General features: G+C 42.8%; 1 protein-coding gene across 4 annotated transcripts; it reads left to right on the top strand.

The window, feature by feature from the left end:
* The first annotated feature begins 30,580 nt into the window (after positions 1-30,580).
* vegfab (vascular endothelial growth factor Ab) lies at positions 30,581-53,866 on the top strand. 4 transcript variants are annotated; one of them, XR_006770305.1, is made up of 9 exons: positions 30,581-31,360; positions 33,136-33,181; positions 33,686-33,826; positions 34,094-34,290; positions 38,404-38,480; positions 45,063-45,095; positions 50,173-51,772; positions 52,045-52,188; positions 52,431-53,866. XR_006770305.1 is itself a non-coding variant. In XM_014205378.2 (9 exons), the coding sequence occupies exons 1-9, from the start codon at positions 31,256-31,258 to the stop codon at positions 52,450-52,452; spliced, it is 840 nt and encodes a 279-aa protein (XP_014060853.1). In that variant the 5' UTR covers positions 30,583-31,255; the 3' UTR covers positions 52,453-53,866. The 4 variants fall into 4 exon arrangements, 3 of the variants coding, with proteins under 3 accessions (XP_014060853.1, XP_014060856.1, XP_014060854.1); XM_014205378.2 differs by having other exon boundaries at positions 30,583-31,360; positions 50,173-50,247; XM_014205381.2 differs by lacking the exon at positions 33,686-33,826 and having other exon boundaries at positions 30,583-31,360; positions 50,173-50,247.
* The last annotated feature ends 18,223 nt before the right edge of the window (positions 53,867-72,089 follow it).

Below are 72,089 nucleotides of genomic sequence, written 5' to 3'. Positions count from 1 at the left end.
AATGGAGGATTCTTTGACGAAAGCAAAGTTTGAAGGACACAATTATAATTTCAATTTAAAAAATCATTATTTCTAACCTTGTCAACGTCTTCACTATATTTCCTATTCATTTTGCAACTCATTTCATGTATGTTTTCATGGAAAACAAGGGAATTTCTAAGTGACCCCAAACTTTTGCATGATCGTGTATACTTCTCACGTTGGTCATCTGATAGGGAACAAACTAGTAGTGTCAGAAGCTGGGTGAGATTGTTGGCTTCTACTTGGCGGGTCATTTTTGCGCAATTTCTAGCTAGCTACTATTTGTAACTGTTACGTGTGTGTCAGCCTGTCAGTCACTGTCTGTCCTCGTGCAGTTGTTATTTATACGTGCCTTCAAAATAAATGTCCCACAAGCGGTGGGAGTTAAATCATTACACAAAGGCGAGTATTCGTTGGGCTTTTATAATTTGAATAACAAATACGTTTTTCAAAACTTTACTATCGCAAATTCTTTATGTGATCTGAGCATGATTCCGCGGGCCTTATTGAATCAGCTCGCGGGCCGCATACGGCCCCCGGGTCGGCCTTTTCCAAGGCCTGCTCTAGGAGGATACTTTCACTCTGTCTCTCTCTCTTTCCTTTTTCTCTCATTCACAAAAACACACACACAGTGACTCATTCTTTATAGTCCTTTTACCCACACAGACTATTGGCTGCCTAGGGATATAATATGTGGTACAAATTGCAGCATTCCACACAGAAGTGAAGCAAGGCCTCCAGAAAAATGTCTTTAGAAAAATATTTTTCACCAATTATGTGTCATAGAATGTCAGGCACAAAACTGCTCTCTCATATTCAGAGTGAATAACTTCCTTTCTCTACTAGTGAGCCTAACCATTTTCCAGTCAGTAGATCAAAACCTATTGCAGCATCACTTTTTTTATGGGAAACCTCAATGGATTTTATTTCCTTCATAGTAATCAAATGTTGCAGTAAGTGAATCACTTTCACTGGAAATCAAACCACCAGATAAATAACTCTCTCTCTCTCCTTCCCTCTCTCACAGGACATCAGTAAATCGACTATGTCAGGGGGTTGGTCCATTATTCCTCTGGGGGTCACTGGGTCAGGCTCCTTAACCATGCTAATGGATCGGTTCACTGGAGCAAGGAGGTGGGGGTGTCTAGTCTATGAGAAGGATGTGATTAGAGTAGGAGGTGAGCGTAGAACTAGAACAAGAAAATACTTTTTTTTACTAAATGTAATTCGTAGAAGGGTCCTTTGGAGGAAGGATTGTTGACATATTTTTGACATTTGAGGAATCACCGTAGAGCAACTAGAGAAGCAGTGATCCCCTAAGCGAAATTGATTATCCATATTCTACATGTTACAGTGGCTTGCAAAAAAGTATTCACCCCCCTTCACATTTTTCCTATTTTGTTGCCTTACAACCTGGAATTAATATTTTTTATTGTGAAAAAAACAGAAATGAGACAAAAAAAACAGAAAACTTGAGCATGCATAACTATTCACCCCCAAAGCCAATACTTTGTAGAGACACCTTTTGCAGCAATTACAACTGCAAGTCTCTTGGGGTATGTCTCTATAAGCACTTCACTGTGGGGATGGTGTTCTTAGGGTGATGAGAGGTGTTGGGTTTGCGCCAGATGTAGCGTTTTCCATGATAGCCAAAAAACTACATTTTTGTCTCATCTGACCAGAGTACCTTCTTCCATATGTTTGGGGAGTCTCCCACATGTCTTTTGGAAAACACCAAACGTGTTTGCTTATTATTTTTTTAAGCAATTACTTTTTTTCTGGCCACTCTTCCGTAAAGCCCAGAAATGTGGAGTGTACAGATTAGTGGTCCTATGGACAGGTACTCCAATCTCCACTGTGGAGCTTTGCAGCTCCTTCAGGGTTATCTTTGGTCTCTTTGTTGCCCCTGATTAATGCCCTCCTTGCCTGGTGTGTGAGTTTTGGTGGGTGGCCCTCTATTGGCAGGTTTGTTGTGGTGCCATATTCTTTCCATTTTTTAATAATGGATTTAATGGTGCTCTGTGGGATGTTTAAAGTTTCAGATATTTTTTATAACCCAACCCTGATCTGTACTTCTTCACAACTTTGTCCCTTACCTATTTGGAGAGCTCCTTTGTGTGCATGGTGCCCCTTGCTTAGTGGTGTTCCAGACTCTGGGGCCTTTCAGAACAGGTGTATAAATACTGAGATCATGTGACAGATCATGTGACACTTAGATTGTACACAGGTGGACTTTATTTAACTAATTATGTGGCTTCTGAAGGTAATTGGTTGCACCAGATCTTATTTAGGGGCTTCATAGCAAAGGGTGTGAATACATATGCACGCACCGCTTTTCCATTTTTTATTTTTTATTTAAAAAAAATAATAATCATTTCACTTCACCATTTTGGACTATTTTGTGTATGTCCATTGCATGGAATCCAAATAAAAAATCAATTTAAATTACAGGTTGTAATGCAACAAAATAGGAAAAATGCCAAGGGGGATGAATACTTTTGCAAGGCACTGTAATTTCTATGTAAGCCATACTGTTGCCTGTGTCCCATATATAGGTTTTTAGGCCAGGGAAAACAAACAGGGTGTTGGCAACTGTTATACTAAGATGTTACACTCACTTTGTCTTTATCTTTGTTGTTGTTTGTGTCGCACTGCTTTGCTTTATCTTGGCCAGGTCGCAGTTGTAAATGAGAACTTGTTCTCAACTAGCCTACCTGGTTAAATAAAGGTGAAATAAAAAATAAAAATAACATCTCTCTAAAGCATACAAACAAAGCAACATATACCACACAATGCCCCGTTTATAACTGCTACTAACATAGGTCCTTTGTCCTGATCTTGTCTACATTCTGATTGTGCCCATATTTCCAGAAATGTGTCTACACTTGGTATTAAAATGTTTTTGTTATCCATCCACTGTGGCTGCATTCTGACCAGATTACATATTAACGTAATCAGTCAATGGTGCCACCTGTCAATGATTTTAGAGGGTGGAAAAAATATGATTTAAAGGGTTTCTCTATCCAGATCTGTACAATGCATGTCTGACTACCTCTGGAGGTGGGCAGGATAATCTGATCACAGACAGATCACAATGTGTCTTTTAATTGTTTAAACCTGTCTAAAAATCTGGGCAGAATCAGAATGTTGTTACGTTCGTCAATGGAAGGATCGGACCAAGGTGCAGCGTGGTAGGCGTACATTTAAATGTATTTAAATGAACACCGAAACAAAACAAATACAAACGAAAACATACCGTTCAGTAGGGCATACAGCACAGTACCAAAAACAAGATCCCACAACTAAGGTGGGAAAAAGGCTGCCTAAGTATGATCCCCAATCAGAGACAACGATAGACAGCTGCCTCTGACTGGGAACCATACCCGGCAAATAAAGAAATAGAAAAACTAGAATGCCCACTCAAATCACACCCTGACCTAACCAAATAGAGAAATAAAAAGGCTCTCTAAGGTCAGGGCGTGACAAATGTGGACAAGATCTGGACAAAGGACGCAAGTTAGAACTAGGTATAAATGGGGCTTCTGTGTGTAACAGGAGGAGAGAGCTAGTGTGTGTACACAAGTGTTAGCAGTTAGTGGTAGATGTTGGAATTCTCTCCCTCCAAAGTGAAGCTCTTAATGAAGTGTGTCCATGTCCACAATGGGGGAATGCCTTCTAAAAGAGGATTAAATTCCCTTATTGTCTTGTGCGTATGTGTGGGTGTGTGTTTGTGTGGTGTGTGTGTATTTACTTGCGTGCATGTGTATGTTGTGTGTGTGTGAGATAGAGAGGGAGAGTAGCCTATAGCCTACAAGTCACCAATTAGACCTTGTTTGTACTTGTCCTAATCAATTAGGCTCGGCATTACATTAAAGACAACCAAGGCCGGGGACAGTGATTCATTGTCAATGACGCTACACCAACAGATGAATGAGATTACCCATATACAGTGCCTTCGGAAAGTATTCAGACCCCTTGACTTTTTCATAATTTAGTTTTATTCTAAAATGGATTAAATAAAAACATTTCCTCAACAATCTACACACAATACCCCATAATAACAAAGTGAAAACAGGTTTTTTGAAATTGCAGCTAATTTATTAAAAACAGAAATACCTTATTTACATAAGTATTCAGACCCTTTGCTATGAAACTCGAAATTGGGCTCAGGTGCATCCTGTTTCCATTGATAAGGACTTTTCCTGTGGTAAATTCAATTGATTGGACATGATTTAGAGAGGCACATAACTGTCTATAAAAGTTCCCAAAGTTGACAGTGCATGTCACAGCAAAAACCAAGCCATGAGGTCGAAGGAATTGTCCGCAGAGCTCAGAGAGAGGATTGTGTCAAATCAAATCAAATGCCATTGGTCACATACACATGTTTAGCAGATGTTATTGTGGGTGGAGCGAAATGCTTTTGTTTCTAGCTTCAACAGTGCAGTAATATCTAACAAGCAATATCTATCAATTTCACAACAATACACACAATATACACAAATCTAAGTAAAGTACTGAAATTAAGAATATATAAATATATGGATGAGCACAGATCTGGGGAAGGGTAACAAAACATTTCTGCAGCATTTAAGGTCCCCAAGAACACAGTGCCCTCTATCATTCTTAAATGAAATACGTTTGGAACTGTCACGTTGGTATAAAGGGATCGGGAGACAGGCACTGGAATGCATAATAAGGGTTATTATTGACCCAAATTACAGCGTGCACGGGGACGAAGACCAAACAAACACGTATACAAAACACAGGGTTGAAACCCAAACAAAAGAACGAGGAGTACCTCGAATAAATACACCGGGGCGAGACCCGGAACATACACGCACACAATGATCCCACACGGGACGAAACACGTAATCATCTGCACAATACAAGCGGCACGAAAGCCAAAACAATACAGCACAGGTACTCACACGACCAACGGACATTGTAACAATAATCGACAGGACAATGGTGAACAAAGGGCACACTTATACAATTACTAATCAATGGGAATCAGTGCTCTCACCACTGGTGTCCCCCAGGGCTCTGTTCTAGGCCCTCTCCTATTCTCGCTATACACCAAGTCACTTGGCTCTGTCATATCCTCACATGGTCTCTCCTACCATTGCTATGCAGACGACACACAATTAATCTTCTCCTTTCCCCCTTCTGATAACCAGGTGGCGAATCGCATCTCTGCATGTCTGGCAGACATATCAGTGTGGATGACGGATCACCACCTCAAGCTGAACCTCGGCAAGACGGAGCTGCTCTTCCTCCCGGGGAAGGACTGCCCGTTCCATGATCTCGCCAGGCTCTGATCAGGCCCTACACCCAAACAAGGGCACTGCGTTCATCCACCTCTGGCCTGCTCGCCTCCCTACCTCTGAGGAAGCACAGTTCCCGCTCAGCCCAGTCAAAACTGTTCGCTGCTCTGGCACCCCAATGGTGGAACAAGCTCCCTCACGACGCCAGGACAGCGGAGTCAATCACCACCTTCCGGAGACACCTGAAACCCCACCTCTTTAAGGAATACCTAGGATAGGATAAAGTAATCCTTCTAACCCCCCCCCTTAAAAGATTTAGATGCACTATTGTAAAGTGGTTGTTCCACTGGATATCATAAGGTGAATCCACCAATTTGTAAGTCGCTCTGGATAAGAGCGTCTGCTAAATGACTTAAATGCAAATGTAGGGACCAAGTGTGCGTAATGACACTGTTCCGGAGGGATCCGTGACAGGAACCACCAAGACTCTTCCAAGAGCTGGCTGCCCAACCAAACTGAGCAATCAGGGGAGAAGGGCCTTGGTCTTGGAGGTGACCAAAAACCTGATGGTCACTCTGACAGAACTCTAGAGTTCCTCTGTGGAGATGGGAGAACCTTCCAGAAGGACAACCATCTCTGTAGCACTCCACCAATCAGGCCTTTATGGTAGAGTGGCCAGACGGAAGCCACTCCTCAGTAAAAGGCACATGACAGCCCACTTGGAGTTTGCCAAAAAGGTACCTTAAGGGCTCTCAGACCATGAGAAACAAGATTCTCTGGTCTGATGAAACCAAGATTGAAGTCTTTGGGCTGAATGCCAAGCGTCACGTCTAGAGGAAACCTGGCACCATGCCTATGGTGAAGCATGGTGGTGGTAGCATGATTTTTCAGCGGCAGGGACTGGGAGACTCGTCAGGATCGAGGCAAAGATGAATGGAGCAAAGGACAGAGAGATCCTTGATTTAAACCTACTCCAGAGCACTCAGGACCTCAGACTGGGGCGATGGTTCACCTTCCAACAGGACAACGACCCTAAGCACACAGCCAAGACAACGCAGGAGTAGCTTTGGGACAGGTCTCTGAATGGCCTTGAGTGGCCCAGCCAGAGCCCGGAACCCAATCGAACATCTCTGGAGAGACCTGAAAATAGCTGTGCAGCAACACTACCCATCCAACCTGACAGAGCTTGAGAGGATCTGCAGAGAAGAATGGGAGAAACTCTCCAAATACAGGTCTGCCAAGCTTGTAGCATCATACCCAAGAAGACTCGAGGCTGTAGTTCCTGCCAAAGCTGTACTGAGTAAAGAGTCTGAACACTTATGTAAATGTGATATTTTTGTTGTTTAAGTTTTTTTTAAATGTGCTTAAATTTATTAAAACCTGTTTTTGCTTTGCCATTATGGGTTATTGTGTGTAGATTGATGAGGGAAAAAAATAAGCTAATACATGTTAGAATAAGGCTGTAACTTAACAAATTCTTTCCGAAGGCACTATATCAGTAGGATTCACATAGACCTAACATAGGGATTAATACAGGTGTGTACCAAGTAATGTTTCATTCACAACTTCTGGCTTACTAATTGAGTGGTGACATGTTCATTCATAATTGTGGGGTGCTCTATAGTTAAACGACAGATCCAGTGCAAAGTGCAGGATGTTTGACAGTGTGTTTATGGTTGTGCGGCAGAACTTCTTGCTGTGAGGGAGAAGTGGTGTGTCATTAACAGCTAAAACAGAGCCATGCACGAAGGAGGAAAGTGGTAATATCACATTTTCTCCCTCTTGTATGTGTGCATGCCTGCATGTTTGTCAGTCCCAGTGCTGTCAAGCGGAGCAATGTAAATAAAGGCCTAATTGGAAACATCCCTCTCTAACCGAGCATTTATGCCGCTCCAACATTTGGCAGAACTTATTGTGTTCAGGCGTGCCCCTTGGTCTGTGTTTTGGACCGTTGCCTGCATGTCTGTGGGAGTGTGTAGGCGGTGCTTATGAGCATTGGTGTGTGTGTGCGTGTGTTTAAATCTCACACTCAGGAATACATTGAATGGTTTTCTCTAGATGGGGGGGGGGGGGGGGGGTGTACCTGCCTCTCTCACTACCTGGTACATTTCTATGACCTTGAAAAGAAGGAATTTCAGCTTTTATAGCAGAGTCCACACTTATTCAAATCAAAGCTGAATACAGAATAAACATGTACAAACAGCACACAGAGTATGTAAACCCAAAATAGCAATAATGTTACTGCAACAGCACTTCAGTTTTACAATCTGTTATGACATTATACCGTACATCGACCCAAGACCAGGGTTATTGCAGTGTTTCATGTTATAAAGTTTATAGTCAAATATATAAACAGGGCTTTTATGGTGAAATGGCTGCCAGTGTTGCATTGTAAGGGCAAGGTGCTTTCAATGGCAGTTAAGTAAATATTTGTATAATGAGTTCAACGAGGGTTAGCGTGCTTCAAAAGAGCTTACAGTATGACACTATACTTTGCCTTTTTCCTCATCAATCTATACACAATAAACTCAGAATGACAAAGCAAAAAAATAAATGTATACATTTTTGCAAATGTATTAAAAATAAAAATGGAAATATCACATTTACATAAGTATTCAGACCCTTTACTCAGTACTTTGTTGAAGCACCTTTGGCAGCAATTACAGCATTGAGTCTACTTGGGTATGACGCTACAAGCTTGGCACACCTGTATTTGGGGAGTTTCTCCCATTCTTCTCTGCAGATCCTCTCAAACTCTGTCAGGTTGGATGGGGAGCGTTGCTGCACAGCTATTTTCAGGTCTCTCAGGAGATGTTCGATCGGGTTCAAGTCCAGGCTCTGGCTGGGCCACTCAAGAATATTCAGAGACTTGTCCCGAAGCCACTCCTGCTTTGTCTTGGCTGTGTGCTTAGGGTCGTTGTCTTGTTGGAAGGGGAACCTTCACCCCAGTCTTAGGTCCTGAGAGCTCTGGAGTAGGTTTAAATCAAGGATCTCTCTGTCCTTTGTTCCATTCATCTTTGCCTCGATCCTGATTAGTCTTCCAGTATTGTATTTTTTTTGCTGTATTTATTATGGATCCCCATTTGCTGCTACCAAAGCAGCAGCTACTTTTCCTGGGGTCCAGCAAAATTAAGGCAATTTATAAAATGTTAAAACATTACAATACATGCACAGATTTCACAACACACTGTATGCCCTCAGGCCCCTACTCCACCACTAGAAAATAAAGGAAAGCCGCACACTCTAAGAGCTCAGATGCAAAAATTTAATAACCAACGTTTCGACAGCGAAGCTGTCTTCATCAGGGTATCATCAAACACTGCGAGATGAGTCATTTATATAGTGTCAGGAGACACACAGGTGTTTGTAATCATGGCCAAGTATGGCCTAATATCATTGGTTAACTCAAATATTTAAAAAAATGGCATACAAAGAACATACAAAAAGACAAACAAATGGATAGCATACGATCATAGCATTTGTAGTCTAAAATGTATCTAACAAACAATTACAATGGCAAAATCACAATTATCACAAGAATGGCTTCAGATCAAAGTCTATGTTGAGACCGAAGGGAGCAAGGGTCTTTAAATTAAAGATCCAGGCAGCCTCTCGTTTTAACAATAAATTATCAAGGTCACCCCCTCTCCTAGGGAGGGTGACATGTTCGATACCAATATAACGCAGAGACGAAATCGGATGGTTTGCTTCCAAAAAGTGGGCCGCAACTGGGTAAGTTAAGTTTTTGCACCTAATGGTGCTACGATGCTCTGAGATACGTACTTTTAATTCACGCTTTGTTTTACCCACATAATTTTTTACCACAAGGACAAGTTATAAGATAAATAACTGCCTTAGTGGAACACGTAATAACACCTTTTAATTGGGATAGATTTCCCTGTTTGGGGGTGTTTGAAGGATCTACATTTATAAGTGCCATTGCATTGAGCACAGCCATTACACTTGTAATTTCCATCCAGTAGGGGCGCAAATAGACGTTGTGCAGGGATATCTTGGGGTGGTAAATCAGAGTTTACCAGTTGGTCTCTGAGATTTCTTCCCCCTACTCCACCACTACCACATATCTACAGTACTAAATCCATGTGTATGTATAGTGCGTATGTTATCGTGTGTGTGTGTGCGTGACTGTGCCAATGTCTGTGTTGTCAATGTTTGTGTCCCAGTCCCTGCCGCTGAAAAACATCCCCACAGCATGATGCTGCCATCACCGTGCTTCACTGTAGGGATGGTGCCAGGTTTCCTCCAGACCTGATGATTGGCATTCAGGCCAAAGACAATTTTGTTTCTCATGGTCTGAGAGTCTTAAGGTGCCTTTTGGCAAACTCCAAGCGGGCTGTCATGTGCCTTTTACCGTCTGGCCACTCTACCATAAAGGCCTATTTGATGGAGTGCTGCAGAGATGGTTGTCCTTCTGAAAGGTTCTCCCATCTCCGCAGAGGAACTTTAGAGCTCTGTCAGAGTGACCATCGTGTTCTTGGTCACCTCCCTGACCAAGGCCCTTCTCCCCCGATTGCTCAGTTTGGCCAGGCAGCTAGCTCTAGGAAGAGTCTTGGTGGTTCCAAACTTCTTCAATTTTAGAATGATGGAGAGACTGTGTTCTTGGGGACCTTAAATGCTGCAGAAATGTTTTGGTACCCTTCCCCAGATCTGTGCCTCGACACAATCCTGTCTCGGAGCTCTACAGACAATTCCTTCGACCTCATGGTTTGGTTTTTGCTCTGACATGCAGGGTCAACTGTGGGACCTTATATAGACAGGTGTGTGCCTTTCCAAATCATGTCCAATCAATTGAATTGACCACAGGTGGACTCCAATCAAGTTGTATAAACATCTCAAGGATGGTCAATAGAAACAAGATGCACCTGAGCTCAATTTCGAGTCTCATAGCAAAGGGTCTGAATAATTATGTAAATAAGGTATTTCTGTTTTTTATTTTTAATACATTTGTAAACATTTCTCAAAACCTGTTTTCACTTTGTCATTATGGGGTATTGTGTGTAGATTGATGAGGGGGAAAAAATATTTGATCCATTTTAGAATAAGGCTGTAATGTAACAAATGTGGAAAGAGTCAAGGGATCTGAATACTTTCCAAAGGCACTGTAAATACAATTATATTCAGTCAATTGTAAACAAAAAGTGTTTCAGTTAACATAAGAAGGCAGGAGTTTTACTTGACCAGGTGAGAGTCTATAACTAGAGCCCAGTTTTTCTCCTCGATTAAATTAATTGAAATGGAATTGTGCCCAACCCTGAATGTCATTGAGTTTACTTTTGAGAAAGAAGGTCATTGACTACAGGTCTAGGGTCAGTTTGTAAATCAACCAGTGAGTCCACCATCAGAGAGATTCAAGGTTAGGAACCAGGTGGTTGGAGTTGTTAAAACTCAGATAAATGATCTGGACTGTATCTGAGGTCAAACCTGGAAATGGCTAATAGCATGTTTGTGGTGAAGGGTACAGATAAGGTGTGTGTGTTTTTTGTTGTTGTTTGTTTTTACTATCCTTGTGGGGACCAGGGGCTGGATTCACAAAACCTTCTTAAGAAGACATTTCTTCTGAAGCGCAATTTTTTCCATAACTTTAAACTTAATAAGGAACTTACGAAAAGTTTATATTCTTCAAAAAAGTTCTTGAAAATGTTCTTACATTTATTCCTATGTTATTACTTAAGAAAATAGTTAAGAATAAACTTGATTCTTAAAAAACAGTTTTCTTAATTTCAAGATAGCTAAACCCTTGTCTTAAACTAGTGGAAGTCAGAAAATAAGCTAATGAAAGCAGTAAACATGTTTAATTGACTCACAAACTTCATATGAACGTTTCAGTATTGCTTTTTAATTTTCAGGTGCTCCAAGCTTTTTACAATCATTTATCTTTGTTTCAAAATACAGTTTCTTCTTATTTTTGTTCAAACTTATTTGCCATTCCTTTTGCCTCATCCCTCTCAACCATACAGTTTTTGAATTCCTCATCAATCTACAGGGATTTAACAGATTTTACAGTCATTTTCTTCATGGCTGCATGCTTATTAGTAACTGGAATAATCAATTTCATAAATGTGTCAAGTGCAGCATCTTGTTGCTCCCAATTACAGGCCACAGACTCACAAATAGTCTTCGCATGTTCAACATTGAAATCACTACAAAACGTATTGTTTGACCTCTTAAACACTATATTAGGCCCAGCCTTTGGAACTTTGGTTTTACTATATGATCAGTACACTTGATGTATTTAGATAAGGCTTTAAAGCAGATTTCAGCAGCATTAGTAAAGACGTGATCATTAGATGTGGATGATTTCATTCCTTTGCTGTTTGTAAATACCCTGGTAGGTTAACTAATAACCTGAGCCAGGTTGCAGGCACTAGTTACAGTTTGAAGCTTTTTCTTGAGTGGGCAGCTTGATGAAACCCAGTCAATATTTAAGTCACCCAGAAAATATACCGCTCTGTTGATATCACATACTGTACATTATCAAGCATTTCACATATGTTATCCATATACAGACTGTTAGCACTTGGGGGTCTATAGCAGCTTCCCACAAGAAGGGGCTTTAGGTGAAGCAGGTAAACCTGTAGCCATAAGCCATATTACTTCAATTGCATTTGACATGAGATCCTCTCTAAGATTTACAGGAAAATTACTCTGAACATCTCCTCTGAAGATGTTGAAACCATGTATTGCTACCGTTGAATCTTCAAATGTGTTATTTAAGTGAGTTTCAGACATAGTCAGTATATTAATGTTATATGTTACTAGCAAGTTATCGATTTCATGAACCTTGTTTCTTAGGCTACGTATGTTCATGTGGGAAATTTTTGGCACTTTCTGGAATTCTTGACAGTTTTTATTGCTTCACTTGGAGGCTTATCACAGGTAGACATGACAATGATATTTATGTTTGAGCTGAAGGTGCAGGGTGAGCTGCACACAGTGGACTTCCTACTAGGGCAAACCGCCTTATTGTTAACAGTATATCTCAGGTTCATAGGCGCATTATTACTGCATTCAGTACAGTAGCTGTAGGATTGACAGAGGCATTCAGAGTTAGAGGGACATAAATTACGTTACTTACATTTTGACAGCCAACGCCCCTGGGACAATGTACATTTGCTGCAGCACTAGGACAACTCAGCGACACAATGGTAGGGATTATCTGAGTAGGGCTTGGGTCACTGATAAATCATTAAAATGGGTCCAGGAGCCAAAATTATGTGGATGGACTCTGTCATTCTGTAGAGCATCTTCTGTTTCCAAAAAGTGTCAAAGCTATAAATGTTACACCAACAGAGCTACAGTAGTCTTTAAGCTAGGTGTGTAATGCCAGTAGCCGGCTGAATCTTTCACAGCAACAGCCCAGCGATGGTTCCCGGACCTGAAGTACCAATCCTCTAATTGTTAGAGTGGTCACTCGACCATCTTGTAAATATAATTTACAATCTTTGACCATCCCCCCTTTCTGACAGTCATAAATCTGGTGTTGTTGGAGATACGTCAGGCGGTGTGGGTAGGGCTACGCGCTACCTCACAGGAGGGGCTGGGGCGGGGGCTCACCTTTTGATCTCCACTCTGTAAGGCAAATTGGCCTGGTCAAGCCTGGGATAAAGAGGAGTGAAACTCTATTTTTAGGATCATTAGAATTTGGCTAATTACATGACTGCAAGGTGTGTCTTCAAAGCGAGGAGTGTTTTTTTTTTCTCCCCTGACAGCACTGAATGTTTGCAAGGTCAGAATGGAAGTGCAATAGTAACAGTGGTCAGTGAAAATAGGATTATTAACGGGAATCAATTGTTTGGTCCCAAAAAGGATAGTAAACGAGCATGCCTGTGTGTGTGCGCATCTTTTCAAGTTTCAAGAATGGCATCGGTATGGAGAGTGTGTTTGCCACAGAGAGTTCCCGAGCAACATCACACATGGGTCTTAGACAACACTGAGATGTTCCCATAAGAGAGAAGATTACATTTGGGTCAACAAAGCTAGTCTACCCTACCCAAAGTAGTGGCAGGGGAAACACTGGGCTAGATTAAATCACAAATCAATTGAACAATAAGGGATTTATTTTACATAAGGTATACTATATGTACATTGTTTTACATAGGGTGTATGTACAGTGCATTCTGAAGGTATTCAGACCCCTTGACTTTTTCCAAATTTTGTTATGATACAGTTATATTATAAAATTGATTAAATTGTTTTTTTCATCATCAATCTACACACAATACCCCATAATGACAAAGCAAAAACTGTTTTTTATTAAAAAAATGGAAATGTATAAAAATAAAAATGGAAATATAACATTTACATAAGTGTTCAGACCCTTTACTCAGTACTTTGTTGAAGCAGCTATGCTTTGGCAGCGATTACAGCCTTGAGTCTTCTTGGGTATGATGCTACAAGCTTGGCACACTTGCATTTGGGGAGTTTCTCCCATTCTTCTCTGCAGATCCTCTCAAGCTCTGTCAGGTTGGATGGGGAGCATTGCTGCACAGCTATTTTCAGGTCTCTCCAGAGATGTTCGATCGGGTTCAAGTCCAGGCTCTGGCTGGGCCACTCAAGGACATTCAGAGACTTGGCCCTGAAGCCACTCCTGCGTTGTCTTGGCTGTGTGCTTAGGGTTGTTGTCCTGTTGGAAGGTGAACCTTTGCCCCAGTCTGAGGTCCTGAGAGCTCTGGAGCAGGTTTTCATCAAGGATCTCTCTTTACTTTGCTCCATTCATCTTTGCCTCGATCCTGACTAGTCTCCCAGTCCCTGCAGCTGAAAAACATCCCCACAACATGATGCTGCCACCACCGTGCTTCACCGTAGGGATGGTGACAGGTTTCCTCCAGACGCTTGGAATTCAGGCCAAAGAGTTAAATCTTGGTTTCATCAGACCAGAGAATCTGGTTTCTCATGGTCTGGGAGTCTTTAGGTGCCTTTTGGCAAACTCCAAGCGGGCTGTCATGTGCCTTTTACTGAGGAGTGGCTTCCATCTGGCCACTCTACCATAAAGGCCTGATTGGTGGAGTGCTGCAGAGATGGTTGTTCTGTTGTAAGGTTCTCCCATCTCCACAGAGGAACTCTAGACCTCTATCAGAGTGACAATCGGGTTCTTGGTCACCTCCCTGACTAAGGCCCTTCTCTCCCGATCGCTCAGTTTGGCCAGGCGGCCAGCTCTAGGAAGAGTCTTGGTGGTCCCAAACGTCTTCCATTCAAGAATGATGGAGGCCACTGTGTTCTTAGTGACCTTCAATACTGCAGACATTTTTTGGTACCCTTCCCCAGATCTGTGCCTCGACACAATCCTGTCTCAGAGCTCTACAGACAGTTCCTTTAACCTCGTGGCTCGGTTTTTGCTCTGACATGCATTGTCAACTGTGGGACCTTATATAGACAGGTGTGTATGCAAACATTTCTAAAAACCTGTTTTTGCTTTGTCATGGGGTATTGTGTGTAGATTGCTGAGGATTTGTATTTATTTAATCCATTTTAGAATAAGGCTGTACCATAACAAAATGTGGAAAAAGTCAAGGGGTCTGAATACTTTCCGAAGGCACTGTATATATCATATTTCCATGTGCCTGAGGGCTTTTGCTATCTAAGGCAGTTAGAAGCGGTCACTGATTGAACTCTCACCTCTTGTGTGAGACATCAACACCTGTTACATCTGTTTTATGGTCATGCATGTTCAATGCTATGTAGTCTACTTCTTTACGGTGAAGTGTGGCTGACACTTTGTCAGGTTTGAGTATATTCTCTTGACTTTCCTTTCACTTTCACTTTGATTGTCTTCCTCTCTAAGCCACTGAACCCTCTAAACTAAACTGTAAAAATAACAAGGCCCATGAACTCACTCACTTACTGGAAATATGCTAAGAATATGGATGGAAACAGAGGTAGAGAGGGGGTTAGTGGGAGAGAGAGAGTGAGAGAGAGAGAGAGAGAGAGGGAGGGAGGGAAGGAGAGAGAAAGTGAGGGTGAGTGAGAAGGATGGAACAAGCTCGAGAGATACTGTATTTCCCATTTGGCATTTGATCCCTTGGTCCTCTTCTCAGTTATTTTAAAGGATGGATGAGGCAGGGAGGGTCCCCTAAAGTTTGTCGGCGGTCATGTAGACGTGTGCTTCCTCTCCATGGCACGCTCTCCACAGCTGTCCCAGGAGAAAGGTCAAAACGCTAAGAGTGGTTTGGCCGATGATTCATAGAATGGCTGTCTGTAATGACTGAATTCATCTGCTGTGCTTGGTGTCCAAGACTCTGTCAGTCCTGTTTAGGGAGCAGAGATGGAACAGAAACGTTTGTAGCTGGCTGTTACGGGACAGGAATGGGAAGATTCCCCCCTCTCAATGTTCCCTACATACAGTACAGACGTAGATACATGCTATAGAATACGACAGAGAACAGTTAAGGAGAATAAACAGTAAAGATAGATGGAGGTTTGGAACTTGAGATATTCTGGGGCTTGAGATCATTTGTTTCTTTAGTGGTCAGTTTAAGGGTGGAGAGGAAGCAATTTTTTGTGAATGTACGTTTTTGTGATTTTTGTTGTTGTTTTGTTAATTGATTCAGCCTTGAAAGAGTCTCTCTCTCTCTCTCTCTCGACATCCTGACCTGAAATACACCCCCCCATTCCATCTACAATACTCATTGTATTGTGTGACACACAGTCACCGACACACATACAAAGAAACCCTCAGTCATTCATGCTTGTAGGTGTGCGTACTGTACACCTTGGTACAGTATACACACACACACACACACACACACACACACACACACACACACACACACACACACCTTGTCTCTCACGTGGTGTTGGTCTGTAAATGTTATCAGGGCTGTAGCTGAAGGTTCATTCAGTTTAATTTATATAAGATTACTGGAGGGAGTGGTACTGTAGATATTTCACTCACAAACACATTTCATTCTCCATCAGTCCATTCCACAGACATACCAAGGGCTTACCCTCACACACACAACCACTGCCAAGGAGTGATTGTTCACTTCTCAGCCCTAATCGAAAAAAGGGAGAGAAGAGAGAGAAAGAAGGAGAGACATGTTTTAATTTGGATTTAGGTGAAACGGAAGTTGGCAGTAAGCCATGAGACATTCCCGCTCTCTGTAAAAGAACGCTCTTTGAGATAAAGTTGCATTCTTACACAATTCTTTGTTTACAGTATTATAGGAAATATGCTTGGGGTACAGCAGAGGAGAGTGGAGTAAGTTGAGCCAAAGGGTTAGTTGAGCCACCCCTTGTTTGTAGGAAACCATACACAAAATGTATCATGTGACGATTTATTTAGGAAGAGGTCACAATTTCATGGAGTCTGTGAAGGAAGAAACCACATGGAAAAAGTAAGCAAGCAGTGGTGTAGTGCTATTTTTTTTAGGTGCGGGAGCATAATTCTTCAATCTAAGTTTGTACCGAGAGATATAGTCTATTAAATATTATTTTAGAATATGCATAAAATGTATCCTCCAATTGCAACGTCTGCCTATGCCCACACATATTGTCTCAAGAAATTGTGGATATAGGTTTTTGCTGTACTCGTATCAGAGACACAGTGAAAGCACTGGAACGGTAGTGGCAAGACTGATTCTATGAGTTTCTATGAGCGATTCGAGCAGAAATGCAATGAACTGGGCCTGGCAGAAAGCAAAACTCGTAATAAACAGCCGACCAAAGTAGAGAGACCGAATCTGCGACAACATACTGGACAATATCAATGTTCAGATGAAAGCCAAGTTTGACCACTTTGGTGAACTTCATTTCCTTGGCTTAGTGGAACGCAAAAAAGTCTAAACTATGTCACAAAAGTTTGACACCAGCAAACGACAACTTGTCAATATAATGCCAAGTACTTTGATTTTGTTAGACTTAAGGCTAATCTTGTCAGATTGTACAGTTCACAAATGGTACAAGACAAATTACCTGGATAGCTCCTCAGCTTTTTATTCCAGTATGACCTGACGCAGACTGTCCCCAAGTCGACAAAGTTACTGCAGCTGGTCCTCACTATACCAGCCACAACAGAATCCATTGAGAAGTCATTTTCTTATATTTTTAAATTTGTATTTCTTTAGCATTTGTTCTCCCCAATTTCATGGTGTCCAATTGGTAGTTACAGTCTTGTCTCATCGCTGCAATTCCCGTACGGACTCTGGAGAGGTGAAGGTCCAGAGCCACGAGTCCTCTAAAACACAACCCAACCAAGCCGCACTGACTCTTGACACAATGCCCACTTAACCCGGAAGCCAGCCGCACCAATGTGTCGAAGGAAACACTGTACACCTGGCAACCGTGTCAGCGTGCAATGCGCCAGGCCCGCCACAGGAGTCGCTAGTGCACGATGGGAAAAGGATATCCCTGCCGGCCAAACCCTCCCCTAACCCGGACGACGCTGGGCCAATTTTGCACAGCCCCATGGGTCTCCCGGTCACGGTCGGCTGCGACAGAGCCTGGACTCGAACCCACAATCTCTAGTGGCACAGCTAGCACTGCAATGCAGTGGCTTAGACCACTGCGCCTCTCGGGAGGCCTCGAAGTAATTTCCTGCGCTGAAACCGATAAAGACATACAGTCAAAACCGGACCGATCAAGGACGAATCTCATCCATTGCCATCATCTCCATCGAGATTCGAGGCCGAGAGACTTTTAAAAGGGAAGGCCTACAGGAAGGAGTTTTACAGTTTAGTCACTGAGGCCTTCAATCAGGATATACGGACGGACTTTGTTTACAAGTAGGCCTAAATGTAAGTGCAAGTGTTCATTTACAGTAGTGCCGTCTACTATTATTACATTACATGTCTATTGTGTAAGTACACTGAACAAAAATATATGGTCCCATGTTTCATGAGATGAAATAAAAGATCCCAGAAATGTTTTATGCACATTAAAGCTTATTTCTCTCAATTTTGTGCATACATTTGTTTACTTCCATGTTGGTGAGCAATTCTCCTTTGCCAAGATAATCCATCCAGGTGTGGCATATCAAGAAGCTGATTAAACAGCATTATCCATACACAGGTGCATCTTGTGCTGGGGACAATAAAAGGCCAATCGAAAATGTGCAGTTTTGTCACACAACACAATGCCATAGATTTCTCAAGTTTTAAGGGAGCGTGCAATTGGCATGCGGACTGCAGGAATGTCCACCAGAGCTGTTGCTAGAGAATTTAATGTCCATTTCTCTACCATAAGCCACCTCCGACATTTGAAAAATGTGGCAGTACGTCCAACCGGCCTCGCAACCGCAGACCACATGTAACCGCACAGGATCTCCACATCCGGCTTCTTCACTTGCGGGATCGTCTGAGACCACGGAGAGCTGATGAAACTGCGTTTACACAACCAAAGAATTTCTGCACAAACTGTCAGAAACCGTCTCAGAGAAGCTCATCTGCGTGTTCGTCATCCTCACCAGGGTCTTGACCTGACTGCAGTTCGGTTTTGTAACCGACTTCAGTGGGCAAATGCTCACCTTCAATGGCCACTGGCACGCTAGAAAAGTGTGCTCTTAACGGGTGAATCTCGGTTTCAACTGTACCGGGCAGATGGCAGACATCGTGTATGGCGTTGTGTGGGCGAGCTTTTTGCTGATGTCAGTGTTGTCAACAGAGTGCCCCATGGTGGTGGTGGGGTTATGGTATGGGCAGGCATAAGCTATGGAGAACGAACACAATTGAATTTTATCGATGGCAATTTGAATGCACAGAGATACCGTGACGGGATCCTGAGGCCATTGGACAGTCTGTAATAGAATCAACAGGTTACGGCAGAGAAGAACAGGTACCTATTGTGGGAGGTTTTCTTATCAACGGTTACAGGAAGCATCAACAGTGCCTTGGAATACTGTGGTCATGATGGGCATTATGGGGTTGGAAGACTTCCTTGTAATACAGACGTAAATTCGGAAAGTATTCAGACCCCTTCGCTATTTCCACATATTGTTATGTTACAGCCTTAATCTGAAATGGATGATAATGACAAAGCGAAAACATGTTTTTTTGTTGCAAATGCATTAAAAATAAAAAACTGAAATAACTTAGTTACATAAGTATTCAGACCCTTTGCTATGAGACTCGAAATTGAGCTCAAGTGCATCCTGTTTCCAAGGATCATCCTTGAGATGTGTCACGGTTGTCGTCTGGAATGGAGGACCAAAACGCAGCAGGAATGTGGATGCTCATCTTGATATTTATTTGAAATCAAAGTGAACACCAAAATAACAAAACAACGAACAACAAAACAGTCTTGTCAGGCACACTCAGCAAAACAAGAAACAATCTCCCACAAATACTAAACCAAACAACTACCCATATATAGGACTCTCAATCAGAGGCAACGAGAAAGCACCTGCCTCCAATTGAGTCCAACCCCCCATTAACCTAAACATAGAAATACAACAAACCAGAGAACATAGAAATACCAAAACATAGAACATAGACCACAAACCCCGAAATACATAAATCAAATACCCTTTTACAAAAACACCACCCCGAACCACATAAAACAAATACCCTCTGCCACATCCTGACCAAACTACAATAACAAATCACCCTTATACTGGTCAGGACGTGACAGTACCCGCCCCCCTAAAGGTGCAGACCCTGGATGCACCTCATAATTTTTTTTTAAAACAACACCACAAAAAAAAAACTAAACTAAAGGGAGGGAAGGGAGGGTGGCTGCCGTCAACGACGGCACTTGTGCTACACCCCCCCTCCCCAACCCACCTATACAGGTGGTGGTTCAGGTTCCGGCCTACTGTCCTCCCGAATGCAGACCGACCTAATCCGTTTCGGGCCGTAGGCAGACTCCCCTCGTTCCGGATTGTAGGCAGACCTCTTCATTTCCACACTGTCGGCAGACTCATTAGAAACACAGTTACTTAATTTTAGTTCTAGATCATTAACAGACTTACTCAATTCCGGGTTGCTGCTAGACTCCTTTGGTTCCGGGTCATAGGCAGACTCACCCGGTTCTGGGTCACAGGCAGACCCCTTCGGTTCCGGGTCGCAGGCAGATCCCTTTGGTTCCGGGTCGCAGGCAGTCTCCCTCGGTTCCGGGTCGCAGGCAGTCTCCCTCGGTTCCGGGTCGCAGGCAGTCTCCCTCGGTTCCGGGTCGCAGGCAGTCTCCCTCGGTTCCGGACTAGACACTGTTGCCGGATACTCTGGACTGCACACTGGTGCCGGATACTCTGGACTGCACACTGGTGCCGGATACTCTGGACTGCACACTGGTGCCGGATACTCTGGACTGCACACTATTGCCGAACTCTCGAGGCTGGGCTGACGCACTGGAAGCCTGATGCGTGGTGCTGGTACTGGAGGTATCAGCCTGGGAACACGCACCTCAGGGCTAGTGCGGGGAGCGGGAACAGGACGAGTCGGACTGGGCTGACGCACTGGAAGCCTGATGCGTGGTGCTGGTACTGGAGGTATCAGCCTGGGAACACGCACCTCAGGGCTAGTGCGGGGAGCAGGAACAGGACATACCGGACTGGGCTGACGAGCTGGAAGCCAGGTGCGTGGTGCTGGTACTGGACGTGCCAGACTAGGGGTTCGCACTTCAGGGATAGTGCGGGGAGCGGGAACAGGACGAGTTGGACTGGGCTGACAAACTGGAGGCCTGGTGCGTGGTGCTGGTACTATCTTCACCAGACAACTAGCACGCACCTCAGGACTAGTAATAAACACTAACTCAGGTGATATCATTAGGACACGCTCTGTAGGGCGAATGTCGTGCCTAATACACCAACACAGTAGCTCTCTCATCCTTTTCTCCTCCAATTTTCCCATCAATTCCTTTATAGTCTCTGTTTCTCTCACCTCCAATTTTACCCCGACTAGCTCTGGTTCCATCCTCGGCTCCGCTGATCTGTCCGTGTGCCCCCCCAAAAAAATATTGGGGCTGCCTCTCCGGTTTCCTCGCCAGTGGTGTACCCCGGTAGCGTTCCCGGTCCTCACCGAATTCCCCTTGCTCCTTACTCCACTGCTTGGTCCATTTGTGGTGGGAGATTCTGTCACGGTTGTCGTCTGGAATGGAGGACCAAAACGCAGCAGGAATGTGGATGCTCATCTTGATATTTATTTGAAATCAAAGTGAACACCAAAATAACAAAACAACGAACTCACGAACAACAAAACAGTCTTGTCAGGCACACTCAGCAAAACAAGAAACAATCTCCCACAAACACTAAACCAAACAACTACCCATATATAGGACTCTCAATCAGAGGCAATGAGAAAGCACCTGCCTCCAATTGAGAGTCCAACCCCCCATTAACCTAAACATAGAAATACAACAAACCAGAGAACATAGAAATACCAAAACATAGAACATAGACCACAAACCCCGAAATACATAAATCAAATACCCTTTTACAAAAACACCACCCCGAACCACATAAAACAAATACCCTCTGCCACGTCCTGACCAAACTACAATAACAAATCACCCTTATACTGGTCAGGACGTGACAAGATGTTTCTACAACTTGATTGGAGTCTCACCTGTAGTAAATTCAATTGATTGGACATGATTTGGAAAGGCACACACCTGTCTATATAAGGTCCCACAGTTGACGGTGTATGTCAAAGCAAAAACTAAGCCATGAGGTTGAAGGAATTGTCCGTAGAGCTCCAAGACAGGATTGTATCGAGGTACAGATCTGGGGAAGGGTACCAAAAATTGTATGCAGCATTGAAGGTCCCCAATAACACAGAGGCCTCCCTCATTCTTAAATGGAAGAAGTTTGGAACCACCAAGACTTCCTAGAGCTGGCCGCCTGGCCAAACTGAGCAATCGGGGGAGAAGGGCCTTGGTCAGGGAGGTGACCAAGAATCCAATGGTCACTCTGACAGAGCTCCAGAGTTCCTCTGTGGAGATAGAAGAACCTTCCAGAAGGACAACCATCTCTGCAGCACTCCACCAATCAGGCCTTATGGTAGAGTAGCCAGACGGAAGCCACTCCTCAGTAAAAGGCACATGACAGTCCGCTTGGAGTTTGCCAAAAGGTACCTAAAGGGCTCTCAGACCATGAGAAACAACATTTTCTGGTCTGATGAAAGCAAGATTGAACTCTTTGACCTGAATGCCAAGCGTAATGTCTGGAGGAAACCCTGCACCATCCTTACGGTCAAGCATGGTGGTGGCAGCATCAAGCTGTGGGGATGTTTTTCAGCGGCAGGGACTGGGAGACAAGTCAGGCTTGAGGGAAAGATGAACGGAGCAAATTACAGAGAGATCCTTGATGTAAACCTGCTCCGGAGCACCCAGGACCTCACACTGGGGCAAAGGTTCACCTTACAACAGGACAATGACCCTAAGCACACAGCCAAGACAACGCAGTAGTGGCTTCGGGACAGGTCTCTGAATATCATTAAGTGGCCCAGCCAGAGCCCGGACTTGAACCCGACAGAACATCTCTAGAGAGACCTGAAAACAGCTGGGCAGCAACCTGACCTGATAGAGCTTGAGAGGGTCTGCAGAGAGGAATTGAACAAACTCCCCAAATACAGGTGTGCCAAGCTTATAGCGTCATACCCAAGAAAACTTGAGGCTGTAATCGCTGGCAAATGTGCTTCAATAAAGTACTGAGTAAAAGGGACTGAATACTTATGTAAATGTGATATTTATGTTGTTTTTATATATATAAATTTACAACAAAAAAAAACTGTTTTCGCTTTGTCATTATGGGGTATTCTGTGTGGATTGATGAGGGGGAAAAACTATTTAATCCGTTTTAGAATAAGGCTTTAACATAACAAAATGTGGAAAAAGTTAAGGGGTCTGAATACTTCCTGAATGCACTGTACACTGAATTAGATAGTAGCTGTGTGTGTGTTTGTGTTTGTGTTTCTGGGCGAAGTTGTTTTCTATGCTAACTGTAGGAGTTGAGATCTCATTAAGTCGACCATGTGTGTGTGCGTGTGTGTGACACACTAATTCTCAAAATGTCAACATAAAATAGGATACACACTCGTCACCTACATTCTTGCACATACATACCCTTACACACACACGCGCGGACACGCACTGAGTCAGCAGAAACAGGAGCTTAGTGACACAGCTGATGAACCTGTGTGTTATTCTTCAATTAAACTATGGATGAGTTCCGAGCTAAAGAACTCTCCTTAGCCCTGCTCAAGTTACATGATTGCCAAATCCCTTTCTCACTCTCTCCCACTCTCAACTATATTCTTCTCTTAACTCTTTGCTTCTCTCTCTCATATATATATATATATATATATATATATATAAAAATTCATTTTTTCCCATAATTTTTCATGACCCCCTCTCTATTTGTCCCCTGCCATCCTCCACCCATAGGTGGGTCTAACATATCGCCAGATGGCTGATGAGTTATGTCACTACATTCTTATCTTTACTATAGACCTCCTTTATGTCAGTCAGTCTGTCAGAGCAGCGGAGGCAACAGAGGCTTACTGTACTGCAGGGTTCCCCAACTGGTGGGTGATTTTATTTGCCCCCCCCCTTGTTTTCTGAGCAAAACAAACACCAGCAAATCAGCTCCAAGTGATTTTAATGTTGGGAATCTGTTCCAAAGTATTCCCACACATAATAGAGAGATAAACAGTATGTGATCGTATAAAACTGGAAGTTTGAAATTATTATGTTTTAGTCAAATATTATATATGTTGGGCTTCTTGCTGTCAATTTGCAGTCTACAAATTAATTGTAATTATGTTCTGGCTCTCTGACCATCTGCTCAAGAAAAAATTTGCCCGTGGCTGAATCTAGTTTAAAATCCCAGTGTGTACCTGTATGTTCTGCATACATGCTTGCAGTTCAAGCCTGTAGTACCACACATCACGAGCAGAGGGCAGAACTGCATTCATGTTAAATTGGGCATACATCTAACAGCTACATCTAATACACCATGTCAAAATATTGATTTTAATGAAAGGGGGTAGAGATAAATGCCTGATGCCTCTAGACTCAGAAAAGGTCAGATGATCATGAGAAAGTTGTCACAATGTTTTGATCCATATCCTTATATTGAGAGTTGTAATTGGAAAAGGGAGAGCTGTAACCTATGGAGAGAAATACCATCATCACAGCGGGAAATTATGTTTCCCTTTTTTCCTCTCCTCATTCAACAGCTGTGGTGTCGCTTTAAAAGGCCGGTCAGTCCATCTGTCCATCTGTCAGGTGGTCTGTTGGCACCTGCTGTGAGCTAGCTTCGAGGAAAAACTGAGAATCCTTTTATCTCCCTCTTATCTCCCTCTCTGAAAAGGGGAAGCCACGGCACGCACGTTCCAACTTCCCATGACAACGCACAGTGACGCTGGCCACAGCCAGTTGGCCGGGCTGACCACCGCTCACATGCCCAGACAGCGCGCACTGGAACGAGCAGGGCTGGTGGTGTCCCCGAACGCACGAACACACACCTACCTGTACATTGCGGTGGACACACACGCTCACTCCCACGTCCAGATTCGGTTAAACGGTTCCGCTGTCCAGGCAACATTGTAGTCCGACTGGGGAATTCATCGGTTGCAGGCGCTTCCAGATGGTTTTCAAATGTTTTGTGCGCAAAGATACATAACTACATTTCAAAATTGAATCACCGTATGTAGGCAATAGGGCACATCGGATGCTTATTGGATAATATAATACATTACAGATTGTCAACACAATGCATTCCTTTATTTATGATGGGCATGGTGGCATATTCCATCCTCACTGGGGATCTTTCTGTGCGTAATTCGACTTTTATATATGTCGTTTATTATGGGGATGATAGTTGTGGTAACAACTTTTAGAACTGAATAAAGTAAAGTAATAGGCTATTACTGTCAGTTTTGTTCTTATTGATTATTGAGGAAGCAGCAGTTTCACCATTTATTATAATGTAATATAGACTATTTCTCTTCAGGACATATTGCAACACACACCGCACACAACAAAACAATAAATCATAGCAACAAAGACCATTTTGACTTTTACAGTAGCCTGAGGATATTTTTTATTTATTTGTATTTAACCCTTATTTTACCAGGTAAGTTGACTGAGAACACATTCTCATTTACAGCAATGACCTGGGGAATAGTTACAGGGGAGAGGAGGGGGGGATGAAACCTCCCACCAAAGCACCCTTGGTTGAGGCATAGAATATCCGGTTTTAAAGGAGACAGTATCTTCAACCTAATCTCATCAAAAATATAAATGTAACATGTAAAGTGTTGGTCACATTCTTAATGAGCTGAAATAAGATCCCAGAAATATTCCATACACACAAAAAGCCTATTTCTTTCAAATGTTTTGCACAAATTTGTTTGCATCCCTGTCAGTGAGCATTTCTCCTTTGTCAATATAATCCATCCACCTGACAGGTGTGGCATATCAAGAAGCTGACTGAACAGCATTATCATTACACAGGTGCACCTTGTGCTGGGTACAATAAAGGGCCACTCCATAATGTGCAATTTGGTAACACAACGCAATGCCACAGATGTCTCAAGTTTTGAGGGAGCGTGCAATTGGCATGCTGACTGCAGGACTGTCCACCAGAGCTGTTGCCAGAGATGTAATGTTAATTTCTCTACCATAAGCTACCTCTAATGTTGTTTTAGAGAATGTGGCAGGACGTCCAACCGGCTGGCACAACCGCAAACCACGTGTAACCACGCCAGCCTAGAACCTCCACATCCGGTTTCTACACCTGTGGAATCGTCTAAGACGAACCACCCGGAATGCTGATGAAACTGTAGATTTGCAGAACCAAATCATTTCTGCACAAACTGTCAGAAACCGTCTAAGGGAACTCATCTGCGTGCTCGTTGTCCTCACCAGGGTATTGACCTCCTGACTGCAGTTCGGCGTCGTAACCGATTTCAGTGGGCAAATGCTCACCTTCGATAGGCCACTGTCACCCAGAAGAAGTGTGGTCTTCATGGATGAATCCCTGTTGTAACTCTACCAGGCAGATGGCAGACAGCATGCATGGTGTCGTGTGGGTGAGCGGTTAGCTGATGTCAACGTTGTGAACAAAGTCCCCTGTGGTGACAATGGAGTTATGGTATGGGCAGACATAAGCTACAGACAACAAACACAGTGGCATTTTATCGATGGCAATTTGAAAGGGAAAGGAATGCACAGGCCTGCATACTCATCAGACATGTCACACATTGAGCATGTTCAGGATGCTTTGGATCGACGTGTACGACAGCGTATTCTAGTTCCCGCCAATATCCAGCAACTTTGCACAGCCATTGAAGAGGAGTGGGACAACATTCCACAGGCCACAATCAACAGCCTGATCAACTCTATGCAAAGGAGATGTGTTGCGCTCCATGAGGCAAATGGTGGTCATACCAGACACTGTTTGGTTTTCTGATCCACGCCCCTAACTTTTTTTGTGATCAACAGAATCCTATCTGTATTCCCAGTCATGTGAAATCCATAGGCCAAATGAATTGATTTCAATTGACTGAAATCAATCTTTGTAATTGTTGCATGTTTCATTTATATTTTTGTTCAATATACTTTCCTTTTCCCCTAAAGTATGGACCCATCTCAGATGTAGGGACCACTCTCAGATGTAGGGACCCCTCTCAGAAGTAGGGACCCCTCTCAGATGTAGGGACCCCTCTCAGATGTAGGGACCCCTCTCAGAAGTAGGGACCCCTGTCAGATGTTGGGACCCATCTCAGATGTAGGGACCACTCTCAGATGTTTATTTTACGCCTGCTACATTAAAGTGACAAAGTCAAAGGCATAAGCGGCTATAAGGCTAGGCAAAGCTAAGCTTTCCCTAAAGTAAATTTAAATAAATGTCAAAATGATAGAGTAATTTGCTTACTCCTAACTATACAGAAATAAAATCATTCAAAATAGGCTACTACACCAGAAAACTTGATTTTGCCACGAATGATAGTTAGCTTCTTTAAAAAACAAAAGTGTGGAATGTTTTAAATCGCATTGCCTACAGTCCAAAGGGCCTGCAATTTCAGCAGTGCCTGCGTCAACTGCCAAATAGATTAATGTTGAGTTGCAACTGTCAGAGAGAAAAGCAGAGAGACCCAGCCAGGCTTATCGCAATATTTAAAAATACAATAGCGGAAAAACAGTTTTGAAGCAAATGGCTCTTGCTGTAAAGAGAAGACAATGAAAACTCTGTCTTTTAGATATCAACATTTTCAACATAATTGAGCATATTTATTATCTTTATCATTTGGTCAGTGCCACTTGTTTGTTTTTGGACAATAATTTCCTCCTCCAGGTTAGATGGATGTCATATTGTATTTATCACGTTTGAGGTATGATCCAGAACGGTGGGGTAAGGTACAAAATGGCAGACAGTCTCAGGGTCAGGGCAGGCCCCACTCCAATATCAGAAGCATCGGCCTCCACCACAAACTGGCGGGACGGGTCAGGATGAACCAAGATGGGAGCTGTGGTGAAGAGGTGTTTGAGATCCCGGAACGCCCGATCAGCAGCTGGAGACCACGTGAACAGAACCTTGGGAGAGGTGAGTGCAGACAGGGGGGAAGCCAGGGTGCTGTAGCCCCGCATAAAGCGATGATAAAAGTTGGCGAAGCCCAGGAACCCCTGCAGCTGGACTCTGGACGTGGGCTGGGGCTGGGGCCAATCCATGACCGCTCTCACCTTCCTGGGATATATCTGTACGCTCCCTGCAGCGATGATGTAACCCAGAAAGGGGATGGTGGAGCGATGGAATTCGCACTTCTCAGCTTTTACAAAAAGCTGGTTCTCCAGGAGGTGTTGGAGAACCTGTCAGACGTGGAGCACGTGTTCTTTGGTGGAGTGGGAGAAAACGAGGATGTAATCGAGGTAGATGAAGTCGAACCTGTTCAACATGTCACGGAGAACATCATTAACCAGAGCCTGGAACACAGCAGGGGCATTGGTAAGGCCAAAGGGCGTGACCAGGTACTTGTAGTGGCCGCTGGCTGTGTTGAAGGCAGTCTTCCACTTATCCCCCTCCCGCATCCGCACCAGGTGGTAGGCGTTCCATAGGTCCAGGGCCTGACTGAACACCTCCCGGAGGCCCTAGTACTCCGCGTTAATGGCGGAGAGACCCGGGGCAGCCTCCGAGGCCCCAGGAAGATGTCCCGGAACAGGCTGCACTGACTTCAGGCAGTGGGTGTGGCAGAATGGGCTCCAGCCCATGATAGCATCAGCAGACCAGTATGAGGGGATTGTGTCGCTGGAGCCAGGAGAAACCCAACACCACGGGAACCTGAGGAGACTTAATGACCAGGAACTGGATCATCTCGCTGTGGTTCCCTGACACACGTAGGTTGATGGGGGTGGTATTGTGGGTGACCTGGCCAATAGAACGCCCGTCCAGTGCTCTAATGTCCATGGGAATGGAGGGGAGAGTGGGGATATCCAGCTCGGAAGCCAGGGTAGCGTCCATAAAGCTCTCATCAGCCCCAGAGTCAATGAGTACCCGGAGAGATTTTGACTGGTTCCCCCACAGCAACATGGCATGAAAAGGAATGCGAGTAAGGGGAGAGGAAAAGATCTGGGTATGGCCCACCAGAGACAACAGAGAATCAAACATCTTCTGAACTTCCTCCATGAACACCTCCAGACTGAGGCAGACGGCGGATTGTTGCTCCCACGCTGCCGTGGCCCGGGTAAGTGCCCTCCCGGACATCAGCATAATGATGTACAGTCTGAGGGGAACGAAGCAGGCTGCAGCTCAAAAATGAGGGATCACTGGGAGAGAAAGGCCCGGCAGGTCCCGGAATCTCCATCGTAGCGCTCCAGAGGTGGTAAACGGGGTTCTCGGGACACTGGGGTGACCAGGAAGGTGACGCTGCTAATAGCCAAGTTACTGAGGGGCTGGGAGGTTACCGTCGTGGTAGCCTGCCTGACAGACAAGCCGCGGAATTGCTCCAGCAAGTGTTCAAGACATGGTCATGGCATTCGGCCAAGGTCTGGAACCCTTCCATAAGCCCGCTAAGCAACTCCTTGTGCCTTCCAATGGTGGCTCCTTGTGAGGAGATTGTGTTGCGGAGCTGGTCTGAGACTGCTAGGTCAGTCATGGCAAGTTCGTACTATCACGTTTGAGTTATGACTCAGATGCAGACAGAGTTCAAGAAACAGAAGTTTATTCCTAACAACAGAGGCAAGCAAATGACAGGTCAGGGGTCAATAATCCAGAGAAGGCATAAAGGGTCAAGAACGGCAGGCAGTCTCAGGGTCAGGGCAGGCAGAACGGTCAAAAAACCGGGAAGGACTAAAAAACAGGAGCAGGAAAACAGGCAGGAGCAGGAAAACAAACACTGGTAGGTTTGACGAACAAAACGAAATGGCAACAGACAAACAGAGAACACAGGTATAAATACACAGGGATAATGGGGAAGATGGGGACACCTGGAGGGGTGGAAACAATCACAAAGACAGGTGAAACAGATCAGGGTGTGAGTATTTGTGTCTCCCCTTTTCGTAGGCCTATTATATGGGTCAGATCATTTAATTTTTATTGAACTGTTTGTCAGTGTCAGCAGAGTAGGCTATCCTGACATTTTTGTCGTATTAAAAAAGATTCTGGTAATATCTCCTGTAATATAATTTGAGTAGAATTTCATTAAATGTGTTTCTAAAAGGCCAACATTTTCCTGTACAAAGAAAAGAGAATAAATGTATCTGATATAGCCTAAGCCTACTCTATGCCACTACACCCTGCATTAAACAATATTTTTTGCAAACAGTGATTGAGTTATATTATTAGCCACATGACTTTCCAATCAAATTATAACATTAAGAATACTAGGCTAGAAGTCTGCAAATGCAAAGATGCATGGAATGCTTTATTATAAAGGTGAATTTTTATTATGAAAATTTCCTTTCCCAAACTTGAAACCCAAACTCAGCCTATGGTTAAAGGGCTTGTTCGCCATTGTAGTCCGACTGATTCTACAGTCCGGCATCTTAATATTCATTATTATTTGTTAGTCAGTCAGTCTGAATTTACCCATGATATACTAAGGATTTGATCCACACGGCCATTGTCAAGGTTTGATTGATGAATCTCACTGCACATCTGTCAGGATTGGGTAACCACGCCCACCCCTCCTTTTAGCCAATGAACCACTTTCGGTACTTTTCTCAATTTCAACCTCTTTGCGTCCTCTCCTCGCTCCTCGCCTCCTTCTCAAAACCCATTGGAAGAGAATGTCAGAGAGGAGGGACCTCTGGCTTTCTCATCCAATGGGTTTTGCGAAGGAGGTGAGGAGAGAGGACCCGAGGAGTAGCCAATGCAATTGAAATTCTCACCCTGGGCTTCCAATCCCTCTGTGCTGCATGACATTCGACCGACAGTATATTCGCCGCTCGAGAGACGGAACCAGGGGGACACGTTGTAGACCTCCAGAACTATTTTACAGTGATGCGTTTGCGACAGTAGGGTAGATGAGAGCTGGGATCACTCAAAACGGGAGAACGAGCAGAACGCGAAAGTAAACGGCAGTTTATGTCATGTTTGGAAGTTTTGACAGATCTCGTAAAACAGAGTATATACATTGAATGTTATTGTAAGCACAATTCTGGGGTTGACATACAGTAGGAGTGGGAGTTTCTGTAGTCGCATGTTCCCCTTTTCCAATGGACACGCATTTGGAGACCCCTGGTACACCAAGTAGACCTATGGAATTACTTCTGTAATGTGGATTGCAATTTTATTTGAAAAAAATAAAGGTCTACTTCAGAACAATGTGAGAAGATACGCGTCCTGGATTTTCATGTTTCTGGATATCTTGAAAATTATTGGCAACAGCTGAAAGTCGCTATGCTCAAGGGATTTCTGCTCAGGTGTCTTGCCTGCTCCGACCGTGGGACCAAAATGGATTTGACGCCACTGCAACCCCCCGTCCCCCATTAACAGAAGTTCTAACAGTTCTTACACTTTGTTATTAACCTACGGTTTTAAATTTGACAAATGCTTTGGAAGAAATCGCAAGACGACCAGCATGGATTTTAAATCGACATTTGCATTTGGAATTTCAATCATGAACTTTGTTGACAGTTTGATAACCTTATTTCTCCTGACGCTTCTGTATTTGTCAGCTGTCAAGGTAAATGATGTATCATAACAGACCCAGGGTCTCTAAATGGACGTCAAGAAATGTATTATATTTGTGAAATATGGTCAAGTGTAGGTCGTCCTTGTCGCTCCCCTTGTTAGGTCATTGCTCATGTTTTAACAACCTCAAAATGTTTCGTGGCATCGGATATATTTAAATAGCAAATCTGACACTGTTCCAACTTCATGTATGTACAGTCTGGTGTGGTGCGTTTGTCGACCAGAGGTGGAATAGGCTTATCTAATGTTTTTGAACGAATGTTATAAACTTTAGTCTAGACTGGTGATTGCGGGCCTGCTCAGAACCACCTTGACGATATTATTACGCTTTTAAAGGCGCAGCGGCATTTTGCATTTGCAGAGATATGGCAGCAGGTTCGCTGCCTGCACATTCGATCCTACAGTTTCATTTTAATAGGCACTATCGGAATACCACTACCCACCTACATTTTAAATGAACATTTCTGAAAAAATAGTGCATTGGCTTCATATTTTATTAAGGCTTTAACATTACTTTAACTAATTAAAAGGTAGACATTGATGTAGGTCTATACTGGTTTGCAAATCATTAATACAAATTTTGAAGCCCCCACATGACCCTTGAGCAAAAGTTTTCATGATAATACAAAACCCCCAACCAATATAGCTCTTTAGGAGAATTTTCAGGTTGGGGTGAAAATGGTCCAGCCAAGTCACCCGTGATACAAGTCAGTATTCTACGTGCATTCTACGTCAAGTCAGTATTCTCTGTCCATGTCAGAGGAAGTCAGGAAATGATGTGGAAACTGACCACTAGGGCCAACAGTGAGTGTTGTTACCTTTTTCTTTTCTTTTTTACCTTTTTATTTAACTAGGCGTGTCAGTTAAGAACAAATTCTCATTTTCAATGAATACCTTCAAGTAGGTTTCGGTGTTGTGGACAGGGATTGTGGATGGGCATAAGCATCTACCTCTGATTACAAATATTGCAAGTTTGAATCCAGCGATTTAATATTTTTTAAGCCTGTCCCAAACCTTAACCATTCGAAGTTGATGCCTAACCTTAAACATTTGGAATTAATGCCGAAACATAACCTTAAACACTTTGAAATTTGACGTTTGGAACAACGTTGACATTTAACGTTTAAAACATGGATTAACGTGTAATTCTGACGTGAGACTGTGAGATCCGGTAGCAGCGGTCACAGGTTGAGGTAGATATTATGCGCTTGCATTGTTCTGACTAAACTCAGTAGTCCTCAGTGAAAGCCACTTGGAAATGAATCTCCAGGCCTCATGCAATCCTGGGCAGAAATTGCACAAGTGTGTGTGTGTGTGGGATGATGATGGTGTGTGTGCCTGTGTACGTACGTGCTTGCATATGAGTGGATAGATGCCAACCACTGTGGGAGGACTGCTGACAGCAATCCCCACCGTGGAGAAATGTCGCAAACTGTGGGCTGGATACGGGTCATTGTAGCAACAATTAACAAGTGTGGTCTGTTGCGTAGCCTACACTCGCATAGAGAATTAAATGGTAACATTTGCAAACGCAGGCTTACAACTTCTTCAATCTTCACAGTGAATGACAATGTAGGCCTTGGCTTTGAAACAAAACAAACAAACCGGTTGATCTTTGACAGCGCCAATGTCATATCGTGTCTGCGCCACGGAGCCTCTTTGGTTACACTTAAGTGAATGTGAACTACACTGGAATATGACATTCAAAAATGTAAGGCTACAATCTAACCTCCAATTTGTGTGCCCCGTTTCCTTTCTCCCGTGCAGAGTGCCCACATACCGAAAGAAGGATGGAGGATTTCGCATGACGGCGGTAGGTGTAAGGCACCGTGGGAAAAGGGCTTTCATTTGGCTCCCTCGAAGGCAAACTGCCAAGGAAACAGGGTTTGTGTGGTTCACATTGAGAGCACAGGGAGACCCACACCTTCTAGTGGACTGTAGTGTAACTGCACTAGGTCCTCAGATTGGCTGAATGGGCTCTAACATTGAAGCCATAGTAACACATTTCAAATAGAATGTTGTCAATTTTCCATGAATTCCATTTGAAATATTGTGTGAGGTTTTTATAGAATGGAATTGAGTCTCTGGCCTTAATGGGTACTTTACACAAGCATAAGTTGCACAATATATTTGGAAAGGAGCTGCTTTCGATCAGAAGCTGAATGTTATGTGATATTGTTTCATACTATGTTTGGTTTGGCTGCTATAGGACACTGCAGGGGGTGTGCTATGATTTCCCATTTCTCCTTTACTCTCCAAGAGGAATCAGAGTTTTTGTCTGTCTGTGGTGTCTCAATGTCTTTCCCAACATGTGCAGTCCCAGGCTACAATGTTTTTAGTGCTTCAGTGCAGAAGGTACCAAGCTTTGTGGGGCTGAGAGAGGGATTGAAAGAGGGAGTCAGTACAGAAGCATACCAGAGCCACAGTGAGAGAGGAAATGAGAGAGACACCTTGATGGGTGAGATAATATAATAATAAAATCTATAATGTACATATGGCATGTACTGTAGTAGATGCTTTTATCTATAGCGACTTACAGTAATGCGTGCATACATTTTCGTATAGGTGATCCCAATGAGAGATGCTGGTTGTTGAAGGGAAGTTAATGTATATTTTGAAATATGCATGTGTGATCTTGCCACAACAGCCCTGTGTTTGTTGATCATTTACAGTATGTGTGTATAGGTTCTTGGTATACTAAATGTGTGTGTATGTCTCTCCTCAGTGATATCCTTCATGGAGGTGTACAATAAGAGCCTATGTCAGCCCAGGGAGCTGCTGGTAGAGATCGCACAGGAGTACCCAGAGGAGGTAGAACATATCTTCATCCCATCCTGTGTGGTGCTGACGCGCTGCGCAGGATGCTGCAACGATGAGATGCTAGAGTGCACGCCAACCTCCACGCATAACATAACCATGGAGGTGAGAGACAGAGCGTTTTATATTTGAACCCTTACATCTCCATCACACTTCTTCTACAACCCTACTTCTACATATACCGGTTACATCACCAAGGAGGTGAGATACTGACCTCTGACCTTTGACTGTTTAACCCCTTACCTCTTACATTTAGACTGGACACCTCCCCAAAATGGCATTTATAACATAATGGAGGTGAAACACTTAACCCCATGCTTCTTTCTCTTTGTGTTAATTCCTCTATCCCCCATGTCCCCTCACAACACAGTAACATCACTATGGAGGTGAGAGCCCTTTAAACTTTAACCCCATATATTAACCCACTGTTCCCCGGCCGCCGAAGACGTGGATATGGATTAAGGCAGCCCCCTGCACCGCTCTGATTCAGAGGGATTGGGTTAAATGCGGAAGACACATTTCAGTTGAATACATTCAGTTGGACAACTGACTAGGTATCTCCCTTTCCATAAGCCTCTAACCTCCCCCTATCCTCACAATACTATAACATCCCTTTCAGGAATCTCTCCAGCTTCTTTCTTACAATCCATATACCCTTATGCTACATGCGTGTCTCAAGTTATGTGGGTCTATGTATGTAGATATATGTAAGGGATAATCAACGAGGGGCTATGCGTTCTATGGACAATAATGAACGACATGGAAGCTTCCACGGAGTTGCATTATTTTCCAGAGAACACATAGAGCCCAAGTTGATTATCCCTTTTATACCATGGCTATAATTTGACACATTGCCGCTAGAAATGTGTTCATTTGCAGGTAGAAATGTGTTCAACATCCACTGAAGTAGCTAGCTACAGTAGTTGCCATGGTAACCAAACACACACTCACTTGCTAGTTTAGCTAACCAAACCATCAGTCCTAGCTTGCCATTATGAAAATCAAATTCAACAATGCCAATAATGTTTTCAATTTCACTTTTGCTTTCAAATGCAGCTCAAACATAGAACATGTTAGCCAGAGATGGGACCAAGTCATCATTTTGCAAGTCTTAATCTTTGAGTTTCGAGTCAAGTCCCAAGTAATAATGGGCAAGTCTCAAGTAAAGTCCCAAGTTCCACAGCTCAGGTCGAGTCAAGTCACAAGTCCCTAATTTTGGGTTGTGTTTTATGCCAATTTCATTGCAATTGCAATGCATCTGTGATTTTGGACTGACATGTTTTACAAACTGCATCCCTTTTCCCCCCACTACCACATAGTCTTTGAAACCGAATGCAACAATCTTTGGCACCAATAATGACTTAATGCACAGGTGGCACTAGGTCCCAGAGTAGTGGGGCAAATTGTTTTCCCTGGGGCCCAGAGTTTTCCTAATCTGGTAAACAAACCAGGTATAAATAAGGACCCTATAGGGTCTGACATTGAATAATTAGTAATTTTTTTAATATATTTATTTATATGGGCAATGGGACCAGAATTACATTTTAGTCATTTAGCAGACGCTCTTATCCAGAGCAATTAGGGTTAAGTGCCTTGGTCAAGGGCACACCAACAGATATTTCACCTAGTTGGCCCAGGGATTTGAACCATCGACCTTTCGGTTACTGGCTCAACACCCTTATCCACTAGGCTACCTGCCACCTAGGTATACAGATATTTTCTAAACAGGTCAAATGGTTTTGGCACTAGGGAGGATGGAAACCCTGTCAGACTGCAGCAACCTTGTACTTGTTAATATGAATTATATTTTAAAACTATACTTTCCTCTACACAGACACAACCATTGCAATTGGACAATAAGACTCACAGGGTTGAGCTTGCTTTATGCAGGTTTGCATTGTATCGGCCTATGCAACTGCAATTAAAAGTAACTCACACAGTCTATTTATGTAATCAGTATTGTGTTGTTTGATTCATTTCATTTAATACTTTTGGATTGAAAAGTTCATGGTAGCCTAGCCAGCCAGCCCAAGTTTGAATATAGCCTAAACCAAATTTGATCAAGTTCACATTTTCTCCTAACACAAATATATCGACTATAAATAGGCTACAGTACTCTGGTGAAAGGGGACATGGCGCATTGGCTGTAGCCTATGCAGCTGCGGGCTGTAGTTGCCTATGCAGTAGCCAAGTTGATCAAACTGAGAAATTGTCTCGTTTTCTTCCCATACAGTTTTGGTGTAGGCTGCTGCAACATTTCTGTGAAGTTTTTGCTTGTGTATGTCGGTAGTGATGTGTAATCACATTTGCTAAATAAATACTGTAGGACAGTGGGGCGGCGTGCGCTTTGCTAAGTGATCTGCTTTGTACCTGGCCTGCGCAACCTGTGATTTTCGTGAATCTGATTGTTCAAGACACAGAACAGAATGCACAGAACCTGCAGCACTCTGATATGAAGGACAGATAGGTTTACATAGTGTGCGAGATGACATTTACATTTACATTTTGTCATTTAGCAGATGCTCTTATCCAGAGCGACTTACAAATTATCGAGTCATACAGCTCAAGTCCAAGTTAAGTGACAAGTCATAGATGCTCAAGTCAAAGTCAAGTGTCAATTGTTTTTTATTTTTGCCAAGTAAAATCTTAAGTCACAAAATGTGTGACTTGAGTAGTACTCAAGTCCAAGTCACGTGACTCGAGTCCCCATCTCTGACGATAGCCATTGAATTCTACCGTGCAAATATACCAAATATATTGGCAACTAGCTACAGTAGTTGCCGTGGTAAACAGACTTGCTAGTTTAACTAACCAAACCATCAGTCCTAGCTCGCCATTATGAAAATCGAATTCAACAATGCCAATTCATGTTTTCAGTTTGACTTTTTCTTTCAAAAGTAGCTCAAACATAGAACATGTATGAATGAACTATAGCCATTAAATTCTACCGCGCAAATATACTGTGCGTTATAGGGAAATAATGCATGCTCTAGAATGCCCTTCAAGCCAATCAGAAACAGGTATTCAACAATGCAATAGTATAATTAACTGATAATGCCCGAGAAGCCGGTGTTAGGAGGATTTCGTCTCGGGCCGGCAAACCGTGCCAATATATCCTCCAAACACTGTCTTCGAGGGCGTTATCACTTTTATACAACGGGTTACCAACGTATTCAAATAATGATTGACAAATTTTCATAAAAAAAAAACGTTTTGATGAATTTATTCATACTATTTCATCCTTCCACAAGATATAGTCCCGACACAAATCTAGGGTTGCTAGAGATGCGACCCAGTCGTTCAGTCTTTTTGTTCTGCATCTATGGACGCAACCCAGTCATTCGATCTAAATGTTCCATACTGGCTAACCCTTTCTTGCTGGCTAGCCAGCCAACTACGGCTAACTTAGTCACGTCAAAAAGTGCAGCCAAAATAACAACAATGTACCTGCATTTGCATTTGTTTAAGCTGTTTTCTATTTACATTTATTTGGCTATATCCATTAAAATGAGCTAATGAGGCTCGATTTCACCTGGCATAGAAAATGTGCTCACTCGTCAGGACACTTGTTGTTCAGTGGAGCTAACCAACAACACAGCTACATTAACACAATCACTTCAAACTGAAGCTGGAAAGACAGCAAATAATCTGCGTTTCGTTTTTAACTTTTTTCAATTTACATTTTTTTGTATATATCCATAAAAATTATTGTAGCTGATTCCTGATTTCAACTGGCTGAGAAATGTTGCCCACCTGTCTCTCGTCGCGACTCGTTCATTACTATGGGACAGCGGGAGATCAATTTTGAATATTGAAACAATGTTGCAAATGTCGGAGAGACAGATTGAAGGTTTTTTCAAATCTCCGCTGTTGAAAACTAAATGTTAGTCAAAAAGAAATGTGAGATAATGTCTATATGCTTTTTATAGAGGAGATCAAGTTTATAAGTTGCCTGGCTGGGCTGATGAGACAGTGGAACAGGGTAAATAGGCATTTTAACATCATAGATTTAGCCGGTGACAACTTGTGGAATAGACACCGGCTGGAATGCGGTTTTAACCAATCAGCATTCAGGATTAGACTCACCCGTTGTATAAAAATGTGTAAACAAAAAAATGTGTGTGTATAGTATATTTTAGTATATGGTGGGAAAGGAGAGAGTCTATATGTGTGAGTATGTTTGACCGTTCTATATTAGACTTGTTTTTGTTTCCACAGATAAAAAGAATAAAACCCCAAAGGCAAGAAAATGATATCTTTATGAGTTTTACAGAACACAGTGCATGTGAATGCAGGTAAGATGTGTTTAAGTATTATTTTTTACACTTGCTGCATGTACACACACACACCTACTATCTAATCCAGTGTTCTCAGTTCAGGGCATATGGAGGTCTTCTACGAGGAATTCAGGGGCATTTACTGTAAACAGCGATATTGATTGTCTCTGTTAGATAACTAAGAGTCCGTTCCTACTTCCGGGTGCCATCTACAATCACACTGAGCACTGATCAGGGCCTGTATCCACAAAGTGTCTCAGAGTAGGAGTGCTGATTTAGGATCAGATCCCTCCTGTCCATATTATTGTATTCATTATGATCTTAAGGCAAAACTGATCCTACTGTAGATCTGCACTCCTACTCTGAGACACTTTGCAAGGCACAGAAATGTGATATGGTATGAACCATGTATCAGCTTTTCCTTTTAACGCCATAGCTATTCATTTATTTACCGTTTTATAAAGGTTTCTATCCTACATTCAGTGTGTATAATTTTCCACCTTTTCATAACCACCATATAAACTGCTCAAACCATTCATTCATAGTTTGTTAACCATTAATAAACTCTTTGTAAATCACTTTTCACAACTCTAACTAGTTTATAAGTAGACTGCAATGTTTTACATGGTTTTCTACGAACCTATTGAGAGTACTGTGAAATGAAATGTGACGTTTCACAATTCTTGGCCTCCTGTACACACTGGATTAGCTGTGAGCCAGAGGATTCGTTGCTCCATAATCAGTTATAGTGAAATGAGCTGTGAAGTTGAGCAACAAAATAGAATTGAGAATCAGCTATTGTTATCAGATATTGTGTGTGTGTGTGTGTGTGTGTGTTTGTGTGCCTGTGTGTGTGTGTTTGAAAACAAATCAAGGAGATAAGCCAGGGAGAAAGCCATCCTTGTCATGACTACTTGGGTATCAGGGATGGAAAACACTAGAGTAGTAGAGTGCTACAGGGCCACCCAAGCTGAATCCTGCCTATGTCTATCTATCTGTCCACTGTTGATGATCTGAATCTGTTTACAAAGAAACAAACGGTGGGCTAGATTTTGTATTTATTAGGGATCCCCATTAGCTGTTGCCAAGGCAGCAGCTACAGGAGTCTTCCTGGGGTCCAAACACATTAAGGCACTTACATTACATATAAAAAAAAAAAACAGTACATCATATGACATTATTACACCACTACAAATCTACAAAACAAAATGTATAATACCACCATACAACAATATTACAATGTACGTGTGTGTAGAGTGCATGTGCTAGCACTTGTATGCGTGTGTCTGTACCTTTGTGTGTCTCTTCAGTTCCTGTGTTCCATAAGGTGTATTATTACCTGTTTTTTAGTTAAAAAAAAAAAAATCTGACTCTACTGCTTGTGTCAGTTACCTGATGTGGAATAGAGTTCCATGTAGTCATGGCTCTATGTAGTACTGTGCGGCTCCCATAGTCTCGTCTGGACTTGGGGATTGTGAAGAGACCTCTGGTGGCATGTCTTGTGGGGTATGCATGGGTGTCCGAGCTGTGTGCTAGTAGTTTAAACAGACCGCACGGTACATTCAGCATGTCAACACTTCTTCTTATAGAAACAGGTAGTGATGAAGTCAATCTCTTTTCCACTTTGAGCCATGAGAGATTGACATGCATGTCATTAATGTTAGCTCCCCGTGTATTAAGGGTCAGCCGTGCTGCCCTGTTCTGAACCAATTGTAATTTTCCTAATTCCCTCTTTGTGGCACCTGACCACACAATGGAACAGTAGTCCAGGTGTGACAACTAGGGCCTGTAGGACCTGCCTTGTTGATAGTGCTGTTAAGAAGGCAGAGCAGAACTTTATTATGGACAGTCTTCTCCCCATATTTGCTACTGTTGTATCAATATGTTTTGACCATGACAGTTTACAATCCAGGGTTACTCCGAGCAGTTTATTCACCTCAACTTGCTCAATTTCCACATTATGCATTACAAGATTTAATTGAGATTTAGGGTTTAGTAAATGATTTGTCCAAAATACAATGCTTTTAGTTTTTGAAATATTTAGGACTAAGTTATTCCTTGCCACCCATTCTGAAACTAACTGAAGCTCTTTGTTAAGTGTTGCAGTCATTGTAGTAGCTGATGTGTATAGTGTTGAGTCATCCGCATACATAGACACACTGGCTTTACTCAAAGCCAGTGGCATGTCGTTGGTAAAGATTAGAAAAAGTTAAGGGGCCTAGACAGATGCCCTAGGGATTTACGGATTCTACCTGGATTATGTTGGAGAGGCTTTCATTAAAGAACACCCTCTGTGTTCTGTTCAAATCAAATTTTATTTGTCACATGCGCTGAATACAACAGGTGTAGACCTTACAGTGAAATGCTTACTTACAAGCCCTTAACCAACAATGCCATTTAAGAAAAATACAATTTAAAATAAAGAAAAAAAATCATTAAGGAGCAACCAATAAAATAACTGTAGCGAGGTTATATACAGGGGGTACCGGTACAGAGTCAATGTGCGGGCGCACAGGTTAGTTGATGTAATTGAGATAATATGTAAATGTAAGTAGAGATAAAGTGACTATGCATGGATAATAAACAGAGAGTAGCAGCAGCGTAAACATGGGGTGGGGGGCAATGCAAATAGTTCAGATAGCCATTTGATAAACTGTTCAGGAGTCTCATGGCTTGGGGTTAGAAGCTGTTAAAAGAAGCCTTTTTGACCTAGACTTGGCGATCCGGTACCACCTGCTGTGCGGTAGCAGAGAGAACAGTCTGTGACTATTGTGGCTGGAGTCTTTGGCAACTTTTAGGGCCTTCCTCTCACACCGCCTGGTATAAAGGTCCTGCAGGGCAGGAGGCTTTGCTCCAGTGATGTACTGGGCTGTACACACTACCCTCTGTAGTGCCTTGCGGTCGGAGGGCGAGCAGTTTCCATACCAGGCAGTGATGCAACCAGTCAGGATGCTCTCAATGGTGCAGCTGTAGAACTTTTTGAGTATCTGAGGACCCATGCCAAATGTTTTCAGTCTCCTGAGGGGTATAGGCGTGCCCTCTTCACGACTGTCTTGGTGTGTTTGGACCTTTGATAGTTTTTGGTGATTTGGACACCAAGGAACTTTAAGCTCTCAACCTGCTCCACTAGAGCCCCGTCGATGTTAATGGAGGCGTGCTCGGTCCTCCTTTACCTGTAGTCCACAATCATATAATTTGTCTTGATCATGTTGAGGGAGAGGTTGTTGTTCTGGTACCTCACTGCCAGGTCTCTGACCTCCTTCCTATAGGCTGTCCCATCGTTGTCGGTGATCAGGCCTGTTGTGTCGTCGGCAAACTTTAAAGATGGTGTTGGAGTCATACTTGGCCATGCAGTCATAGGTGAACAGGGAGTACAGGAGAGGATTGAGTACGCACCCCTGAGGGCTCCCCGTGTTGAGGATCAGTGTGGTAGATGTGTTGTTACCTACCCTTACCACCTGGAGGCGGCCCGTCAGGAAGTCCAGGATCCAGTTGCAGAGGCAGGTGTTTAGTCCCAGGGTTCTTAGCTTTTTGATAAGCTTTGAGGGCACTATGGTGTTGAACGCTGAGCTGTAGGTAATGAATAGCATTCTCATGTAGGTATTCCTTTTGTCCAGGTGAGAAAGGGCAGTGTGAAGTGCAATAGGGATTGCATCATCTGTGGATCTGTTGGGACGGTATGCAAATTGGAGTGGGTCTAGGGTTTCTGGGATGTTGATGTGAGCCATGACCAGCCTTTCAAAGCACTTCATGGCTACAGACGTGAGTGCTACGGTTCCGTAGTCATTTACGTTACTTTGGGGCTCTTGGGCACATGGACTATGGTGGTCTGCTTGAAACATGTTGGTATTACAGACTCGGTCAGGGACAGTTTGAAAATGTCAGCGAAGACACTTGTCCGTTGGTCAGCGCATGCTCAGAGTGCACGTCCTGGTAATCTGTCTTGCCCTGCGGCCTTGTGAATGTTGACCTGTTTTAAGGTCTTACTCCCATCGGCTACGGAGAGCGTAATCACACAGTCGTCTGGAACCGCTGATACTCTCACGCATGCTTCAGTGTTGCTTGCCTCGAAGCAAGCATAGAACTTATTTAGCTCGTTTGGTAGGCTCGTGTCACTGGGCAGCTCACGGCTGTGTTTCCCTTTGTAGTCCGTAATAGTTTGCAAGCCCTGCCACATCCGACGACTGTCGGAGCCGTTGTAATATGATTCAATCTTAGTCCTGTGTTGAGGCTTTGCCTTTTTGATGGTTCGTCGGAGGGCATAGCAGGATTTCTTTTTAGCATCCGGGTTAGAGTCCAACTTCTTGAAAGTGGCAGCTCTAGCCATTAGCTCAGTGCGGATGTTGCCTGTAATTCATGGTTTCTGGTTGGGGTATGTACGTACAGTAACTGTGGGGACGACGTCATCGATGCACTTATTGATGAAGGCAGTGATTGATGTGGTGTACTCCTCAATGCCATCCGATGAATCCCCAAACATATTCCAGTCTGTCCTAGCAAAACAGTCCTGTGGCTTAGCATCTGCGTCATCTGACCACTTTCTTATTGATCGAGTCACTGGTACTTACAAGTTCTCTCGTAAGCAGGAATCAGGAGGATAGTTTATGGTCAGATTTGCCAATTGGAGGGCGAGTGCAGAGCTTTGTACTCATGTCTGTGTGTGGACTAAAGCTGGTCTAGTGGTTTTTTTCCCTCTGGTTGCACATGTAACATGCTGGTAGAAATTAGGTCAAACAGATTTAAGTTTCCCTGCATTCAAGTCCCCAGCCACTAGGAATGCCACCTCTGGATGAGCATTTTCTTGTTTGCGTATGGCCTTATACAGCTCTTTGAGTGCCGTCTTACTGCCAGCATCGTTTTGTGGTGGTAAATGGACAACTACGAAAAATATAGATAAACTCTCTAGGTAAATAGTGTGGTCTACAGCTTATGAGATACTCTACCTCAGGCGAGCAAAACCTTGAGACTTCCTTAATATTAGATTTCGCTCACCAGCTGTTATTTACAAATATACACACACGGCCACCCCTTGTTTTACCAGAGGCAGCTGTTCTATCTTGCCGATAGACCAAAAACCCAGCCAGCTGTATGTTATCCATGTCGTCGTTCAGCCACGACTCGGTGGAACATAAGATATTACAGTTTTTAATGTCCCGTTGGTAGGATAGTCTTGATCAGAGCTCGTCCATTTTATTATCCAATGATTGCATGTTGGCTAATAAGACTGATGGTAAAGGCGGATTACTCACTCCCCGTCGGATCCTTACAAGGCACCCCGACCTATGACCCCGATATCTCAGTCTCTTCTTCATGCGAATTATGGGGATTTTGGCCTTGTCAGGTGTCAGAAGTAAATCCTTCACATCAGACTCGTTAAAGAAACATCTTTGTCCAGTACGAGGTGAGTAACTGCTGTCCTGATATCCAGAAGCTCTTGTCGGTCATAAGAGACGGTGGCAGAAACAGTATGTACAAAATAAGTTACAAATAATGTGAAAAAACACACACAATAGCACAATTGGTTAGGAGCCCGTAAAATGGCGCCTACTGTATAGACGTAAATCTTTATCCACAATATAGCAGGGGGTGTACTGCCATAACACATAAATTTTTCTAGCAGCAGACATTGATCGATAATGTCAAAAGCCACACTGAAGTCTAACAAAACAGCCCCCACTATCTTTTTATCATCAATTTCTCACAGCCAATCATCAGTCATTTGTGTAAGTGCTGTGCTTGTTGAATGTCCTTCCCTATAAGCGTGCTGAAAGTCTGTTGTCAATTTGTTTACTGTAAAATAGCATTGTATCTGGTCAAAGAAAAGAAAAATTCCAAAAGTTTACTAAGGGTTGCTAACAGGCTGATTGGTCGGCTATTTAAGCCAGTAAAGGGGTCTTTACTATTCTTTGGTAGTGGAATGACTTTTGCTTCCCTCCAGGCCTGAGGGCACACACTCTCTAGTAGGCTTAATTTGAAGATATGTCAAATAGGAGTGGCAATATCGTCCGCTATTATCCTCAGTAACCCTCCATCCAGGTTGTAAATGTTGATAGACAATAATACTTTTTTCACTTCTTCCACACTCACTTTACGTTATTCAAAAGCACAATGCTTGTCCATAATTTGGTCAAATATACTAGGATGTGTAGTGTCAGTGTTTGTTGCTGGCATGTAATGCCTAACTTTGCTAATCTTGCCAATGAAAAAATCATTAAAGTAATTGGCAATATCAGTGGGTTTTGTGATGAACGAGCCATCTGATTCAATGAATGATGGAGCCAAGTTTGCCTTTTTGCCCAAAATGTAATTTAAGGTGCTCCAAAGCTTTTTACTGTCATTCTTCATAGCATTTATTTTTGTTTCATAGTATAGTAACTCTTCTTTTTATTTAGATTTCTCAATTTGCAGTATGTTTGCCAATCGGTTGTAATGCCAGATTTATATGGCATACCTTTTTCCTCATCCTTCTCAAGCATACCATTTTTCAATTCCTCATCAATGCAATGGGATTTAACAGTTCTTACAGTCATTTTCTTAACAGGTGCATGCTTATTAGTAATGTAAGGGCTGTAAGGTAACATGTTTGTTTCTATCTTTCAGGCCAAAGAAAGAAGTGAAAGAACAGAGACAAAAGTGAGTACAGACTCTTGCTCTGTGTTGATTTGAGAAGCGATGTCTATCTCTTTGTCATTGTCTTTCTCCTTCTATCTTTCACTGTTCTCACACATTTTTAGCATTTCTCTCTTAAAATGTGTGTTATTACACACAGCATATCAAATGATCACTCACACTACCACGTGGCACCGATCCAATGAACTTCCTGGAACTCACAAAGAATCACATCCATTTCATTCATTCTAATTTCATGGCCCTTTGAGCTCTCAGGTGAGACACATGGAAAACCCCTTGAATGCGTCACCCAGGTGAATAAGTGACACCTGATGAGGTCAATGTCCTCTGCTCCTGTCATCTAATGTCGTTTTATATACACCTCCTTACATTCCGCTGTTACATTCCTCTGTTTACATTCCTTCTCTCTGTACCTGCCTTTAAGTATGTCTCAGGGTTCATTTCTTTACTTATGTTTTACAGGATCCTGTGATGTGTAGATAACTGTGTGTTTTTAGAAACCCCCTTTAACCATTTTCTGTGTGTGTTTATGGGTCTAGCTTTAGTGGATTTCTTGTTTTTGTTCAACTTATTTTTCCACCTCTACATGGGATTGTCTAGTTGTCCTATTGCCTAAACCTATAGGATTACGAGGGTCTTTGGTTGTATTTAGGTTTTATATGTCATGTGTCCAGCGGTATAGATAAGGGTTTGTTTCTGAGACCCTATCTGACCGACCGTGTTTTAACCATTTACGAGTCTGAAGGCTGATGGCTTTAGTGCTCCCTGCCACCATGTTTCTACACTGAGATGCCCCAGGGAACATTCAACTCTTGTTTTTGATGCTACCGTGCTTTACTGTTTGCTCAACTTTTACATCTGACCATGCTGTGGTGACGGCAGGGCTGGATTAAGAAATCATAGGCCCTGGGGCTTAGATATTTTCTAGGGCACCCCTCCCCTTTTCATATGTGTACACGAGCTTGCAAGTGGACACCTTTTTTATGAGCCTAATAAAGATGTAATTTAACTGTGAAAATGTTTATTTTGAAAGTTATCTGCCTCTTGGCGGTTGCAGTAAGAAAAATATATATACACATTTAAATGTAGCTCTGCTTCAAGGGCCCCCTACAGCCTTGGGCCCCCGGGCTTCAACCCATGTAAGCCCCTGCATTAATCAGGCCCTGGGTGAGGTAATCAGGCCCTGGGTGAGGGGCCTCCTGGGGAGTTAGTAGAGGTTGACCGATTTATGATTTTTCAACGCCGATACCGATTATTGGAGTTATTGGTAAAAAGATAACGTTTATGTTCCTTGCTCAGAACATGAGAACATATGAAAGCAGGGGGTTCCTTTTAACATGAGTCTTCAATATTCCCAGATAAGAAGTTTTAGGTTGTAGTCATTATAGGAATTATAGGACTATTTCTCTCTATACCATTTGTATTTCATATACCTTTGACTATTGGATGTTCTTATAGGCACTATAGTATTGCCAGCCTAATCTCGGGAGTTGATAGGCTTGAAGTCATAAAACGTGCTGTGCTTAAAGCATTGCGAAGAGCTGCTGGCAAATGCAGGAAAGTGCTGTTTGAATGAAGGCTTACGAGCATGCTGCCTCCTACCACCGCTCAGTCAGACTGAAACTATAATTTAGAAAACAAAACGTTTATTCTTTCAGTGAAATACGGAACCGTTCTGTATTTTATCAAACGGGTGGCATCCATAAGTCTAAATATTGCTGTTACATTGCACAACCTTCAATGTTATGTCATTATTATTTAAAATTAAGTCAAATTTCATATCGGTCTTTGTTAGGAAGAAATGGTCTTCACACAGTTCGCAACGAGCCAGGCGGCCCAAACTGCTGCATATACCCTGACTCTGCTTGCACAGAACGCAAGAGAAGTGACACAATTTCCCTAGTTAATATTGCCTGCTAACATGAATTTCTTTTAACTAAATATGCAGGTTTAAAAAAAATACTTGTGTATTGATTTTTAGAAAGGCATTGATGTTTATGGTTAGGTACATTGGTGCAACGACAGTGCTTTTTTTCACGAATGTGCTTGTTAAATCACCCGTTTGGCGAAGTAGGCTGTGATTCGATGATAAATGAACATGCACCGCATTGATAATATTCAACGCAGGACAAGCTAGTTAAACTAGTAATATCATCAACCATGTGTAGTTAACTAGTGATTATGTGAAGATTGATTGTTTTTTATAAGATAAGTTTAATGCTAGCTAGCAACTTACCTTGGCTCCTTGCTGCACTCGCGTAACAGGTGGTCAGCCTGCCACGCAGTCTCCTCGTGGAGTGCAATGTAATCCGCCATAATCAGCATCTAAAAATGCCGATTACCGATTGTTATGAAAATTGAAATCAGCCCTAATTAATCGGCCATGCCGAATTAATCGGTCGACCTCTAGTAGTTAGTCACAGTGGTGTTAATGATGGTACAAAAGAACTCTGAAGATCAATGGGCTTGATCAGTCATCCTATGGAAGCTAACTCTAGTCTAGGTTCACCCAATCATTGTACGGAAATGTTCCTTTGTCACATTTTGTTATATACCCTGCATCTGTTAAATCTGCTGGAAGTGAATACACTACCTGGAGCTCATTGTACTGTTATTTCAAACAACTTAAACAGGCAGATCGCTCAAGGTTAACTTCGAAATTGGACGTCTGTCAGTGTCCTGAGGGTGTCGGGGAAATGCCTTCAAAACCGGACACTAGGGGCAACAGTGGGCGCTATTACCATCAATTAGGCTTGGGTTTTGCTAGGGTGTTGTGGACGGGGGTGGTGGATAGCCGTCATCCTATGACTCTGGATCAGAAGGTTTCATGTTTATTCCCAGTGGTGGACCCTGATTTGTTATTTTAATCCCATTCAAAACCTTAACCCTTCGAAATGTGACGTTTGGAACAACTTTTTCTTTTGAGAAGTGCAAAAACGTCTAATTATGCAGTGAGCTTGTTGAGTTCCATCAGCCAAGACTGGTGACCCAGATTAGTTGAAAGAGAACTAGGCTCACCCTTATAGTTTTCATGACATTGTCAGCTAGCCCATCTATGTGCACTCTTAAATGGGGCAGAAGTCCTTCAGTTGTGATTTTGGATGGCCAGATAGCTACCAACAATAACAAGAAACCACCATGTGGGGAATCATAAGTGACTTGTTTCATCTTGTTCTTGATACCAAGTCTTGTTTTGAGTTGTTTTGACCGATGTTCATGTCAATGGTAATATGTCTAGAGCTAGCTAGCCAACCAACAACTGTAAAGATGTATTTGAGACAACAACTGCTCATTTTGCAAATGTTTTCAATTAACATTGGAGACTAACCAAAAATATACACTGAAAAAATATATAAACACAACATGCAACAACTTCAAAGATTTTACTGAGTTACAATTCATATAAGGAAATCAGTGAATTGAAATAAATTCATTAGGCTCTAATCTATGGATTTCGCGTGACTGGGAATACAGATATGCATCTGTTGGTCACAGATACCTTTAAAAAAAGATGGGGGCATGGATCAGAAGACCAGTCAGTACCTGGTGTGACCACCATTTGCCTCATGGAGCGCGACACATCTCCTTCACATAGAGTTGACCATGCTGTTGATTGTGGCCTGTGGAATGTTGTCCCATTCCTCTTCAATGGCTTTGCAAAGTTGTTGTTTATTGGTGGAAACTGGAACACGTTGTCGTACACGGCGATCCAGAGCATCCCAAACATGCTCAATGGGTGACATGTCTGGTGAGTATGCAGGCCATGGAAGGACTGGGACATTTTCAGCTTCCAGATGATGGCGGTGGATGAATGGCATGACAATGGGCCTCAGGATCTCAACACGATATCTCTGTGCATTCAAATTGCCATTGATAAAATGCAATTGTGTTCGTTGTCTGTAGCTTATGCCTGTCCATTCCATAACCCCACCGCCACCATGGGGCACTCTGTTCACAACGTTGACATCTGCTAACCGCTCGCCCACATGACACCATACATGCTGTCTGCCATCTGCCCACAGTTTCATCTGCTGTCCGGCTGGCTGGTCTCATATTATCCATCAGGTGAAGAAGCAGGATGTGGAAGCCCTGGGCAAGCGTGGTTACACGTGGTCTGCGGTTGTGAGGCCGGTGGGACGGACTTTCAAATTCTCCAAAATTACGTTGGAGGAGGCTCATGGTAGAGAAATGAACATTCAATTCTCTGGAAACAACTCTGGTGGACATTCCTACAGTCAGCATGCCAATTGCGGGCTCCCTCAATTTGAGACATCTGTGGCATTGTGTTGTGACAAAACTGTACATTTTAGAGTGGTCTTTTATTGTCCCCAGCAGCAGGTGCACCTGTGTAATGACCATGCTGCTTAATCAGCTTCTTTATATGCCATACCTGTCAGGTGGTTGGATTATCTTGGTAAGGGAGAAATGCTCACTAACAGGGATGTAAATTAATTTGTGCATATTAAACATTTCTGGGATCTTTTATTTCAGCTCATGAAACATGGGACCAACGCTTTACATGTTGCGTTTATATTTTTGTTCAGTATAGTTTACATGTTGTCAACAATCTAAGCCAACCCTGTCCGTTTTGCCCCATAGTTGCACAAGTGCCGGTTTTGTTGCTAAACAACCAACCCATCTATAGTCCAGTATTCATTTGGGAATGTTAAGAGTAGCTGAGGGGGTGTTTGGGCAAAAAAACCGCTTACACAGCCAAACTTAAAATATTAAACTTGTGAAACACTTTCTTTTTTGGTCTAAGAATGTCTAGAAGCCAGTGTTCTTTTGATAATTTATTTCGCTACAACAGTGAAAAAGTTTTAGCTTCTAGATTCATGGGCCGTTCTGGCTCCGACAAGGCTTACTTGTCCAATTCTTATTTACTCGATTTATTGAGCCCATTTGATTCTATTTCAGTCGATTCTCTCACTCCTATAGCCTCTGTGTGAATGAACGATCAATTGATCGATTGATTTACTGACTAACTGAACTCGAAACTCTCTCTTCGGTTGATATGTGTCTCTTTTCCTCCTCCTCTCAGATGTATCAGTGTTGTTGTGCTTCTTTCTCTTTTTTCCAGAAAACCCCGGAAAGGCAAGGGCAAAGGCCAAAAGAGAAAGCGAAAGAAAAACCATGACCAAAAGAATCGTGAAGCGTATGTCAGCTCGGCCTTCTCCTCTCCCAACCTGCACTTGAGTGTGGCACTTCTGATTGTTAAGCTTATTTGGGAGGAGTTAATTTGCCCCTTTTTAATTAATTAATTTGCTCACTCACTATTCACAGCCCCACCACTCCACCCAATACCACCACATGCATCAATTGGCATGAAGTTTTTCTGAACCCCCACCCCACCGGAGTAGGTAGAAGTCGTCCCTGAATAATAAATAACATCTGATCCTATATCTATGGTTAGGGGTGACTTCAACCTCAAATCACTACAACTCACGCGATTCGCCCATAACCCTGCCTCCATACCTCACTGCCACCCTCACCCCACCCCCCGGTGATAAGGAACCCTAGGGAGGGATGGAGGGAAAGTATGGAATGATAGGGTAAAGAGAACAGAACTGAACCAACCAGCATGGCTTTTTGCTGACGATCTTACTAATCCGGTATCTGTTGTGGGGATCATCCAAGGCCTACATCAGTGTTGAGTCTGTCTCGCTTTGCTGTGTCTCACACTCGCCATTTTCCCCCTTTCTTCTTCTGTTTCTTTTCATCTCTCCAAACAGGTTTTTGCTGTTCCGTCTGCCATATCTGGGCTTTGTTTGCAATGTGAGCATATGAGAGATGGCAATCACATTGTTGTTTCTTTCTGGGTTATGTAAACCAACAACTTGTTTAGCCCGTTCTATTTGTGCGTTCTTTTTGTCTCCATGGGTCTCAACAACAAAAATGTTTAGTTTTCAATAGAAAGAGTTGCTCATGTTTCTGCAATGGGTTTAATGTCAAATAATAGAGTTGTTCTGTTCACATTGCTGTTCCTTTAGTTCTCAATGGAATGTCTGTCTGTCATCCCCCCATACTCTGTGAAAATGGTTTGGTCCACTATCAACCCCTCTGTGTGGAAACAGAATGGTACAGTCTCTCTAGTGTTCTTTGTCATTTAAACCAGATCTATTCTCTTATCTACTGGTTCTCTATCTAATCTGTGTCTACAGGTGTAGGATCTTAACTTGAGCCAGTTTGCTACAGCAGGAAAATAATCTTCCAGCAACAGGAAATGTGGATTATAATTAATGGGTTCATACATTTTTCGTTACGGCAAATCAAGTCTGAAATTTTAACTCGCACTGCAAGTTTTCCTGCTGTGCAGGAAAGTTCTCAGCAACAAATGAGTGATCATATTAAGATCATACATCTGAATGGGAAAAACAATACTTTTAATATTTTAATTCAATAAAATCGAATCCTGTATCTTTACGCACAAAGACGACCTCTGAGTTTTATTTGACTATGTAAAAAGAGAGTTTTGGGATGTGTTGAATTTGACAGTGTTTTGTGTTGTAAGCCTCACGTCCCTGCCAAAGCTTGCTGGTGCATGTCTAACCGAAACAATGCATACTATACGTGGGCCAGCCAATCATCAGGAATCACTCCCCCTACCACCCTACGAGACAGTAGGAGGAGGTCACCCTGCCACCATAGGATGAGTTGGGGAGAGGGCGATGGTTTTGGGGGTAATTCTACTGCTTGCAATGTGTCCATTTTTGTCCAACCCTCCAGTCACATGCTACAATTCCTCCTCCTTTACATGCCCACACATACAGAACATTCACATAGGCAGTGACACTGGGAGTATGAAGTTGCAGCATGTGTGGGTTGTCAGAAAAACACTTCCAAGGTTGTTTCCATATTAACACCATTCTAATAAACATCCTTTCTATCTCTCCTCCTCCACTCTCCTCTTCATCATCCTTCACTTTTTCCTCTCCTCTCTGTCTGTCTATAGTCAGTGCAAGCCATGTTGTGATGGCTGTTCAGAGAGGAGGAAGCAGGGGTTCATCCAGGACCCTCTGACCTGCCAGTGTTCCTGCAGAAACTCCAATGCCCACTGCCGGGCGCGTTACCTGGAGCTCAACGAGAGGACCTGCAGGTGTGTTTGTGTGTGGTTGTCAGGAGGACTTTTGTTTTATCACTCTTGACCTCATAACTCGGTATGATAACCAAGATGGTGTTTGGTGACATTTCTTGACCACATAAGAGCCTACCATTAGCCAAGAACCTGACCAAGACATTGGCGCTCAGTTCCCAGAGCACGAGATCAAGTGTGTGTTTCATACAACCATACAGCCCTACTTCTCTGTTTTTAATGCCTGTCTTCTCTTTGTCCCCCAGATGTGACAAGCCAAGAAGATGAGAGGCCAAACTTCAGATGGCATGATGGAATATTCACAAGATGTTTCACAGCTCAGCACTTTGAACTTTAAACTCGAAGCTCATTTTCTCTGTGGAAAGCATTCATCTGGACTGACTGAGAAACAGCAGAGAGAGAAGAGAAAGAAAATGAACAGACAGAAAAATCATCCCAATGTAGATCTGTATATACTAAAGTATATACTAAAAGTACAGAATTTTTATTGCTGCTAAAAGAAAACTAACTAAAACCCATCATTATAAAAAAAGCAAACAGCTGTGTGGTTTTGTATTTCACTGGCGTGTGACCGGACTGCAGTTTTGTTGTAATTTCATTTATGCTAATTCTTCACTGGATATATATGAGTGGTTATGTGTCGAATCAGAAACAACAACCTAGCTATGTGATACATATATCAGCAGAAAAGAGGAGGAAGAGAAGAAGGGAGAACATTCTTGGAGGGATGGAAAGTACTGACCCATAGACTCCCGTTGCAGGAACCCAATTGCAATGGCAGGACAGCCAATGGGAAAACGGGGATCTGTCCCTTTGTGACAATTTATTTGACCTGAAAGCAAGTTCTAGAACTGATGCGTAGAACTTGTGGAATGCTAGAACTGTTTCTTTTGCTGCCCTTTCTAGCAGTGGAACTGGATTTGGAGTGCCATAATACTTCTAAAGGGATACTGATGATTGATTTTGGTATACATGGAAACCTCTAGAAACAACTGATACTGTAGCTTGATTCCATTGAGAAACTGTGCCTCACAAACTGTGCTGATCACTTCAGAGTGAGAAATCCTGAATCTGCTTCTTAAATTATTTAATTTTTTCAGAGGGGAGGGGGATGGTACACTGTCTGCGGTTGAACTCAATACAGAATGCAATAGTATCGATGGCAAGCTGTCTATCTGTATATATACTATACATACTTAATATCCCTTATGTCATAGTCCGCTATAGATAATTTATAATGTTAGAGTATTTTCAGTATTCAGTCCTCTACCCGTATTTAATTTGATCTATTTATATATACAGTGTTATGTTCTTTTGGGTTTCCCCCCTCCCCGCTATGTGATGTCATTATCGTCTCCTCTCTGCCTAGCTACAAGGAGACACTGCTCTTGGCTTTTATAAGAAAAGAAAATCTTTATGTAAACATTCCTCAAATGGATCATTTGTATGGACGGCCTATTTAGGGTGGGGGTGCTGTGTGTGTGTGTGTGTGTGTGTGTGTGTGTGTGTGTGTGTGTGTGTGTGTGTGTGTGTGTGTGTGTGTGTGTGTGTGTGTGTGTGTGTGTGTGTGTGTGTGTGTGTGTGTGTGTGTGTGTGTGCGTGCGTGCGTTTTAGGCAGAGTAGGCTTATGCTTGTCTTGAGCTCCACCGCGCAAATAACAATAAACCCTTGTTAAAAGAAAGCTCGGTCTACCAAGTCAATGCTTCCATTTTGTGTTTGTGTACAGCTAGCAATCTGCAACCTACAGTACATTCGGAAAGTATTCAGACCCCTTGACCTTTTCCACATTTTGTTACATTACGGCTTATTCTAAAATGAATTAAATCGTTTTTTCCCCCCTTATCAATCTACAGACATTACCCCATAATGACAAAGCAAAAACAGGTTTCTAGAAATGTTTGCAAATATATATATATATATATATATATATATATATATATATATATATATATATAAATAAAAACTGAAATCACATTTTACATAAGTATTCAGACCCTTTACTCAGTACTTTGTTGAAGCACCTTTGGCAGCGATTACAGCCTCGAGTCTTCTTGGGTACGATGTTACAAGCTTGGTACACCTGTATTTGGGGAGTTTCTCCCATTCTTCTCTACAGATCCTCTCAAGCTTTGTCAGGTTGGAAGGGGAGCGTCACTGCACAGCTATTTTCAGGTCTCTCCAGAGATGTTCGATCGGGTTCAAGTCCAGGCTCTGGCTGGGCCACTCAAGGACATTCAGAGACTTGTTCTGAAGCTGCTCCTGTGTTGTCTTTGCTGTGTACTTAGGGTCGTTGTACTGTTGGAAGGTGAACCATCTCCCCTCACTGAGGTCCTGAGCGCTCTGGAGCAGAATCTCTCAGTAATTTGCTCCGTTCATCTTTCCCTCGATCCTGACTAGTCTCCCAGTCCCTGCCTCTGAAAAACATCCCCACAGCATGATGCTGCCACCCCCAAGCTTCACCGAAGGGATGGTGCCAGGTTGCCTCCAGACGTGACGCTTGGCGTTCAGGCCAAAGTGTTTAATCTAGGTTTCATCAGACCAGAGAATCTTGTTTCTCATGGTCTGAGAGTGTTTAGGTGCCTTTTGGCAAACTCCAAGCAGGCTGTCTAGTGCCTTTTACTGAGTGGCTTCAGTCTGGCCAGTCTACCATAAAGGCCTGATTGGCGGAGTGATGCAGAGATGGTTGTCCTTCTGAAAGGTTCTCCCATCTCCACAGAGGAACTCTGGAGCTATGTCAGAGTGACCATCGGGTTCTTGGTCACCTCCCTGACCAAGGTCCTTCACCCCCAATTGCTCAGTTTCGCCGGTCGGCCAGCTCTAGGACAAGTCTGTGTTCTTGGGGACCTTCAATGCTGCAGAAATGTTTTGGTACCCTTCCCCAGATCAGTGCCTCGACAGAATCCTGTCTCGGAGCTTTAAGGACAATTCCTTTGACCTCATGGCTTGATTTTGCTCTGACATGCACTGTCAACTGTGGGACCTTTTATATAGACGTGTGTGCCTTTCCAAATCATGTCCAGTCAATAAAATGTACGACGGGGGGACTCCAATCAAGTTGTAGAAACATCTTAAGGATGATCAATGGAAACAGGATGCACCTGAACTCAATTTTGAGTCTCATAGCAAAGGGTCTGAATACTTATGTAAATAAGGTATTTCTGTTTTTATTTTTAATACACTTGCAAAAAATGAAAAAACAGTTTTCGCTTTGTCATTATGGGGTATTGTGTGTAGATTGAGGGGAAAATGTATTTAATAAATTTTTGAGTAAGGATGTAACGTAACAAAATGTGGAAAAAGTGAAGGGGTCTGAATACTTTACGAATGCACTGCCATCTCAAGAGTATATGATTTCATGAAAATAGTACATTTCAGTCATTTATTAGACATTCAGAGCAACCAGCAGCTTGCTCAAGGGCACATCAACATATTTTTCACCTAGTCAGCTCGGGGATTCGAACCAGTGACCATTCGGTTACTGGCCCAACACTCTTAACCACTAGGCTAATTACCTAGTACTTATTGTTTATTTTTCAATGATAGCATGTTTTTTTTCTGTGACAGTGTAAAGTAGTAAAGCATATTATTTACAAATTCGATCGTTTTTTTTTATATAAAACTGCTTTGATACAACACCTTACTAGTCTATCAACTACATACACTCCACCAACCAACTACATACACTCCACCAACCAACTACATACACTCCACCAACCAACTACATACACTCCACCAACCAACTACATACACTCCACCAACCAACTACATACATTCCACCAACCAACTACATACACTCCACCAACCAACTACATACACTCCACCAACCAACTACATACACTCCACCAACCAACTAGATCCAATACACCTACCAATTACATCCAATACACCTACCAATTACATCCAATACACCTACCAACAACATCCACTACACCAGCATTTGCATAACACCTTCTGAACCAACCCTGCTAATTATTTTAGTAACCCATGTTGGCCAGAAAGCCTAATCCCCTGTAAATTCGGATTACGGGGAGGTTGTTGGGTCTTTGGCCATGTTTGTTTTTAAACAGGCACCCTCTTAGTCCCAGAGGTTGCCATTTCCTGCCTGATTACCTATTAGAGCAGAGTGCTAGCTAATGCAGTTGTGTGAAAACACTTCTTCAACCCAACAATTTATGCTGCTCATGAAATATACCATAAACCCAGTTAATCCCAAATAGCCCTTGCATGGCTAAACACCCTTAAGAATGCAGTAAACGATTAAATCTGTGATTTACTCTTGAATCCAGGGGATGTGAGTGAGCTAGCCATCTGTTTGTCTCCCCAATCTAGCTATGTAAACGTAGCCTAACAAGTTAGCTAGCAGACCCGCTGGACTTTACTCTGTTGCTTAGCAATGGTGAGTCTGTGACAGATTGGATTGTTTATATAAAGGATAGTTTAATGTATGATCCAAGCCCCCTAATGGAGGGAAAATATGACGGGAAGTCCAGAATTATGTTTTTGTATTTTGTTTTGTCTTTTAGTCAACACATAGTTATTTTACTACTTTGTCTATACATATCTGGTTTCTTGCTTTTAGTAACTCTTCAGAAATACAGAAAATACGACTTTTCCCTTACAAAAATGTACAATGGTACTACTATGGTACTTTCATTCATAACATGGTACTTTCACTTATACCATGGTATAGACTGAATCATGGAAATGTACCGTGATTTTAGCTTTGAAGTATGATGGCACTACCATGGTACCATTCTATGGTAGAATGGTTTGTCGATCGGTGTGGAAGAAGTTGACTGGCCTACATAGAGCCCTGACCTCAACCCTATCGAACACCTTTGGGATGAATTGGAACGCTGACTGAGAGCCAGGCCTAATCACCCAACATTAGTTGCCGACCTCACTAATGCTCTTGTGGCTGAATGGAAGCAAGTCCCTGCAGCAATGTTCCAACCTCTAGTGGAAAGCCTTCCCAGATGAGTGGAGGCTGTTATAGCAGCAAAGGTGGGATCAACTCCATATTAACGCCCGTGAATTTGGAATGAGATGTTCCACAAGCAGGTGTCCGCATACTTTTGGTTGTGTATATGGGTAGGTTACTTTTTAAATGTAATCCGTTAAAGTTACTAGTTAGCTGTCCAAAATTGTAATCAGTAACGTAACTTTTGGATTACACAAACTCAGTAACGTAATCATATTACATTCTGTTACTTTTAGATTACTTTCCCCTTTTAAGAGGCATTAGAAGAAGACAAAAATGTATGTTACCAATTGAATGACATCTATTGCAGGATAAATCAATGTTAAAGTTTACATAGCTGGCCATATATGGATGTTAAAATTTACTTTATGGATTGGTTATGTAGGCTTCTAACCCATCACTTTCTACTACATATAATAATACGATTAAATTAAATCTTTACATTAAAAAACAAAGTCTATCAGAATTCCAGTCATTCCAATAAATGTTACACACCTTGATCTTCAAGAATAGGACTTTGAAATATGGAAGTATAGATTATCCAAATTGTTTTACCTGAGCATGATGCCAAAACCAAGGATTTATTAGCCAGCCCTACTCTGTTGTTTATGATTTTGTTGTCATAGAGGACTGATTGGGCTCATTGATTTGAGTTAAAAAATAAAAGCTGCACTCATGGAATGGCATGCTTTGAGCACTACTGAAAAGTGCTATTTACATGTGAAAAATGAATGCCATATGCTGCATTTGCTATAGGCCTATTGTTTACTGTTTTGTTGGTGACACTTTGATATCTTGATAATATGCAGCTGTTTAAAGGGCAAATCCACCGATGAAACAATAACAAAATGGTTGGCCCGCCTCTGCTCTGGTAAAAAGCTGAGGGCCTCTGTTTTGGTAAAAAACTGAGGGATGGGTGTGGAGAAATGTAACCACTCTCAGATGAATAGACAGAGCTATGGATGCAAGGACTGACCTTCCATTATATATATTTTTTTTAACCATGTTATGAGGCTATAAACTTATATTTTGGGTTCTCATGTAGTGTGACAGTTGAAGTAAGCTCATGAGGCATTTATAAGTTATTTTCTTCAAGAATCAATGGATATATATAATTTATAAATCCAAAAATGGATGTAGCAACTACAGATTGCCCCTTTTAAGACTATCGAAAGTTTGAGCATGTGTCCATTAGGCCTATGGATTTTTTGGGGATCAGCATGAACTAGATTGAGCAATAAAATCCCAATTTTTATTCCGTAGGCTTGGATCCACAATATTTAGCTGTTGCAAGAGTGCATTTTCACTGGCTGTCCACTGGTAAAAATTCAACCAATATTGGCTTTGATGCATATTTAGATTTGTGAACAGCCATCCACAACAACCACAATCCAAATAGGGCGCAAATAGCGACAGTGGGGGAAAAAGTATTTGATCCCCTGCTGATTTTGTATGTTTGCCCACTGATAAAGAAAGGATCAGTCTATAATTTTAATGGTAGGTTTATTTGAACAGTGAGAGACAGAATAACAACAAAAATATCCAGAAAAACACATGTCAAAAATGTTATAAATTGATTTGCATTTTAATGAGGGAAATAAGTATTTGACCTCCTCTCAATCAGAAAGATTTCTGGCTCCCAGGTGTCTTTTATACAGGTAACGAGCTGAGAATAGGAGCACACTCTTAAAGTGAGTGCTCCTAACCGCAGCTTGTTACCTGTAAAAAAGACACATGTCCACAGAAGCAATCAATTAATCAGATTCCAAACTCTCCACCATGGCCAAGACCAAAGAACTCTCCAAGGATGTCAGGGACAAAATTGTAGACCTACACAAGGCTGGAATGGGCTACAAGACCATCGCCAAGCAGCTTGGTGAGAAGGTGACAACATTTGGTGCGATTATTCGCAAATGGAAGAACACAAAAGAACTGTCAATATCCCTCGGCCTGGGGCTCCATTCAATATCTCACCTCGTGGGAATCAGCCCAGAACTACACGGGAGGATCTTGTCAATGATCTCAAGGCAGCTGGGACCATTGTCACCAAGAAAACAAATGGTAACACACTACGCCATAAGGGACTGAAATCCTGCAGCACCCGCAAGGTCCCCCTGCTCAAGAATACATATACATGCCCGTCTGAAGTTTGCCAATGAACATCTGAATGATTCAGAGGACAACTGGGTGAAAGTGTTGTGGTCAGATGAGACCAAAATGGAGCTCTTTGGCATCAACTCAACTCGCCGTGTTTGGAGGAGGAGGAATGCTGCCTATGACCCCAAGAACACCATCTCCACGTCAAACATGGAGGTGGAAACATTATGCTTTGGGGGTGTTTTTCTGCTAAGGGGACAGGACAACTTCACCGCATCATTTGACGGGGCCATGTACTGTCAAATCTTGGGTGAGAACCTCCTTCCCTCAGCCAGGGCATTGAAAATGGGTCGTGGATGGGTATTCCAGCATGACAATGACCTAAAACACACGGCCAAGGCAACAAAGAAGTAGCTCAAGAAGAAGCACATTAAGGTCCTGGAGTGGACTAGCCAGTCTCCAGACCTTAATCCCATAGAAAATCTGTGGAGGGAGCTCATGGTTCGAGTTGCCAAACGTCAGCCTCGAAACCTTAATGACTTGGTGAAGATCTGCAAAGAGGAGTGGGACAAAATCCCTCCTGAGATGTGTGCAAACCTGGTGGCCAACTGCAAGAAACATCTGACCTCTGTGATTGCCAACAAGGGTTTTGCCACCAAGTGCTAAGTCATGTTTTGCAGAGGGGTCAAATACTTATTTCCCTCATTAAAATGGAAATCATTTTATAACATTTTTGACATGCGTTTTTCTGGATTTTTTTGTTGTTATTCTGTCTCTCACTGTTCATATAAATCTACCATTAAAATTATAGACTGATCATTTCTTTGTAAGTGGGCAAACGTACAAAATCAGCAGGGGATCAAATACTTTTTTCCCCCCACTGTAAATGAGAGAGCAGCAGTGTGATTTACATCAGTGCGCTATATAGATATCAATAATAAGTGATATCCGTATCACCGTAGACTACACCACTGCTGTCATCCTTACCTCCAAGCGTTTATTCAAATGGGATAATCTTTGGATGCCGACAGCAGTTGCTCCATTGGGAGACAGTTTGGACTGTAGCCACCAAAAGCCTATTCCTGCTCTTTTCCCGCGATCCATCAAACACATTTGGTGTGTCATCATAATGGTCTCTGACTTGTGGTCAGACTCGCTCAGGTGGAACAAATTTAAATGTGCGCCTTTTTCAATGCTGATTTGAATGTCATTGATAAAACAGAGACGTGTCAAATATTTTTTTTTCGAAAACAGCCTTTCTGAATTTAAAAGTGATCCTCGAAGAAATCATTTAGTTTTCAAACGTATCTGTAATCTGATTACAATATGTTTGCTGGTAATTTATCAGATTATAGTTACGTTTTTTTTGTAATCCCTTACATGTAACAGATTAGTCATGGCAACATGACCAACAAACGTTCGGTGCGTTCGTAAAATCACTCTAGCTATCTACTCCTATTTCAGAACACTCTCATCTGAGTGTGCCAGAGCGCAGAATAACTGATACATTTACGAAAAGATCAATCCTACTCCTCCGCCAGAGCGTCCAGTGTGCGCTCTGAATATACAAGGACAATCTGACAACGCTCTTCATTTACGAACGCCCAGAGCGCACACTGAGCGCAGGATGGCAATCCAGACTGAATTTACGAACACGACCAGTGTAAACAAAAGGAAACATTGGAACTTGCTGTTGTTAGGGAGACGTTGATAATTACTGGTAAATGTATTCATGAGATAAGATAACTTTTTTAGATAAAGTTTTTTTTGTGTGTTGCTATATAGAATTGTATAAGAGTAGCCAAGACAGTTGAATGAGAGCCAACTGAAAACTGTATTGAAGAGAGAAGCACCAGATAAACTATTTTAAAACTAAGGTTTCAGAGGGTGCTACGCCTATGACTTGCCATTACAGAGCGAGAAGTCAATGTTACATTATGTGAGTACCATAAATTACTACATTGTTTTGTCACTTTAACTGAAAAACGGTGGGACACAGACCATCATAATAGATCGGGAACAACTACACTACATGACTAAAAGTATGTGGACACCTGCTTGTCGAACATCTCATTCCAAAATCATGGGCATTAATATGGAGTTGGTCCCCAGCCTCCACTCTTATGGGAAGGCTTTCCACTAGATGTTGGAACATTGCTGTGGGGACTTGCTTCCATTCAGCCACAAGAGCATTAGTAAGGTCGAGCACTGATGTTGGACGGTTAGGCCTGACTTGTAGTCGGCGTTCCAATTCATCCCAAAGGTGTTCGATGGGGTTGAGGTCAGTGCTCTGTGTAGGCCGGTCAAGTTCATCCACACTGATCTCGACAAACCATTTCTGTATGGACCTCGCTTTGTGAACAGGGGCATTGTCATGCTGAAACAGGAAAGGGCCTTCCCCAAACTGTTCCCACAAAGTTGGAAGCACAGTATCGTCTACAATGTAATTGTATGCTGTAGTGTTAAGATTTCCCTTCACTGGAACTAAGGGGCCTAGTCCAAACCATGAAAAACAGCCCCAGACCATTACTCGTCCTCCACCAAACTCTGCAGTTGGCACTATCCATTGGGGCAGGTAGCGTTCTCCTTGCGTCGGCCAAACACAGACTTGTCCGTCGGACTCCCAGATGGTGAAGCGTGATTTATCACTCCAGAGAAGGCGTTTCCACTGCTCCAGAGTCCAATGATGGCGAGCTTTACATCACTCCAGCCGACACTTGGCATTGTGTATGGTGATCTTAGGGTTGTGTGTGGCTGCTCGGCCATGGAAACTCATTTCATGAAGCTCCCAACGAACAGTTATTGTGCTGACATTGCTTCCAAAGGCAGTTTGGAACTCGAGAGCAACCAAGGACAGATGATTTTTATGAGCTTTAGTACTCAGCTGTCCCGTTCTGTGAGCTTGTGTGGCCTACCACTTTGAAGCTGAGCCATTGTTGCTCCTAGACATTTCCACTTCACTGTAACTGCACTTACAGTTGACCAGGGCAGCTCTAGCAGGGCAGAAATTCAATGAACTGACCTGTTGGAAAGGTGGCATCCTATGACAGTGCCACGTTGAAAGTCACTGAGCTCTTCAGTAAGGCCATTCTACTGCCAATGTTTGTCCCAATCAATGAAGGGGTGTCCACATACATAGTGTATCTTGCTTTTATGTTTCACGTTCTGCCCCTTGTTCAGGGGCAGAATGACAGATTTTTACCTTGTCAGCTTGGGGATTCGATCATGCAAACTTCCAGTTACTAGTCCAACGCTCTAACCACTAGGTTACCTGCCACCCCTATGTAAACTCCTCTGTAAACTGGTCATCTCTGTATACCTGTCGCAAGACCCACTGGTTGATGCTTATTTATAAAACCCTCTTAGGCCACACTCCCTCCTATCTGAGATACCTACTGCAGCCCTTATCCTCCACATACAGTGGCTTGTGAAAGTATTTACCCCCCTTGGCATGTTTCCTATTTTGTTGCCTTACAACCTGGAATTAAAATAGATTTTTTTGGGGGGTTTGTATCATTTGATTTACACAAGATGCCTACCACTTTGAAGATGCTAAATATTTTATATTGTGAAACAAACAAGAAATAAGACAAAAAAACGTAAAACTTGGGCGTGCATAACTATTAATCCCCCCCAAAGGCAATACTTTATAGAGCCATCTTTTGCTGCAGTTACAGTCTCTTGGGGTATGTCTCTATAAGCTTGGCACATCTAGCCACTGTGATTTTTGCCCATTCTTCAAGGCAAAACTGCTCCAGCTCCTTCAAGTTGGATGGGTTCCACTGGTGTACCGCAATCTTTAAGGTCTTACCACAGATTCTCAAATGGATTGAGGTCTGGGCTTTGACTAGGCCATATCAAGACATTTAAATGTTTCTCCTTAAACCACTCGAGTGTTGCTTTAGCAGTATGCTTAGGGTCATTGTCCTGCTGGAAGGCGAACCTCTGTCCCAGTCTCAAATCTCTGGAAGACTGAAACAGGTTTCCCTCAAGAATTTCCTAAGTATTTAGCGCCATCCATCATTCCTTCAATTCTGACCAGTTTCCAAGTCCCTGCCGATGAAAAACATCACCACAGCATGATGCTGCCACCACCATGCTTCACTGTGGGGATGGGGTCCTCGGGGTGATGAGAGGTGTTGGGTTAACGCCAGACATAGTATTTTCCTTGATGGCCAAAAAGCTACATTTTTGTCTCATCTGACCACAGTACCTTCTTCCATATGTTTGGGGAGTCTCCCACATGCCTTTTGGCGAACACCAAACGTGTTTGCTTATTTCTTTCTTTAAGCAATGGCTTTCTTTCTGGCCACTCTTCCATAAAGCCTAGCTCTGTGGAGTGTATGGCTTAAAGTGGTCCCATGGACAGATACTCCAATCTCCGCTGTGGAGCTTTGCAGCTCCTTCAGGGTTATCTTTGGTCTCTTTGTTGCCTCTCTGATTATTGCCCTCCTTGCCTGGTCTGTGAGTTTTGGTGGGTGGCCCTCTCTTGGCAGGTTTGTTGTGGTGCCATATTCTTTCAATTTTTTAATAATGGATTTAATGGTGCTCTGTGAGATGTTCAAAGTTTTGGATATGTTTTCATAACCCAACCCTGATCTGTACTTCTCCACAACTTTGTCCCTTATCTGTTTGGAGAGCTCCTTGGTCTTCATGGTGCCGCTTGCTTGGTGGTGCCCCTTGCTTAGTGGTGTTGCAGACTCTGGGGCCTTTCAGAACAGATGTATATATACTGAGATCATGTGACAGATCATGTGACACTTAGACTGCACACAGGTGGACTTTATTTAACCATTTATGTCACTTCTGAATGTAATTGGTTGCACCAGATCTTATTTAGGGGCGTAATAGCAAAGGGGGTGAATATATATGCACGCACCACTTTTCTGGTTTTTATTTTGAAGAATTCTTTTTAACTTTATTTTTTTCATTTCACTTTACCAATTTGGACTATTTTGTGTATGTCCATTACATGAAATCCAAATAAAAATTAATTTAAATTACAGGTTGTAATGCAACAAAATAGGATAAACGCCAAGGGGGATGAATACTTTTGCAAGGCACTGTACAACACCCATTCTGCCAGTCACATTCTGTTAAAGGTCCCCAAAGCACACACATCCCTGGGTCACTCCTCTTTTCAGTTCGCTGCAGCTAGCGACTGGAACGAGCTGCAACAAACACTCAAACTGGACAGTTTTATCTCCATCTCTTCATTCAAAGAATCAATCATGGACACTCTTACTGACAGTTGTGGCTGCTTTGCATGATATATATTGTTGTCTCTACCTTCTTGCCCTTTGTGCTGTTGTATGTGCCCAATAATGTTTGTACCATGTTTTACCATGTTGGGCTCCTGCCATGTTGTGTTGCTACCATGTTGTTGTCACGTTGTGTTGCTACAATGCTGTGTTGTCATGTGTTCCTGCCATGCTATGTTGTTGTCTTAGGTCTCTCTTCATGTAGTGTTGTGGTGTCCTCTTGTTGTGATGTGTGTTTTGTCCTATATTTTTATTTTATTTTTTATTTTTAAAACCAGCCCCCATCACTGCAGGAGGCCTTTTGGTAGTCCGTCATTGTAAATAAGATTTTTTTCTTAACTGAACAAAACCATGGTCTTTTTTTCATTGTACTACCATGGTTAATTTTTGTACCATGTTAGCTAATACAAAAATATCATGTTTTTTTTGGTCAGTGCCATGGCAGGAAAATACCATGATGTTTGCACCAGTAACATGATATTTTCCTGCCATGGTAGTGACCAAAAAAACAAAATAGTTCAAAAAATGTACCATGGTAGCACAATGAAAAAAATATCATGGTACATTTTTTTGTAAGCGTTTCCCCAGTGTCAATGCTCATCAACTTATCATGGTTGGGAACACTCATTGTACCCTATTTGTCTATTGTGTTATTCATAGATCACTTGTCCCACTCGGAGTGTATGAAACCTGTCTTTCTGTCTGTATTCTTCTTTTTTTCTTTCTCCTGAATTTCTCAAAATTGTGTTTGGTGGTGGACAGTGATAAAAAACTTCCGTGGCTCTCTTTTCTCAAAAGAGACCCCAGACCTAGTGGTATCTTTTGGACAGCAATAAATCTCATCCCAGGCTTCTTGGCCTACACATTCATCTCCACCGTGGCCCACTTTCCCTGGATAACCCTCCTTTAGAATGGTGTCACAAGCATTTCATTACATGATTAATCAGAGCACACAGTCTTATCTGACGGAAGCTCTCTCGGGGAAGGGAGAGGACTGGAGAGACACATTCCTTGAGTCAGACACGAATGGAACTCAGTACTTGGGTCAATCCACCCGTTAAATACGTTTTGAAAAGCGTAACTTTGTAAAGAAAATATATATACAGTACCAGTCAAAAGTTTGGACACACCTACTCATTCCAGGGTTTTTCTTTATTTTTTATATTTTCTACATTGTATAATAATAGTGAAGACATCAAAACTATGAAATAACACGTGGAATCATGTAACCAAAAGAGTGTTAAACAAATCAAAATATATTTTATATTTGATATTCTTCAAAGTAGCCACCCTTTGCCTTGATGACACTCTTGGCATTCTCTCAACCAGCTTCATGATGTAGTCACCTGTAATGCATTTCAATTAACAGGTGTGCCTTGTTAAAAAGTTAATTTGTGGAATTTCGTTCCTTTTTAATGCGTTTGTGCCAATCAGTTGTGTTGTGACAAGGTAGGGGTGGTATACAGAAGATATACCTATTTGGTAAAAGACCAAATCCATATTATGACAAGAACAGCTCAAATAAGCAAAGAGAAACGACAGCCCATCATTACTTTAAGACATGAAGGTCAGTCAATACAGAAAATGTCAAAAACTTTGAAAGTTTCTTCATGTTCAGTCGCAAAAACCATCAAGCGCTTTGATGAAACCGGCACTCATGAGGACTGCCACAGGAAAGGAAGACCCAGAGTTACCTCTGCTGCAGAGGATAAGTTCATTAGAGTTACAAGCCTCAGTAATCCGCAATCAACTACAGATTGCAGCACAAATAAATGCTTCACAGAGTAACAGCCACATCTCAACATCAACTGTTCAGAGGAGACTGTGTGAATTTTTATTAAAAACAATTATTTCACCTTTATTTAACCAGGTAGGCTAGTTGTGAACAAGTTCTCATTTGCAACTGCGACCTGGCCAAGATAAAGCAGAGCATTTCGACACATATAACAACACAGAGTTACACATGGAATAAACAAACATACAGTCAATAATACAGTAGAAAAAGTATATTTACAGTGTGTAAAAATGAGGTAAGATAAGGGAGGTAAGGCAATAAATAGGCCATGGTGGCAAAGTAATTACAATATAGCAATAAAACACTGGAATGGTAGATGTGCAGAAGATGAATGTGCAAGTAGAAATACTGGGTTGCAAAGGAGCAAGATAAATAAATAAATACAGTATGGGGATGATGTAGTTGGATGGGCTACTTACAGATGGGCTATGTACAGGTGCAGTGATCTGTAAGCTGCTCTGACAGCTGGTGCTTAAAGCTAGTGAGGGAGATATGAGTCTCCAGCTTCAGCGATTTTGGCAGTTCATTCCAGTCATTGGCAGCAGAGAACTGGAAGGAAAGGCAGCCAAATGAGGAATTAGCTTTGGGGTGACCAGTGAGATATACCTGCTAGAGCGCGTGCTATGGGTGGGTGCTGCTATGGTGACCAGTGAGCTGAGATAAGGCGGGGCTTTACCTAGCAAAGACTTGTAGATGACCTGGAGCCAGTGGGTTTGGCGACGAGTGTGAAGCGAGGGCCAGCCAACGAGAGCGTACAGGTCGCAGTGGTGGGTAGTATATGGGGCTTTGGTGACAAAACGGATGGCACTGTGATAGACTGCATCCAATTTGTTGAATAGAGTGTTGGAGGCTATTTTGTAAGTGACATCGCCGAAGTCGAGGATCGGTAGGATGGTCAGTTTTACAAGGATATGTTTGGCAGCATGAGTGAAGGATGCTTTGTTGTGAAATAGGAAGCCGATTCTAGATTTAATTTTGGATTGGAGATGCTTAAGGTGAGTCTAGAAGGAGAGTTTACAGTCTAACCAGACACCTAGGTATTTGTAGTTGTCCACATATTCTAAGTCAGAACCGTCCAGAGTAGTGATGCTGGACGGGTGGGCAGGTGCGGGCAGCGATCGGTTGAAGAGCATGCATTTAGTTTTACTTGCATTTAAGAGCAGTTGGAGGCCACGGAAGGAGAGTTGTATGGCATTGAAGCTCGTTTGGAGGTTAGTTAACACAGTGTCCAAAGAAGAGCCAGAGGTATACAGAATGGTGTCGTCTGCGTAGAGGTGGATCAGAGAGTCATCAACAGCAAGAGCGACATCATTGATGTATACAGAGAAGAGAGTCGCCCCGAGAATTGAACCCTGTGGCACCCCCAAAGAACCCTGTGGCACCCCCACTGCCAGAGGTCCGGACAACAGGCCCTCCGATTTGACACACTGAACTCTTTCAGAGAAGTAGTTGGTGAACCAGCCGAGGCAATCATTTGAGAAACCAAGGCTGTTGAGTCTGCCAATAAGAATGTGGTGATTGACAGAGTCGAAAGCCTTGGCCAGATCGATGAATATGGCTGCACAGTAATGTCTCTTATCGATGGCGGTTATGATGTCGTTTAGGACCTTGAGCGTGGCTGAGGTGCACCCATGACCGGCTCTGAAACCAAATTGCATAGCGGAGAAGGTACGGTGGGATTCGAAATGGTCAGTAATCTGTTTGTTAACTTGGCTTTCGAACACCTTAGAAAGGCAGGGTAGGATAGATATAGGTCTGTAGCACTTTGGGTCTAGAGTGTCTCCCCCTTTGAAGAGGGGGATGACCGCGGCAGCTTTCCAATCTATGGGAATCTCAGACGATACGAAAGAGAGGTTGAACAGGCTAATAATAGGGGTTGCAACAATTTCTGCAGATCATTTTAGAAAGAGAGGGTCCAGATTGTCTAGCCCGGCTGATTTGTAGGGGTCCAGATTTTGCAGCTCTTTCAGAACATCAGCTATCTGGATTTGGGTGAAGGAGAAATGGGGGAGGCTTGGGCGAGTTGCTGTGGGGGTTGCATGGCTGTTGACCGGGGTAGGGGTAGCCAGGTTGAAAGCATGGCCAGCCGTAGAGAAATGCTTATTGAAATTCTCAATTATAGTGGATTTATCGGTGGTGACAGTTTCCTAGCCTCAGTGCAGTGGTCAGCTGGGAGGAGGTGCTCTTAGTCTTCATGGCCTTTACAGTGGCCCAGAACATTTTAGAGTTTGTGCTACAGGATGCAAATTTCTGCTTGAAAAAACTAGCCTTAGCTTTCCTAACTGCCTGTGTATATTGGTTCCTAACTTCCCTGAAAAGTTGCATATCACGGGGGCTATTCGTTGCTAATGCAGAACGCCACAGGATGTTTTTGTGCTGGTCAAGGACAGTCAGGTCTGGAGTGAACCAAGGGCTATATCATTTCCTGGTTCTAAAGTTTTGAATGGGGCATGCTTATTTAAGATGGTAAGGAAGGCACTTTTAAAGAATAACCAGGCATCCTCTACTGATGGGATGAGGTCAATATCCTTCAAGGATACCCGGGCCAGGTCGATTAGGAAGGCCTGCTCGCTGAAGTGTTTTAGGGAGCGTTTGACAGTGATTAGGGGTGGTCGTTTGACCGCAGACCCATTACGGATGCAGGCAATGATCACTGAGATCTTGGTTGAAAACAGCAGAGGTGTATTTGGAGGGCAAGTTGGTTAGGATGATATCTATGAGGGTGCCCTTGTTTACGGATTTGGGGTTGTACCTGATGGGTTCATTGATAATTTGTGTGAGATTGAGGGCATCAAGCTTAGATTGTAGGATAGCCGTGGTGTTAAGCATGTCCCAGTTTAGGTCACCTAGCAGCACAAGCTCTGAATATAGATGGGTACAATCAATTCACATATGGTGTCCAGGGCACAGCTGGGGGCAGAGGTTGGTCTATAGCAAGCGGCAACGGTGAGAGACTTGTTTCTGGTAAAGTGGATTTTTAAAAGTAGAAGCTCGAATTGTTCGGGTACAGACCTGGATAGTAAGACAGAACTCAGCAGGCTATCTCTGCAGTAGATTGCAACACCGCCCCCTTTATCAGTTCTATCTTGTCAGAAAATGTTATAGTTAGGGATGGAAATTTCAGGGTTTTTGGTGGTCTTCCTAAGCCAGGATTCAGACACTGCTAGGACATCCAGGATGGCAGAGTGTGCTAAAGCAGTGAATAAAACAAACTTAGGTGGGAGGCTTCTAATGTTAACATGCATGAAACCAAGGCTTTTATGGTTAAAGAAGTCAACAAATGAGAGCACCTGTGGAATAGGAGTGGAGCTAGGCACTGCAGGTTCTGGATTAACTTCTACATCACCAGAGGAACAGAGGAGGAGCAGGATAAGGGTACGGCTAAAGGCTATAAGAACTGGTCGTTTAGTACGTTCAGAACAGAGAGTAAAATGAGCATGTTTCTGGGCGCGATAGAGTAGATTCAAGGCATAATGTACAGACAAAGGTATGGTAGGATGTGAATACAGTGGAGGTAGACCTAGGCATTTAGTGATGATGAGAGAGATATTGTCTCTATAAATATCATTTAAACCAGGTGATGTCACCGCATGTGTGGGAGGTGGAACTGAAGGGTTGCCTAAGGCATATTGCGCAGGGCTAGAGGCTCTACAGTGAAATAAGACAATAATCACTAACCAGAACAGCAATGGACAAGGCATATTGACATTAGGGAGAGGCATGCGTTGCTGTGTGATCATATGGGTCCAGTGAGTAGTGAGGCTGGCTGGAGACATGGCGATTCAGACAGCTAGCGGGCCGGGGCTAGCAAGCTAGCAGAAGGGCCTTGGAGGGGCGTCGCGACAGAGGAAGTCTGTTATAGCCTCCTCGTGCAGAGCCTCCTCGTCAGTTGTGATGGATTAGTAGGGTTCAGTGTGGTAAAGGGGTCCAGTCCAATTGGTAAAATAGGTATAGTGGCCCAAGAAATTCAGCTAACAGTCCGATATGCTATAGACAGCTAGGCCGCAGGCCGCGGCTAGCAGGCTAGCAGATGGGCATTCAGGGGACGTCGCGATGGAGGGTCCAGTTGAATAACCCCCTCGGGCAGATTACGTCGGTAGTCCAGTCGTGAAGGATCGGCGGGGGTTCGTACCGGCAGTAAGAGGGGTCCAGGTATAGGTATTGTAGCCCAGAAGTGGCTGATGGACCTCTTCAGCTAGCTGGGAGATGGGCCTAGCATGGGCTAGCTCCAGGCTAATTGGCACTTATTTCGGGACAGATACGTTAGCCAGGAGTAGACACTCGGATTGCAGCTAGCTAGCTGCGATGATCCAGGTGAAAAGGTTCAGAGCTTGCGGTGGGAATCCGGGGATATGGAGAGAAAATAAGTCCGGTATGCCCTGGTTTGAATCGCGTTGTGCAAACTGGCGAGAGTTTTCCGAGCTAAAGGTTAGCTGATGACCGCCAGCAGTAGTTAGCTGACTACTAGCTAGTAGCTAGTTAGCTGGCTAGCTTCTGTTGGGGGTTCCAATTTAGAAGTAAAGAAAAATACTTCAGAAAAAAGCAGATCCACACCACATTGGGTGAGACGGGTTGCAGGAGAGTATTTTGAAGTTGAGGTTTAGAAAAATATTTTTTAAAGATATTTGAAGAAAAAGATATATAAGATATATACATGGGACACGACAAAGACGTCTGACTGTTAGGCCATCTTGGGTTCTATACAAGACACTTCAAGAAATCAGGCCTTCAGGGTCGAATTGCTAAAAAGAAACCACTACTAAAGGACACCAATAATAAGAAGAGACTTGCTTGGGCCAAGAGACATAAGCAATGGACATTAGACCGGTGGAAATCTGTCCTTTGGTCTGATGAGTCCAAATTTGCGTTTTTTTTGTTCCAACCGCCGTGTCTTTGTGAGTCGCAGAGTAGGTGAACGGATGATCTCTGCATGTGTGATTCCCACCATGAAGCATGGAGGATGAGGTTTGATGGTGTGGGGGTGCTTTGCTGGTGACACGATCAGTGATATATTTAGAATTCAAGGCACACTTAACCAGCATGGCTACCACAGCATTCTGCAGCGATACGCCATCCCATCTGTTTTAGCGCTTAGTTACAATGACCCAACACATCTCCAGGCTGTGCGAGGGCTATTTGACCAATAAGGAGAGTGATGGAGTGCTGCATCAGATGACCTGGCCTCCACAGTCACCTGACCTCAACCCAATTAACATGGTTTAGGATGAGTTGGACCACAGAGATGAAGGAAAAGCACTCAACAAGTGCTCAGCATTTGTGGGAACTCCTTCAAGACTGTTGGGAAAGCATTCCAGTTGACTACCTCATGAAGCTGGTTGAGAGAATGCCAAGAGTGTGCAAAGCTGTCATCAAGGTAAAGGGTGGCTACTTTGAAGAATCTCAAATATAGAAAATATTTTGATTTGTTTAACACTTTTTTGGTTACTACCTTGTCACAACACAACTGATTTGCACAAATGCATTAAGAAGGAACGAAATTCCACAAATTAACTTTTTAACAAGGCACACCTGTTAATTGAAATGCATTACAGGTGACTACATCATGAAGCTGGTTGAGAGAATGCCAAGAGTGTCATCAAGGCAAAGGGTGGCTACTTTGAAGAATGTCAAATATAAAATATATTTTGATTTGTTTAACACTCTTTTGGTTACATGATTCCATATGTGTTATTTCATAGTTTTGATGTCTTCACTATTATTCTACAATATTGAAAATAATTTAAATAAAGAAAAACCCTTGAATGAGTAG

Source organism: Salmo salar, chromosome ssa06 (genome assembly GCF_905237065.1).
Source record: "Salmo salar chromosome ssa06, Ssal_v3.1, whole genome shotgun sequence".
NCBI lineage: Eukaryota > Metazoa > Chordata > Actinopteri > Salmoniformes > Salmonidae > Salmo > Salmo salar.
The sequence above is the reverse complement of the archived record's forward strand: the minus strand, read 5'-3'. Positions and strand labels throughout refer to the sequence as shown.

Coding starts and splice junctions, on each gene's coding strand:
- vegfab (XM_014205378.2), top strand. CDS start 31,256: ATGGATTTTAAATCGACATTTGCATTTGGAATTTCAATCATGAACTTT. Junction 33,827..34,093: donor TGAGAGAGACACCTTGATGG/GTGAGATAATAT, acceptor GTCTCTCCTCAG/TGATATCCTTCATGGAGGTG. Junction 52,189..52,430: donor CTCAACGAGAGGACCTGCAG/GTGTGTTTGTGT, acceptor TTTGTCCCCCAG/ATGTGACAAGCCAAGAAGAT.